Source organism: Labeo rohita, chromosome 14 (assembly GCF_022985175.1).
Source record: "Labeo rohita strain BAU-BD-2019 chromosome 14, IGBB_LRoh.1.0, whole genome shotgun sequence".
NCBI lineage: Eukaryota > Metazoa > Chordata > Actinopteri > Cypriniformes > Cyprinidae > Labeo > Labeo rohita.
This window is the reverse complement of record NC_066882.1, coordinates 27,539,091-27,599,760: the sequence shown is the minus strand read 5'-3', so window position 1 is coordinate 27,599,760 and position 60,670 is coordinate 27,539,091. Positions and strand designations below refer to the sequence as shown.

At 37.5% G+C, this 60,670-nt stretch overlaps 5 protein-coding genes and 6 non-coding genes across 15 annotated transcripts; 9 read left to right on the top strand and 2 right to left on the bottom strand.

Moving 5' to 3' along the window:
* Positions 1-2,805: 2,805 nt before the first annotated feature.
* ppp2r2cb (protein phosphatase 2, regulatory subunit B, gamma b) lies at positions 2,806-14,525 on the bottom strand. Its single transcript, XM_051127281.1, has 10 exons — positions 14,115-14,525; positions 13,578-13,676; positions 12,728-12,825; positions 11,180-11,321; positions 10,969-11,081; positions 10,717-10,894; positions 7,111-7,275; positions 6,574-6,743; positions 4,288-4,379; positions 2,806-4,180 (listed from the first exon to the last, which is right to left on the bottom strand). The coding sequence occupies exons 2-10, from the start codon at positions 13,633-13,635 to the stop codon at positions 3,853-3,855; spliced, it is 1,344 nt and encodes a 447-aa protein (XP_050983238.1). The 5' UTR covers positions 13,636-13,676; positions 14,115-14,525; the 3' UTR covers positions 2,806-3,852.
* Positions 14,526-19,012: 4,487 nt separating this feature from the next.
* LOC127175945 (uncharacterized) lies at positions 19,013-28,023 on the top strand. Of its 3 annotated transcripts, none has more exons than XM_051127291.1 (8): positions 19,013-19,116; positions 19,663-19,764; positions 21,347-21,430; positions 21,508-21,564; positions 21,674-21,754; positions 27,144-27,251; positions 27,346-27,630; positions 27,808-28,023. In XM_051127291.1, the coding sequence occupies exons 2-8, from the start codon at positions 19,663-19,665 to the stop codon at positions 27,832-27,834; spliced, it is 744 nt and encodes a 247-aa protein (XP_050983248.1). In that variant the 5' UTR covers positions 19,013-19,116; the 3' UTR covers positions 27,835-28,023. The 3 variants fall into 3 exon arrangements, with proteins under 3 accessions (XP_050983248.1, XP_050983249.1, XP_050983247.1); XM_051127292.1 differs by having other exon boundaries at positions 19,078-19,157; XM_051127290.1 differs by lacking the exon at positions 19,013-19,116 and adding an exon at positions 19,158-19,282.
* Positions 28,024-29,887: 1,864 nt separating this feature from the next.
* On the top strand, positions 29,888-29,960 carry trnak-uuu (transfer RNA lysine (anticodon UUU)). Its single transcript has one exon. It is a non-coding gene; the product is annotated as a tRNA-Lys (tRNA).
* Positions 29,961-30,396: 436 nt separating this feature from the next.
* trnas-aga (transfer RNA serine (anticodon AGA)) lies at positions 30,397-30,478 on the top strand. Its single transcript has one exon. It is a non-coding gene; the product is annotated as a tRNA-Ser (tRNA).
* A 641-nt stretch (positions 30,479-31,119) lies between these two features.
* On the top strand, positions 31,120-31,201 carry trnas-cga (transfer RNA serine (anticodon CGA)). The gene has a single exon. It is a non-coding gene; the product is annotated as a tRNA-Ser (tRNA).
* Positions 31,202-31,358: 157 nt separating this feature from the next.
* Positions 31,359-31,431, top strand: trnak-uuu (transfer RNA lysine (anticodon UUU)). Its single transcript has one exon. It is a non-coding gene; the product is annotated as a tRNA-Lys (tRNA).
* Positions 31,432-32,370: 939 nt separating this feature from the next.
* On the top strand, positions 32,371-32,452 carry trnas-cga (transfer RNA serine (anticodon CGA)). Its single transcript has one exon. It is a non-coding gene; the product is annotated as a tRNA-Ser (tRNA).
* A 181-nt stretch (positions 32,453-32,633) lies between these two features.
* trnak-uuu (transfer RNA lysine (anticodon UUU)) lies at positions 32,634-32,706 on the top strand. The gene has a single exon. It is a non-coding gene; the product is annotated as a tRNA-Lys (tRNA).
* Positions 32,707-34,415: 1,709 nt separating this feature from the next.
* LOC127175946 (uncharacterized) lies at positions 34,416-39,066 on the top strand. 2 transcript variants are annotated; one of them, XM_051127294.1, is made up of 8 exons: positions 34,416-34,477; positions 37,448-37,546; positions 37,630-37,713; positions 37,792-37,848; positions 37,938-38,018; positions 38,214-38,312; positions 38,402-38,653; positions 38,810-39,066. In XM_051127294.1, exons 2-8 carry the CDS (start codon positions 37,448-37,450, stop codon positions 38,834-38,836), a joined length of 699 nt encoding a protein of 232 aa, XP_050983251.1. In that variant the 5' UTR covers positions 34,416-34,477; the 3' UTR covers positions 38,837-39,066. The 2 variants fall into 2 exon arrangements, with proteins under 2 accessions (XP_050983251.1, XP_050983250.1); XM_051127293.1 differs by lacking the exon at positions 34,416-34,477 and having other exon boundaries at positions 34,490-37,546.
* Positions 39,067-43,347: 4,281 nt separating this feature from the next.
* Positions 43,348-46,459, bottom strand: si:ch211-175m2.5 (uncharacterized protein LOC568697 homolog). 2 transcript variants are annotated; one of them, XM_051127288.1, is made up of 5 exons: positions 46,315-46,459; positions 45,859-46,065; positions 45,656-45,755; positions 45,061-45,191; positions 43,348-44,943 (listed from the first exon to the last, which is right to left on the bottom strand). In XM_051127288.1, exons 1-5 carry the CDS (start codon positions 46,366-46,368, stop codon positions 44,650-44,652), a joined length of 786 nt encoding a protein of 261 aa, XP_050983245.1. In that variant the 5' UTR covers positions 46,369-46,459; the 3' UTR covers positions 43,348-44,649. The 2 variants fall into 2 exon arrangements, with proteins under 2 accessions (XP_050983245.1, XP_050983246.1); XM_051127289.1 differs by having other exon boundaries at positions 45,907-46,065.
* Positions 46,460-47,074: 615 nt separating this feature from the next.
* smim19 (small integral membrane protein 19) lies at positions 47,075-49,970 on the top strand. The gene is made up of 3 exons (XM_051127295.1): positions 47,075-47,334; positions 47,510-47,634; positions 49,287-49,970. The coding sequence occupies exons 1-3, from the start codon at positions 47,204-47,206 to the stop codon at positions 49,349-49,351; spliced, it is 321 nt and encodes a 106-aa protein (XP_050983252.1). The 5' UTR covers positions 47,075-47,203; the 3' UTR covers positions 49,352-49,970.
* The last annotated feature ends 10,700 nt before the right edge of the window (positions 49,971-60,670 follow it).

Genomic DNA, 60,670 nt, shown 5'->3' with positions numbered 1-60,670 from the left:
TGGCATGGTGTGAATGCAGCATTATGCCAAACTTTTTCAATCACTTCATCTGCATAAACTCTGCCCAAGTTTTAACTGGCGTTCAGATCATTGTTGCCAAATCCATGATTTTACAGCGGAACTGGGCTTTTTTAACACTGTTGCCGCGGGTTGTTTTTTATGTCCATGGGTTAATGCAACCCCTGTAACGTAATATTTAGTCCTTGAAATGCAAATTTTACCAGAGGAACCCCAGCAAAAAACGTGTATTTCACCCCACAGAACATGATTTTTACCAGGGGACCAAAGGGTTTTGAAAGGACTGGGCTAATTTTGAGTAACCTGGCAACCCTGATTCAGATCTGCCTCCATTCAATCAACAACCTCTGCATAGAACCAATTCCTGCCCTATTTGATAGATTGTACGATCATCCGTTCAGGGTTGCCAGGTCACGAGAAAACCTGGCCAACTGATACTCAAAACTAGTCCAATCACATTTTGAGGAGGGTCCCCTATTAAAAACTGCAGTTCTCTGGGTAAAATACACATTTTTGGTGGGGTTTCACCTGGTAAAATTCGCATCCCAAGGGGATAAATATCACGTTACTGGGGTCACTTCAACCCGTGGACATGAAAAACAATCCTGTGGCAACAGTGTTAAAGTAGCCCAGTTCCGCTGGAAAACTGCAGACTTGGCAACACTGCATCTGTTTCACTAAAATATGAAAGTAAATCGATGCATCGCGATTCATAGGTTGATTATGAGATTTTTTCAAATCCATTGTCTTTCTCTCTGGAATCGATTCTAAATTTAGCGCATGCGCTGGAAATCTAATCTAGTTATAACCACACATTCAATTGCTCACGAGAGACCCTGCTGAAAAAAACTGCTAAATGGCTATGGCTGGTTTTAGAGGGGTTTGGCCACTTCCTTAGCTGGTCAGGATGGGAGACCAGCCTACCAGCTTAGGCTGGTTTTAGCTGTTTTTTTTTTTTTTTTTTTTTCAGCAGGGGAGTCATGTATGAATGCCTTTATAACACGAAAATAATGTAAACAGTATGCAATGTAATGTAAATAGCCCACTGTGAACTCCCTTGTAATTCGCTTCAACCTATTCAAACTTTAGGAAAGATTATTTACATTTCAAGTGTGTGTAAGGAATTGGAAGCAAGCAGAGTGCAGCTGTTTCTAAAGCATGCAGTGCTATATGCTGAAAATAGCTCAAACTAGTTGCAACAGAGAATTGCGACACGTTCGGAGAATCTGAATCATTTCTCTATTAGTGATGCATCGATTTATTTTCACAGTATTAGAAGAAAGATCTGTCGCTACTTCCATTTCAAGGAGAAGTTCACTCTCAGAATGAAAATTTCCTGGTAATTTACCCCCACGTCATCCAAGATATTTCTTTCTTCAGTCGAAAAAAAAATTAAGGTTTTTGAGGAAAACATTCCAGGACTTTTCTCCATAGAGTGGACCTTTATGGAGGCCAATGGGTTGAAGGTCCAAACTGCAGTTTTGCAGATGGAAGTACCGACCCAGTGTTTACAAAGCAAACAAAGTCTAATGCCCATTACAAAAAAAGGTAAAACAACGATTTTGAAGTTGGAGGAGAAAATTAGTGCAACGTGATTACATGATGCACATGCACAGCTAGTGAGCTAGTGCAAGATGAGCATTTGTGGCTAAAAAGTATATAAATTTGGATTTTTTTGAAGAAAATGACATTTCACTAGATTAGACCCTTACTCCTCGGCTGGGATCGTGTTGAGCCCTTTGTAGCTGCACTGAAACTGCAATTTGGACCTTCAACCCATTGGCCTCCATTAAGGTCCACTCTATTGGAGAAAAGTCCTGGAATGTTTTCCTCAAAAAACGTAATTTCTTCGCGACTTAAGAAATAAAGACATTAACATCTTGGATGACACTGGGGTGAGTACATCATCTTCTTTAAGTTCACAGAAAGTGTTCTTCTCATTAAAGAAGTAGTTCACTTCCAGAACAACAATTCACATATAATGTACTCACTCCCTTGTCATCCAAGATGTTCATGTCTTTCTTTCTTAAGTTGTAAAGAAATTATGTTTTTTGAGGAAAATATTTCAGGAATTTTCTCTCCATATAGTGGACTTCTATGGTGCCCGCAAGTTTGAACTTCCAAAATGCAGTTTCAATGCAGCTTCAAAGGGCTCTAAACCAGGGGTGTCAAACTCAGTTCCTGGAGGGCCACAGCCCTGCAGAGTTTTGTTCCAACCTTGCTCCAACACACATACTATGCAGTTTTCAATTAAGCCTAAAGGACTTGATTAGTTGGATCAGGTGTGTTTAATTAGGGTTGCATCTAAACTCTGCAGGGCTGCGGCCCTCCAGGACCAGAGTTTGATACCCCTGCTCTAAACGATCCCAGCTGAGGAAGAAAGGTCTTATCCAGCAAAACGATCAATCATTTTCTAAAAAAAATAAAAATGTATATACTTTTTAACCTCAAATGCTCGTCAGTTCAGTACAGTTAGGCTGGGCTGAAAAACACCCATCTCATTTTTCCTCCTTCAAAACTTCAAAATCACCCTACATTGCTGCAGAAGTACTGACCCAGTGTTTACAAAGTTAACGTGCATAGAAGGTCAAACGCCCTTTCCGAAAAAAGGTAAAACAGCGATGTAGGACGATTTTGAAGTTGACCGGGACTGTACAGAGTACATATGCGCAAATGCAGAGCTAGATAAGCATTTGTTGAAAGTAAACAAGTTTATTTTTTTTTTTAGAAAATGACAGATCGTTTCGCTAGATTAGACCCTCGGCTGAGATCATTTAGAGACGTCTGAAGCTGCATTTAAACTGCATTTTGGACGTTCAAACTCACGGGCACCATAGAAGTCCACTATATGGAGAAAAATCCTGAAATGTTTTCCTCAAAAAACATAAATTCTTTACGACTGAAGAAAGAAAGACATAAACATCTTGGATGACAATGGGGTGAGTACATTATCTGTAAATCTTTGTTCTGGAAGTAAACTACTCCTTTGAGCAGTCTTTATACTAAAGATACCGTATGATTTCATTGTGTGGAAAAGAGCAGCACGAACATTTCACTAAATTTCTCCTTTTTTGTTCCACAGGACGAAAATCAACTAGATTTGGAACGACATGAGAGTGGGAAATTTATTTTTGCCCAAGCCATTTCTTTAACACGCTAGAAAAAAATCATCAAACCAGTGCACTAGCTAGCAAGCGCCTGTAAGTACGTGGTCAAAAGCATTGAACTGGGAATATTCTCTACACATTGAGCTGGGGGAGGTGATGACTCAGCATTGAAACTGATCCCTGCACATGCTGTTTTCCTTCCAGCAATGTCTCTCAGCAGACCTCAATAATTCCTGCATCCTGTCCTCTGCTTGTTCTGGATTTCGTTTTGGTGCATTTTGCCATTGAACATAAGAAGAGGCCTTAGAGAGTCCCTGAGCAGTTTGTCAAACCAAAGAAAACTGAAGAAAACTCGAGCCTGAGAAGAACGAACGGACACTGAATCTACACAAGCACAACAGAGCGTTAAAAAGCGTCGAAAAGGCTCTGATTCGTTTACAATCGTCATTGTTAAATAAGCCCTGTTCATGAGCAAACAGCTTTGTAAACATGCATGTGCGATCCAAAGGTGTCAGGGTAGCTGAAAATTATCTAACCCGAGTGTTCATACTGCATGCCATGCGATAGCACTGAATCGGAGCGATACATTCTCGTTCAGGACCACAGTTATAATTCAATTTTGGGGGTTATATATGTTCATAACAGTTCTTGAGATTGTCCTGATGCTGGCAACACCGAATGTGATCATAAGGGCAAGAAATGAACTGAATTTAGCATGTGGCGTCTGCTACTTGGGAGGCGCGCTTTGTATTTCCGGCGTGTTGTGATGTCCGCTGGGCGTCAGTCTGTCCTGGAAAATGTATAGGTTGTTGCTGGCCGCGATGGCGATGATGTTTTCTTTGGGATGCCAGGCGGTATGAAGAATTTTCTTCCTGAAGTCTAGACTGTCCACGCTGACGTCCGTCTCTTTCCGTTTCTTCCCCACGCACACGCGCCGCGGCTGCAGGACCGCCCGCCGCTTACACATCTCCCGACTGGCCTCCAGAGTCACGTCACGCCGACTCGCCCGGTCGAACATTCGGAAGTAGTTGTTGTAGGCGCCTGTCATGATCACGCTGCAGAGGAAGAGAAGGATTGAGAGGGAACAGATGCAGAGCAGCTGGATCCGCTTAGGTTATATTTCAAAGGTCAAAGGTGATGTTGAGAGGGTTGTTGGCCTCACCTGTCCGTTCCGTTCCAGGCACATTCAAACTTGTCAAATATACAGTCGCTTTCATACAAAGAGCACAATTTGGTTCGCAAGTAGTCGTGGACCTGAAAACACAAGCAAATATGAGATTAAAAGAGTAAGTGAATTTTGTACAATAACAGAGTTAGGGTTAGTCACGTTTAGTACATGTGAAATACACACAAAGTTCTTTATATATACCAATATAACAGGAATATTGCTTGTAGCTGTAAATCCTGTAATTTTCCTGCTTTCCAATAGAGAATGAAGGAATCCTAAAAGATTTTACCTTACTTTTTTCCACCTACATCAATATTTTGTTACATTTCATCAAAGAAATGTACTGTGGCTGCCCTTTTTTCAAGCGCAATAAGACCTTTGAGTAATTATAGTTATATTAGGATGATTTTACTCAAAATGGCAAATGTAAGCACTGGAATAAAATAAAATAAAATAAAATAAAATAAAATAATGTCATTTTTAGTCATGTTAGTATTTTTGTTATAATTATTTCTATTTAGCTTTAATTTATTTTGAGTTTTAATAATTTTAGTACTCATACTTATTTTATTTCAGTTAGTTTTTCATTTAATATTTAGATTTACTTTTATTTTAAATTAATTTATATTAAAAACAATTATTTTTGATAAACATTTTCAGTTTTATTTAACAATAGCAACATTGATACAGTTGAATAAATTTTAATAATTACTTTTAATTATATATCATTTTAAATATGATGTGTTCTTAATAGAGGGCATAAACTGTAAACATATAAATATATAAACTTTAATAAAAACATAATATAATATAATATAATATAATATATAAAATTTACCAAAATTTATAGTAAATCTACTTGATTTTATATTATATAATGTGCATAAGGCTGTACATACGTATTTTTAGTACAATTTATAAATATATTATAGTATTTAATAATATTTTAACTAGCTAAATAATGATGTATTCTTAATAGAAGGCATAAACTGTAAACATATAAATATCTAAATATAAATATATGACATTTAATTAAAAACATAATTTTTTACAAATTTACCATTTATAGTAAATCTACTTAATTTTACATAATATAATGTGCATATGGCTGTGTATACGTATTTACAGTATAATTTATATACTATTATAGTAGTTAATAATATTTTAATTAGTTGTTCTTTTTATATTTATACTTTTAAACATACTAATTTTAGCATTTTTTGTCATTTTTATTGTTATAATTGTCAATTTAGCTTAAATTCAGTTGAACATATTTTATTTCAGTTAGTTTTTCATTTAATATTTAGATTAACTTTTTTATTTTACATTTTTTTTCCATTAAAAACAATTATTTTTTATTTTAAACTTAAACAGTTTTAGTTTTATTTAACAAAAGCAACAATGGTATAGTTTAATAATTTGTAATAATTAGTTTTAATTGTAGATATTTTAAATAATGATGTATTCTTAATATAAGGCATAAACTGTAAACATATAAATATATACAATTTTATTAAAACATATAATATAAATATGTAAAATGTACCCAAATTTATGGTAAATATATTTCATTATAGATTATATAATGTGCATGGTTTTTTGTATAATGTATATACTATTATGGTATTTAATAATATTTTAACTAGCTGTTATTTTCATATTTTCATTTTATTTTGAGTTTTAGCCATTTTTGTAATTTTTACTATTTTTATTATTAGAATTATTTCTATTTAGCTTCAGTTTATTTTAATTTTAGTCATTTTAGTACTCAAACTTATTTTATTTCAGCTAGTTTTTCAATATTTAGATTTACTTTTATTTTGTATTGATGTGAACTAAAAACTTAGTTGGTTTTTTATAAACCATTTTAGTTTTATTTAACAACAGAAGCATTTTTAATAATTACTTTTAATTATATATATTCTTAAATAATAATGCATTCTCATAGAAGACAGAAACTTTAAACTTAATACAAAGCAAATATTTTTCCACATATTTTAATCATTTATTTTGGCTGTAGTGCAATACATATATAAAAGTCCATTTAATGTTGCAAACAACATTTTCTCCTCATAATACCACACCTATTTCTATTTTTACAGAAAGGAGTCTCAGAATTAAAAGCCACTTGTAATATTGTGGTACTACCATTGTGAATGTCCAAGAATTGCAATGGTACTTTCTCATTTTTGTGTTAGTGAAGCCAAACCAGAAAGTTTTTCTAAATGAAACACTGTGTGAGTTTTTGTGTAAGTGTGAGTGACTGAGTAGGTGAGAGACCTGGTATGTTTCCACTGGTTTATTTTCCATGTTGAGGTCCCAGACTTTAACGGTGAGGTAATCTCTAGTAAGCAGGTAGCGGCCGCTATGACTGAACTTCACATCCGACACTGAGGAAACGATCTCTGAGAAGAACGATCGGCGGGATGGATCCACTGCCTCTTCAAACACTAATGGAGTTGCACATATAAACACAGCATTACAATATAAAAACACATTTAATATACAATTCTAGGACATTAATAGCATAACAAGTATGTTACATGACAAACTAAGTTTTAAATCTGAAAGATTAAGTGATTTGCTTAAATAACATGTAATTTAAGTTTAACCTAAAAACCCAGATTTTGAAAAGACTTGTGGGTGTTTTAGTGAATATGTTCCTGGATCAACATCCTTGTAAGTCTTGGAACAGAACTCTGATTTCAGTGGTAGTTAATGGTTATGGCTGACAGGAATGTTGTTTCAAGACCAACAAAGTATGTTCATCCAGGAAAATGTCCTACTTGGGACATTGCATGCATATGCGTGGCTTACGTTTGGCATGTTGGTCACAGAGTGCGCGGGCCCTCATGTCACAGAGGCGTGTCGTTCCTGTGCTGCTGCTGAAGGCCAGCAGGTGGCAATGGTGAGGATGAAACTCGGCCACCGTGATCACCTCGCTGAGGTCTTCCATGTTTTCCGGCTTCAGATCTACAATATCTGAGAGAAATTCACTGAGGAAACCCAACACTCTGATGTTTTATAGTACCACTTATTCATTACATTTCTAAAGCCTGGTTCACAGCAAGAACCATAACTATAATCAAAAAGTTTTAATAATCATTAACTGTACAACAGGGAAGTCCACACCACAACTAGTATAACAACAACAGAGAAAATATATAGTTGGAATTTTTTTAGAATATGCTTGACGTTTATAGGCCTTTACTGTTAAGTATGGAAGTCTGTTTCCACCACTTAATAAAAATTCCAAGTTTTATATCTCACAATTCTGACTTTATTTCTTGCAACTGTGAGTTTATATTATGTATTTCTGACTTTACAGCTGACAATTTTGAGTTTATATCATGCAGTTCTGAGAAAAAAATTGCATGGATTTTTCAGTGGTGGAAATGGGTTTCCATCACTGAATAAAAAAAAAGATAAAATATATATATAATTGCAAAATATAAACTCACAGTTGTGAATTAAAGTCAGAATTGTGAGATATAAACTCGCAATCTGAGAAAAAAAGTAAAAATTGCAATTTTATATCTCGCAATTCTGATTTTATAGCTCTCAATTGTGAGTTTATGTAACAAATCTGAGAAAAAAAAAGTCAGAATTGCAAGATGTGAACTTGCAATTGTAAGAGAAAAGTTTTATATCTCACAATTCTGACTTCTTGCAACTGTGAGTTTATATCATGTATTTCTGACTTTACAGCTGACGATTTTGAGTTTATATCATGCAGTTCTGAGAAAAAAAATTGCAGGATTTTTTGTAAACTGGCAATTGCAAGAAAAAAAGTCAGTACTGTGAGGTAAAAAGCTGCAATTATGAGAAAAAAGTCTGAATTTTGAGTTTATATCTCACAATTCTGATTTTATAACTTGCAATGGTGAGTTTATATCTTCTTATATCTTATATCTAATTCTGAGAAAAAAGTCTGAATTGTGGGACTTTAACTTGTATTTGCAAAAAAAAAAAAAAAAAAAAATAATAATAATAAAATAAAAAACAGAATTGCAAAATAAAAAGTCGCAGTTACCTCGTTTTGTTTTTAAGGACCATTCAGACCAAGATTGACAACAAAAACAAAAACGTTAACATTACTATAACGATAACAATCACTATAATGATAAAGTTTTAATAATCATTAATTATTAGTATGATAACAGGGAAGTCTACACAACAACTATAAAGATAACAACAAAGAAACTATATCACTGCACTCTTTGTCAAAACAATTTTTTTTTGAGTAGTAGAATCTACTTGACTTTTACAGGCATTTGCTGTTAAGTATGGAAGCCGTTTCCATCACTGAATAAAAAAAAAAGATAAAATATGTATAATTGCAAGATATAAACTCACAAGTGCGAATTAAAGTCAGAACTGTGAGATATAAACTCGTAATTGCGAGAAAAAAAGTAAAAACCGCAATTTTATATCTCGCAATTCTGACTTTGTAATTTCCAACTGTGAGTTCATATCTCAGAATGCTCAAAAAAAAGTCAGAATTACAAGATGTGAACTTACAGTTGAAAAAAGTCCGAATTGTGAGTTTATATCTCATATATTTTATTTCTTACAGTTGTGAGTTTATATCATGCAACTCTGACTTTATAACTCATAGTGGTGAGTTTATATCTCAGTTCTGAGAAAAAAGTAAGAACTGCAAGAAAAAAAGTCATAATTGCGACTTTACATCTCACAATTGTGAGGTTATATTATAGATGAATGATAAAAACAGAGCCAATCAGAATCCACTCGACCTTAAAGAGCTCGAGCATTTAAATTGACAGATGAAAAATTGCAGAATGTGCAAAAAAATAAAAAGGGGTGTGTTTTCTCAAAAGCACTGTAAGCTAAGTTGATTGTAGAGACCAACTGATTTCAATGGTTCTACAGTCTACTTAGGCTTGTGATGCTTTTGTGAAACGCAGTCCAGAATGTTCATCCACTGATGTGGAATATAGCCATAGATATGTATTCATAGATGCCACATTCAACTTCTCCTGACACGTTGATGCACCCGCCATCTTGGAACAGTCGACTTGCTTTCGAGTGTTTACAACTTTGACCATTCCAATATGGCAGACAGCTTACACACAGCGGCACATTAGGAATCTATATATACACATGTTGTAGCTATCATAGTTATCATTCTCTGTACAAACAGGCCTTCATTATTAACAAAAACATATCAAGCACAATGCTTTCTTCCATATTCCTTCTGAAAAAAGATGCTAAATGTTAAAGGCCACTAAACTTACTTATTAATTGCAATTTTGCTTAAAGGGGTCATCGGATGCAAAACTCACCTTTACATGTTGTTTGAACATTAATGTGTGTTGGCAGTGTGTGCACACAACCACCCTATTATGATAAAAATCCATTCAGTGGTATTTTTAAAATGTTTATAATAAATATCCCCTTTTTCAAATCAAGCCATTCTCAGCTTCTTGTCGGTGTGACGTCACATGGACAAAGGCCGCTCCCATGATAATTGATTGACATGACCGTCTTACCTTAGACCCGCCCTGACTGAGCTGTAACAGTTCGACTCTGACCACCATTGTTTCGACTCGGTGCAGGGGAAGACAAGAATGTCTCAGATTGAGCGATTGAGGTGTTCTGTTGTTAAATGTAATAATAATCATAGCAGTCGTCATTTACTCTCGGCATCTGAGCCGCTGCAGACGCAGAGGATTAATGTAATAAAAATTACTTTTGTTTTAGAAGGAAATACGCCCGGCGATCTACATAAATGCATCTATGTTGACGCAAATCATTCGTGATGCAGCTTCACTTACAGCAGAAGTGAGTATAAGGGTTTTTATGTATTTTGCAAACTGCTTTTATTAATAGTGTGCTAGTTAGCAAGGTTAAACGCCGCTGAATGCAGTTAACGTAAACAGACCGGCTCATCACCCCACAGTAGAGAGGGGCGGGGTGAGCAGAGCTCATTAGCATTTAAAGGAACATGCAATAGAATGGCTTGCTCTGAACATGGCTGATTTTGACAAGGTAAAAGGGTGTTTTTTACACTACCACTGAGAAATTTTAACCAAAGTATGTTATAGACTTCTCATTAAGACCCTAAAGAATCATATCAGCTTGTGGAAAATGGGCATCCGATGACCCCTTAAAACCAGTGGTTCTCAATCCTGGTCCTGGGAGCCCCCTGCTCTGCACATTTTGCATGTCTCCCTTATTTAACACACCTGATTGAGATCATCAGCTCAGGAGAGAGATCCATGAACTGAATTAACAAGCTGATGATCTCAGTCAGGTGTGTTAAAAAGGGGAGACATGCAAAATGTGCAGAGCAGGGAGCCCCCAGGACCAGGATTGAGAACCACTGCTTTAAACAACTCAACTACAAACCCCCATTTCTCTCTGTGTAGTTCTGTCTTACAGTAAGACGCATGAGGATACTGAAGCTGCGGTCAGTGATGTTGAGATGCCACAGGTTAATTCTCAGGTCGTCGGCAGACAGGTACGTCTCACAGTCGCTGTTGACACTGATGGAGTTGATGTGATATGCATGTGCGTTAGCAAAAACACGCCGTGGGGACGCCTCTACCAGGAGATCCATCGGCCGCAGGACAGGGACCTGGACATTGCAGAAACCCACATCAGGCAAGAAGAAGAAACAGGGAAGAAAACAGAAGCCGAAATGCTACACACCTGTAGAGTGGTGATTGTAGAGAGATCCTTCAGTCTGCCCTCCTCATCTCTCAGGTTATAGCCTTCTGCTCGCTTGTCTCTCTCACTCACCTTCCACAGCTTTATGGTCTTGTCTAACAAGAAGCACAAAAAGTATGATATTCTTAAAGAATCAGCACTGTGTTTTTGCATTTTATGATAAAGCTTTGTTAGTAAAGATTTCAGCTCTTACCATTGGTGGTGAGGAGGAAGTGGGCGGGGTTATGTGGAGGCAGCCAGCGAATCTTATTGATTTTCTCCTCAATCTCCAAACTTTTCAGGTAATCGAACTCAGGCTCATGACTCTGAAATGTACTATAAACATTATATTCGCCCTAAAAGAAGGAGGTAAGGGGACAAGATAACAGAGAGTAGTCATATTATTTACATGAAGGAATAATCACGTTTCCTATGACTTTCCAAAAAGAGGGGAAAAATAGAGATTGACTTGAGAGAAAGATATCAAATTTGCTATGACTCTTTTAGCTGTCAGTATGAGAAATACTCACTCAGCAGTGTTAACTAGTTTTAGTTATGTCATTTATTTTGGTAACACTTTAGTTTAGGGACCAATTCTAACTACTAACTAGTTGCTTAAAAGCATGTATATTATAAGCATATCGGCTGTTTATAAGTACTTATAAAGCACATTCTGCATGACCATATTCTACATTCAATTCTACATATACAAACCTTACAACTACCTTACAATTTATAAGCAAATAGGAGTTAACTGAGGCAAAAGTCATAGTTAATATTTCATTAATAATGAGTATTGGATTTTAACATAAAGTGCAACCTGTGATTTTAAAGGAAATATAACATAGAAGTATAGTTTTATAAATGCACATTAATTTGTTTGTAGGTTTTTTAATATATATATATATATATAACTTTGCTAGATTCACAATGTTAATAACTGGGGAAAAGCATATTCACAGTCTGTGAAATCCATGATTTATAAAGGAAATATAACATAGAAGTATAGTTTTATAAATGTACATACATTTTTTGTAATTTTTAAGAACGAATATATATATATATATGTGTGTGTGTGTGTGTGTGTGTGTGTGTGTGTGTGTGTGTGTGCTAGATTCACATTGTTAATAACTGGAAAGAGTCTGTGAAATCCATTATTTATTTCTTCTTAATTTTGCTGCTTACTTCCTGTATTAACTTAACTGAGTAAATATTATAAAAATAGGTTAAACTACGTAAATATTATAATATTAAATATTATTTACAAATATTGGTATAATTATTATAATTTACATAAGAATAATAACTTAATTATAATAAAAGGCCTCATGTGATCGACATCAAAGCTTTTAGATCATCTGTATGCAAAAAGAAGGCAACATAAAGAACATGATATGCACATTTAACATTTATTGGACCTCATTGTTATAACATGAGGGGAATGAATTTTAGTGTGAATCACTCATAAAACCTCTCTTACATAAAATGCCAAATGTGACAATATAACACAAGAATGATTTTACAAGTCATTTAACCAGATTCTGCCTTGGGGAAAAGAGGATGTTTACAACCTTTTGTCCAATAAAATGCTACCTAGAATGAGAATGTCTCCTCCCACTGTATTATAAATATCACCTGCCTCCAACTCACAAAAGCAAGAAAATGGTGTTTCTGTGATGTGAACTCAAAGTTGCTGACTGAAAAGAAAAGAAAAGAAAGTGTTTGCATTTGTGAAAATGTGTTTGCCAGAGAATTATCTGACCTGTGGTTCTCTCTGAAAGATGACAACCCTCCCACCCTTATCACCCGTGGCCAAGAACTCTCCGGTCTGGTTGAACTCCACCGTAGAGATGACATCAGCTGGACCACAGACAAGAATCAAAAAGAGATAGATTTCAAATCTTGTTTTGGTAAAAACCTGCAGAGGCCTCTATTTGTTTTTTAAAGATAAGATGTGCGTCAGTCAAACACTACTTTGCCAAAGCAAATATATGCAATATTGTATTTGAACGTATCCAAAAACAGTATTAATGCCAAGGTGCATGTTCACTTTGTTTTTTAAAAAAACACAAATACAAAGGTCAAAGAGTGTTACACTAGTTACACTACAAGTCAAAAGTTTCATTATGATTAAATTTCACACTTTAAAATAATGGGAAAGTCATCAAAACTATAAGTTAGCACAAATATGGAAATTATGTGTTAATCAAAATGTTAAATCAGAATGACATATTTGTCTTTCTTTATCTAGATTTCAGCTTTGTACACCAGGATTATAGTTAAAACTAAAACCATAAAAAAACACATTGTTTGTTAAAATAAATGTTAATGAAAATAAAATAAAAACTATAATAGTATCTGAATTATATTAAAATAACACTGCCGCTCACTTGTTCTCTCACAAACTGTCACGAGGTGTATCATGGGATGGTTGTAAACAGAAATAGTTCCCACTTGTTGTCTGCTTCATATTAATATGTTTTTTATTGTAAACAAAAAGACCTTTCACCAAAAAGCCTTACAAGAAACTAATTCAGTCAAGTGTGTCCAAACTTTTGACTGGCAGTGTAGCTACTGTGAGTGTTTGTAGCGTACGATTGTGTGTGTGTTACCCTCGGTGTACTCTGGCTCCAAGGCTGCGAGATCTGAACAGAGAACCGGGCTCAGCATTCTGGGACAGAACCAAGGGCGGGGCTGCAGCTCTACCAATCCTGCAAAGAGGCGGAGTCTTATGATGAGCGTTAAAATGTGAGTGGAAGGGTTACAACATGCTACCGGTGTTTTGATCTCTGCCAGAGAGACTCTCTCATCTGCTGGAACGATTTCAAGAAGCTGATATTCAAACGTGCAGGTCATATGAGCGCCAGCAGAGATAAATTACAACCATCCAGATCTATTTAATGGTTTTGATGTGTTAGGCCTAGATTTGAGATTAATGGATTTAATCCTGTTCCACATCAATATAAACATCAGATTATCAGGGGGACAAAAAAAAAAATCCCAGATTTGCTACAGATGTACATAAACATCTCCATCTGTTCCATAAGCATTAAACAGCCTGTGAGATGTACTCACAAAGCACATTTATGAATGTAAACATTCAGACAGCTTGAACAAAAAGAAAAATTCACATGAAAAACACTCTTTACCTTCTGTCACATTGCTGTGCTACAGTCGTGTTCAGATGCTGATATATTCATTTAGTTCCATTGCTGAGTTGGTTTGTACAAAAGGTGTCTGTGATGGTGTGTGTTTGTTTGATGGATGAGCAACACACCATCCATTTTTCATCCATCAGCATGAAGGTCTGCTGCAAAGCGTCATGGGGTTTATGAGCGGTAAGTCCACACGAAGAGGCGGATGACACTCTATAGAATATAAACTCCTCAAAAAAACACTGAAGAAAAAAACAGAATGTCTTGCCTCAGTTGGGACCGTTATGGTCAATTCATTCCTGTTGGGTTTTCCTGAAATCAGAGGTAAACACATGACAGCTGGACTTGTGCGTAGGCATACTGATGTTTGTGCAAAAGAATGAGGGAGGGGTACAATTCTGTCTATTCTGCTGCATAGACTCCTCCTCCAAAGCATATCACAGAGAGGGAGACACAGAGATGCTGAGTGATGTGCTATCGTCCAATCATGTCACTGGTCACGGAGTTGTGGCCAATGGGAGAGCAGCTCAGTATCACATTGAGCAGCAACCCCCCACTCCAGCCTCACACTGATACAGCTACAAGACTGGTTGCCCGGTAACCGCATCTGTCTGTGAGAGCAGAGCACGAGTCTGGAAGGAAACATGAGGCATTGCAATGGTTACATAAAGATGTGAGAAACCTCAAAATATTCTACAAACAGAAATGCACTGAAATAACTGCTTTTAGGGTTCCTTTTGTTTGTCTCCAACAGATTTTACCAAAACTGACTTAAATGGAAACAAAAAAATTCTTAATAATAATAGTGTCACATTTAATGTCTCATGAAGATGAAAATATATGAAGGTTCAAACTAGCATATCTAACAAAGCTAACTCAGATAATCCGAAAAAATAAAACAAAACACAAGTTAAAAAGGACATTATGCATAACCAATATCAGACACTGAACTGAAGAAACTAAAGGAATAAATGCACAGTGGGAAAGAGGAACAGGTGAGACTCTCATCAGTTAAACAATGAATAAGAAACTGGAACAAAAAGAAACTGGAACTAAAGAAACAAAAGAAACTGGAACTAAACACACTGGAACTGAACACAGGCAAAACAAGACAAAAGAAAACTAAAATTAAAGATCCATGGACACAAACACAGAGAATCTATGACAGAAATTACAGTTTAGGAGGTTGGTGGAGCAGAGGCAGACTCAAGGAGAAGTAAAAAGAGAAGGGGATAAGACTGGAGCAAGGTACCACGGTGGAACAGTCAGGGTTGGAAACCACCATTGCGGAGCAGCTAGAGTAGCAAACCACCACAGCAGAGCAGGCAGAGGGAAGAACCTGATGGCAGGAGGAACAATGGAGCAGGAAATGGCAGGATGAAGCAGGTGGAAGCCCAGAGAGCAGGTAGTACAAAAGCCACGGTGAAACTAATAGTAGAAAGAACCTGGGTGGAGTTAGGTGCCTGCTTGCCAACGATGGATCTGAGAGATCTGAAGACCTAGGCAAAGCTGAGGCAAGGACGGGATGGGACGACACTGCAGGATCCAGTGGTCTATATGAAGCCGAAATGAAAATAACCTAAGGTGGAGCAAGGGTACCAGCCACTAGGATGATTATCCCAGGTGGAGCCAGGAGGGCAAGGAGCCAAGGTGGAGCCAAATTGTCAACGGGCTGAGGTGGAGTTACGGGAGTGGTGGCCCCAAGCGAAGCCAGGGGATCCACACTCCAAGGCAGACATGGAGACTGGAAGCCCAAGGGCATATCTGGGTTGCATGGCAGAGCCAATAGAAGAGCTGAAAGACTGAAAAAAGGGGGTGGGGAGGTGGGGCCGAAGAAATGGTTGGCTTCCATAGCACAACCAATACTGGGCAAAGAACTGAAGAAACTGAGGGAATAAATACACAGTGGTAAAAAGGGACAGGTGAGACTCTAATCAAATAAACAATGAATAACTATGGCAACTAAGAAAACAGAAACTAAATACACTGAAACTGAACTGAGGACACATGAATATCAAAATAAAGGTCCATGGACACAAACAAGACAATCTGTGACAGAAATTACAGTTCAGGAGGTTGGTGGAGTATAGGCAGACTGGGGGAAGGATGGACAGCCAGGTCCAGAAGGAGGAAAAGGAGAAGGGGCAGGACTGGAGCAGGGTACCAAGGTGGAACAGTCTGGGTTGGAAACCACCATGCCGGAGCAGCTGGAGTAGCAAACGACCCCAGCAGAGCAGACAGAGGGAAGAACCTGATGACGGGAGGAACAATGGAGGAGGAGATAATAGGAAAAACAGGTGGAAGCCCAGAGCACAGATAGTACGAAGGCCCACGGAGGAATTGATGGTGGTAGGAACCAGGTTGGAGTTTTTGGCCCACCCGCCAGCGATGACGCAGAGAGATCTGGAGACCCAGGCATGGTGGCCCACAGCGAAGCTAATGGTATTCATGCTCCAAGGCAAAGCTGAAGACTGTAAGCCCATAGGCTGATCCAATTGAGAAACTGAAAGACTGAAAGGTGCCAGAGGAGGTGGGGCTGAAGAAGTGGCTGGCTTCCTTGGGACAACAATACTGGGCAAAGAACTGAAGAAACTCAGGGAATCAATACACAGTGGTAAACAGGGACAGGTGAGACTTCAATCCAGGGATAGGCAATGTTGGTCCTGGAGTGATGATGTCCTTCAGAGTTTAGCTCCAACCCTGAAAAAAAAACCTCACCTGCCTGTAGCCCTAGTAATTCTGAAGACCTTGATTAGCTTGTTCAGGTGTGTTTGATTAGGGTTGGAGCTAAACTCTGCCAGTCATCGGCACTCCAGGACCGACGTTGCCTATCCCTGCTCTAATCAATTAAACAATGAATAACTATGACAACCAAGGAAACATGAATTAAACACACAGGGACTGAACACAGGATGAATATCATAATAAAGGTCCATGGATACAAACACAGAGAATTTGTGACAGAAATTACCGTTCAGGAGCTTGGTGGAGCAGAGGCAGGCCTGGGGAAGGGTGGATGGCCAGGTTCAGGAAAAGGAAAAGAAGAAGGGTACAGGACTGGTGCAGGGTATGACTGGTTGGAAATGATGATGGGAGGAACCAGGATGCAGTTACTGGCCTGTTCACCAGCGATGGTGCCAAGACATCTAGAGACCCAGGCAAAGCTGAGATGATGACAGGACTAGATGACAGTGCAGGATCCAGTGGCCAAAGAGCACCTGAGATGGAGCTAGGGTACTAGACAGGTGTGTGGATGGCTATCCCAGGTGGAGCCAAGAGGGCAGGGAGCCAAAGTGAAGCAGAGGTGGAGTTATGGGAATGGTGGCCACAAGCAAAGCCCGGGGATGCACACTCCAAGGCAGGACTGGAGATTGGAAGCCCAGGGGCAGGTCTGGGTTGCATGGCAGAGCCAATAGAGGAGCTGAAAGACTGAAAGGAGTAGGGCTACAAGATAAATCGCACGCGATTGCCATGCACATGTAGTCAGTAAAGCCGGTTCTGTGATTAGTAGTAAATCTCCATCACGTGCATTGAGTGGCAATTAATACACAGAGCCGTAAAATCACTGACAAGCTATGCAAAATCACATTCATAATTGAATGCGATTCATATAATAAATAATATATATTTTAAAAATGACTAAACATTTCAACTTTTTAAAATTATTTTATTTTTCGATATTAAAGTAAGCATGAAACTGAAGTTGTGACAGTCTTTTTGCAGTAAGAGTTCTGAATAAAAATCTGCGGATGGCAGCTGAAAGTCAGTTGCTAATCAGCTGCCAAATGTGGAGGAATCTGCTGATCAGGGCATCCAAAATCAGATCACTGGCAGCAGTGGCCACAAAAGTCCTCCTTTCGACCAAAAAAAAAAAGGCCTCTGTTAGAATATGCTGCATATCGGATCATTAAAATTTTGGCTTTGTGCAGGTAATGCATACAGTCGATTCTGTTAAAATACTGCTTTTACAGACAAATTCTGCAAGGCAGTGGTTCTCAAAGTGGTACGAGTACCAGTAGTGGTACGCAGAAGAATCACTAAATGAATTATAAATTAATGTTACAACACAATACATTTTAACTTTATCTTTAATCTTTATTTGAGTACAGTTTTTTTAAGTACAGTAGTTTTATTTATTTTTAAGGTACAACACATTTTAATTTAATCATTATTTCAGTTTATGTACCTGTTTGTAAGCACAGTGCAGTGTTAATGTTAATGTTCAGTGATACGTCAGTGGCTAACAAAAATAATAAAATAATCATTTTTGAACTGTGCAGACCTGTAGCTGTGTAGTTAGGTCTACTATGCTACTGTATTTTAATGCTGGTCATTATGGTGGTACTTGAATAGCCAAGTATTTTCTGAGGTGGCATAAAACGTTTGAGAACCACAGCTGTAAGGTATACACACACACACATGTTTGTTTTTATTAATTGTGGGGACTTTCCACAGACTTATAGATTTTATACTGACCAAACGATATTGTCTATCCCCTAACCCAACCCTAACCCTAAACCTAGCCCTCACAGAAAACATGTTTGCATCGTTACACTTTCAGATAAACACCATTTACTATTTTTAATCATTTTTTAACATGGTGGGAACCGCAGGCCGGTCCCCACAATGTCCAAAATTTCAGGTTTTACTATCCTTGTGGGGACATTTGGTCCCCACAATGTAGCAAAAACAAGTACACACACACACACACACACACACACTTGGCTGATAGTGATTACCCTACAAATGATGTGAGAAAAAAAGACATACAGGAAAACTAAATTTAATTGAATTTATTTTAATTTAATTCATTTTAATATGCACTCTAAACTAATTGTATTTTTGTGCTGTGCCGTAGTTTTAAGCTTCAGACATGTTCGCTGCATGAGTTTTACTTACTGCCAGTGAGGGAGGGAGGAGACTCTTCTCACAGATTCGCCTTTGGATGAAAGTGAAAATAAGATAGGATCCGCGACAAATGCAACACCAGCATTAGGTAAACATCCTGTTCCTCAATGTGTTGATTAATTTGCTCAGGTATTTTTTTCCTTACATACACATATATGCATGATGGCTCTAGAATGACATCAGAACACTACATTCTCAAAGTTTAGTTGTAAAGGTCGTGTGTTGGGTTGATGGAGGGCAGAAGGACACGTGAGGTACAACTGTTTAGCCTATGTATCATTTTTACAGGGTCAAATTAAATGTAATATTTATTTATTCAGTACTGCTGTGTGTCGTTAAACAGATGGGACGGTAGAGACTTCAGGTTTGACTGGAACTGTTTTCGATTTAACACAGCAAACATATAAGCAAAGCTAGCTGCAAATGTCCAGTTTAGGGCCTGAACAGATTTCCACTAAATATATGCACAGATCACGATAGGTTTGCCGATTGGTTTTAGGCGCGAAATAATACATTGTTATACCTACTGGTAAATAAACTGTTTATAAACTATATGTGCTAAGTCCGGCATTAAGCTTTGACTGATAAGAAAAAGAGGGCGTGTAAAGACAAGATACTCTCTGTATGTTTAAAGATGCCAAAACCCGCAGATGTGATGATAACCACGCCGTTATATCAACAACACCAGCAGTATGAAATCGCCAAGTTCCTGAAGACCAAGCCATTGTTTTTGGGGGTAAAACAAACTTGTCACGTTCTGTTTGTGTGTGTTCCTGTTACTCTTTGTGTGTTCTTATTTTACTGTTTCCTTCCTGTTTCTCTTGATGGTTAACTTATAATTTGGTTTAGTTCCTCATTTATCTTTATTTAAAATGCAGTCAGTTTTCTCTGTTGTCTGTCAAGTATTGTGTGTGTTTGTAAAGCTGTCATTTTTGTTATTTTGGTATACAATGGTGGCCAAAATTATTAGAACACTAGTTATTTTCACCTGCCAAAAATGGGTTTAAGTCATTTAATTATATTTTTAGCTGTAGTGTGTCGGTAGGAAATAGTGTCAGTTTACATTTCCAAACAGTGTTGGGGAAAGTTACTTTTAAAAGTAATGCATTACAATATTGAGTTACTCCCTAAAAAAGTAACTAATTACGTTACGTAGTTACTTTTTATAGAAATTAATGCGTTACTTTACTTTTGCGTTACTTTTTAAATCTGGGCAGGGCTTGCTTGTTTGTTTTTAATAAAAAAAGTTATATTTTTGTCAAATGTAAAAGCCTTTTCACACCAAAAGCCTCAGGCTTTAAGAAAAGTAAATTCATGTCTGTACAGTAGACTGCAGAAGAAAAAAATGTCAACTCTTCAGCAATATAAAAAGGAAAACAAATTATTAAACAGAGTAATTTTTGCTTACTAGTATGGTTGAATTGGATCATCGAAGGTCGGCAGCAAAGACATCGGTTAATAAAATGGGATTAAATGCATAAAGGATATTTGTATTATTTAACATATTTAATTATTGCGGGTTTGCGTCATATTCTGAGTTGAATTTCAATGTTTTTATTCATTTTGAGGAATACTGAATCTGTTTTTTGTGACTGAGATGAATTAATGCATGTTCACATTTATTCTAGATCCTGATTTCTCCTAACATGGGTACAGGAGAGCTTTTAATCAATAAATGAGGGAAAAGTATCTGGCGTTACTTACTTGAAAAAAGTAACTCAGATATTTTCTTGTCAGTTAAAAAGTAATGCGTTACTTTACTTGGAAAAAGTAATAATATTACGTAACTAAAATATATAATATATTACGTAAACAGACCTACCTGCAAAGCTACCTGAAAAACTATTATTAAGCATCCTCATTTTACAGCATTTTTACACAAGCTCCTAAAACTTTTAACAGTACTGTAGCATTGCAGATAGGTTTCTTGAAGCGTCTTGGAGACGTTGCCACAGTTCTTCTGGATTTAGACTGTCTCAGTTTGTTCTGTTTCTTCATGTCATTCCAGATAGACTGGATGAATATGAGATCAGATCTCTGTTTGGAGCACTGGCTGTCGTCAGACTCCTTGTGCAAACAAAAATCTCACTGGATTATTACAAATAAATGTTTGGCAATGTAAACTGATATTTTCCACTACAACAAAAGATAGAAGTAACTAACTTAAAACCGTTTTTTAGCTGGTGAAAATACTTGTGTTTTAATTATTTTGTCCACCACTGTATAAACTAAGCTGCATTTAGATCCACATCTCTTCTTCTGGCCTCACCTGTGTGTATGAAGATATAGTGCCTGTTAATTATGTTTTTGTATCACAGATTTTGGAAATATTGCTAGCCTTACTGGCACTCGGTTTGACGATCTGGATAAAGTGTTATTTTCTTCTCTGGTCACCAATCATTGTAAGTCAATCATTTCAATATCAATACAACATTATACAGTGAACAATACTGATTTCTTTTGTGTTTCTATTATGCAGTACATTATAATAGGAGCTGTAACAGTCTCGGCTGCACACACACTTAAACCATGTCTGGTTAGTGTCAACTTCATTACTTCTTCTCAAGACAGTATGTTTAAAACAAAAAACATCAGGGAAATTTTATAATTTATTTATTTGCTTGTTTTGCTTGTTTGTATTGCAGGTCAAAGCCTCACAAATGATCGGATATGTAAATTTTGCAATATCTGCTTTCTCCCTGTTCTTTCACTTCATCTTGATTTTTGTAAGTGATTACATTGTCTACAGCAGGGGTCACCAGACCCAGTCTTGGAGGGCCGGTGTCCCTGCAGAGTTTAGCTCCAACCCTAATCAAACACACCACCTAATCAAGGTCTTACTAGGCATACTTGAAACTCCCAGGCAGGTGTGATGAGGAATGTTGGAGGTAAACTCTGCAGGACACCGGCCCTCAAGGAACAAGTTTGGTGACCCCTGGTCTACAGTATGTGTGTTTATGTCTAGTACAGTGGTTCTCAATTCCAGTCTTCACGCCCCCCACTCTGCACATTTTGTATCTTTTTCTAATTGCTTCAGACGTTTGTTCTATTCGACTGTAAGCACCCTACGAAGTGGACTTCCTAGTGTATGTGGGAGTGTATATGTTCCACTCAAAGGGCATTAAAGTGTGCGAGAAGGGAACTTATACATCACGCTTCTCTAGTAAGTTTCGTCTGTGTGTGAAGATGCTGCAGGTAGTTGTGTAGTGCAAATTTGTGAATGAATGCCCCAAAGTGAAGTAAATTTTTACAGACTTCCCGTGCTCAGGGAGTAGAGAGCAGTGGACACTGTGTAGGGACTAGGGATGCAACAATACAGTTAGTCCACGGTTCAATATGTACCTTGGTTTTTAACCACGGTTTTCGGTTGGGTTCGGTTCTGATATCTTGCCACTTCTCTTTCTTTTTTTTTGCAATAAATTAACAAAATACTTCCATAAACCTCTGTACACTGGAAAAAGCATGGCTTAGTATATGCCTGCTTAATTCTTCTTTTGAGAGGGGTAATTTTGCAAAATAGAATGGGTTTCAAAAAACCCCACAAATGCATCAAAGAAGTAGCACTAATGACCTTCCGTACCACTTTCTCTAATGTGGATAAAAGCATCTCTGTTGCTGTAACTGATTAAAAACAAGATATAACGTTAAACGTTTTGAATGACGAAATGTAAGGACAATAAACACTCGTCTACAATAATATATGGTTTATCTGTGTTCTTCAATCCATCTCATGTATTTTCATAAGCCATTGCTAATCGATTTAACGGTTACATAGAATATGAGTATAGAATTTATTGTCTGCCTCATTCTGTGATAAGAATCCACATCAGATCACATAAGGAAGCTATTTCAAACACTCGACTGATGTTGTGAATTATAAACAAGTTATAATGTTTCTTTTTTATAGCTTTTGTTTTTACAACTCTTGTTGGACAAAAGGCTTATCATTGCATGTCATTATAATGGAAGATGCTCTGCGTGTGTTGCTTTTTCAGATATAAGCGGGGAAGTGTTTTCTCATTTCAGCATGTGAAATCGTGGGCAAACATACAGCAAATTCAGAGAGAAATAAAATAAGGAAGTTATTTAAATGCAAAACTGAAAAAAAAAAAAAAACGCAATTCACAAGAGCGTATTGAACCGTGGATGTCGTACTGTACGGTTTGATATTATGTTGAGTATTGTGACATCCCTAGTAGGGTCCATGTCAAACGGAACGCAAGGTCTCTTCTAACAAGCTAGTGATTTGAATCAGGTGTGAGACATGATGGAAAATATGCAGAGCAGGGGGGGTCTCGAGGACTGGAATTGAGAACCACTTGTCTAGTAGGGCTGGGTTATTGATGAATTTCAACTCAATTTTGATTCACAAGCTTGCAATTTAATTCCAGTTCAATTTGATTAAATATCGATTCATTTTGAAATACACTCACCAGCTGCTTTAATAGGTACACCTGTTGAACTACTCGTTAACACAACTATCTCATCAGCCAATCAAATTGCAGAAATATTGATTTGAATTTACACTCACCAGCCGCTTTAAGGGGCTGGGCGGGGTTGCCAAGATCAACATTTTTTTTTTTATAGCTAAACACGAACATGTTGAATTCGGCATGTTTGGATGCCTATGTAGGTTTGCAAAGTCATTGTTGATATTTGGCTTGTTCGGGATGTGTTGCCGCTGTGCAAACTGGTTGGATGTGGCATTGAAGTACCACGAGAGTAATTCAAAAGCTTAAAGAAATGTCTGCTCTCTAATCATTCTCACTGCGCTTTTGGCAATGCTTCAGACACACCAGGCTTGTTTGAGATGCATTAGCACCACGCAGGCCGACCAGCACATGACACCAAAGCACCGTGAGAGTGATTGGAGAGACTCTTTAAGCTTTTGAGTTGCTCTCGCAACCAGTCTGCGCAGCCCCGACACATCCTGAACAAATCAACAGTGGAGGACGTTGCACTGCTATTGATGTTCATGGCTTTGCAAACCTACAAGGGTGTCCAAACACGTCAAATCCAACGCGTTCAATTTTAGCTGCTATTTCAAAAATGGTGAAAATTTTCTGTTCGTCTTGTTTGTCATGGTAACCCTGCCCACAGTCCCTGATGCTAGTGTTGTCAAAAGTACTGACTTCAGTACCAGTTGACACTGAAATTTTAAAAATGTGGTGATACCAGCATTTCCTATGAGCATTTTGAGCACTGTTTAGTGGATTCTTATATCTCTGATTGGCTGTTGTGTTCACGTATTCAACAGATAGTTCTGTGATCATCACTTCACGTTTTTATGTTTTGTGACTAAAACTTAATTTTTTCCCTCTCGCGACAAGTCATGGCAATGGATTTTGGTGGGGTTTTGGCTATATTTAATCAAAGGAGGCGTATGTGTGTATCTTTACAGAACCAGCGAGAGCCACTTCTGAAACATGCGCGGTGCAGCGGGTATAACCAAAAGCATTGACTAGAATGGACGTGATCAACTCCAGTGGCCGTATCGGAGCCGTAAGGTGCCACAGACATGTGCTGTGTAAATTGTCTAAGCATTAATGTCAAGGAAAGCCCCTTGAGAGCAGCCATGAATTAAGTGTTTCTTGGAGGTTATAGTACATCGATGAATGATCATATAACTTTTTACATGCACCACGTGACTTGTAAATGCAAAAAAAAAAAACAAAAAAAAAAGCATTTCCATTGCAGTTTTGCGAAACATTCCTTTTTCGAATTGTCTGAAAAATCACCTCATGTAAGCGTTTTTGCGAAATTGATGCATTTCCATTAGGTGTATTTTCAATTCACATTTGGAATTTGCTCAATTTGAACGGTAATGGAAATGCAGCTACAGTCTGGCTGCTCAGTTTGCTCAGAGAAGCTCAATCTTAAGCTCAATCTCAGCAAAAAATTGATGTTGAAATTTAATTATTTAGTTTGTCTCACATCCCATTAGATTACATGATTTTGAAAGGCAAAAAAAAAATCGATTTGAAACTAGGCTCCAGCACTCAAACTGCCTTAGTGGAAAAGAGGTAACAGTCACCAGATCTTAATCCAATAGAGCACCTATGGTGGAATGGGAGATTCGCATTATGGATGCAGCCCAAAAATCTGCAAAAACTATGATGTTGTCATGTCAATATGGACTAAAATTTCTGAGAAAGTTGAAGGCCGTTCTAAAGGCAAAACAGGGTTCAACTCGGCACTAGCAAGGTGTACCTATAATTAAGTAGTTAGTGAGTGTCTATTATACAATACATGGCAAATTTTCTAAATGGAAAAAAAACTTTCATCTAATACTGGTTGGTAGTACTGTAATATAAAAGGTTAAAATTAACTGATTCCTATATAAACACTTAAAGGAGAAGTCCACTTCCAGAACAAAAATTTACAGATAATGTCCCCCCCCCCCCCCCTTGTCATCCAAGATGTTCGTGTCTTTCTTTCTTCAGTCGTAAAGAAATTATGTTTTTTGAGAAAAAACATTTCAGGATTTTTCTCCATATAATGGACTGATATGGTGTTTAAACTTCCAAAATACAGTTTAAATGCGGCTTCAATCGATCCCAAATGCGGTTGTGAACAATCCCAGCCGAGGAAGAAGGGTCTTATCTAGCGAAACGATCTCGTTATTTTCGTTAAAAAAATTCAATTGAAATACTTTTTAATCTCAAATGCTTGTCTTGTCTTGCTCTGCCTGAACTCTGTGTATTCTGACTTAAGACAGTTAGGGCATGTTGAAAAACTCCAATCGTATTTTCTTCCTCAACTTTAAAAATAATTTCAAAGTCATCCTACATCACTGCAGAAGTACCGACCCAGTCTTTGCAAAGTGAACATGTAAAGAAGATCAAACACCCATAACAAAAAAGGTAAAACAGCGATGTAGGACGATTTTGAAGTTGAGGAAGAACATGAAATGGGAGTTTTTCGACATACCCTAACTGTCATAAACCGGAAAAAAAACAGAGTTCAGATAGAGTAAGACAAGACGTGCGTTTGACATTTAAAAAGTATATAAATTGTAACATTTTTATGAAAATAACCGATTGTTGCGCTCAAAAAGCGAATCGTTGGCTGGGATCGTTTACAGCTGTATTTGAGATTGTTTGAAGCCACATTTAAACTTCATTTTGGAAGACTGAACTTGGAGCACCATAGAAGTCCACTATATGGAGAAAAATCCTAAAATGTTTTCCTCAAAAAAACATAATTTTTTTACGACTGAAGAAAGAAAGACATGAACATCTTGGATGACAATGGGGTGAGTACGTTATCTGTAAATTTTTCTTCTGGAAGTGGACTTTTCCTTTAAGATCACAGTTAATAAAATCAGTACAAAAAAAAAAAAATGCTTGCATCCTGTGTTTTGTGAATGCATTTGAATGCATGGATATTCAGATCTTTCCTTTTAATAAATAATCAACCCTTTAAATTTATTACATTTATTATTATTTTTCTAATAATAAATTAGAACACTAACACTGTGTCTACACCAGACGCGAGCGACCTGACAAAATACAGTGGAACCCATTTTAATCAGTGATCCTGTCTACACTGGATGCGGCGTGGCGCAACACAAAAAATCCCCGACTTTAAACTGCTGACGTGTTCTATGTATGATGTGCTCAAACAAAGTTCAAATGATTTGCAATGGTCGCTTTGTCACATCCAGTGTAGACACGGTGTAACTTTATAGTTACAATATTATGTTTAAATGTTTATGTAAAAAACCTGACAGATTTATTATAACATACAGGTAATATTGAAGAACACTAGAATATATTGCATATATTTAACAAAATGCTCCTCTTTAGAGTAGCCTTTTTTTCAGCTAACTAGTTTATGGCCATTGGCCTTTCTAAGGTAAACATTACAGGATTTATTGTTTACAAGTTATTTATGTTGTTCCACAGTTGAAACATGTTTATTTGAGACATTTAACCCAGCCCTAGTGTCTAGATTAAAAATGATTTGTTAAATATAAGTGTTTATATATTGTGACACTTATAGCCTACACTTGAATGTAATTTCTAATCTGTCCTTTATACTGTATACATCTAGCAACTGGTTTTGATTCATGTTTATATTTTAGTTAATAACCACTGTTTCTCTATCAATTAGATTATTATGGATGTGTCCATCTATGTCCTTCTCGCCTGTGATATTCTGATCTTCATCTTCTCTCTTGTTATTGCCATAAGCTACTGTTCCTGTTGCTGCAACCCAGAGGTAAACCTCATCAAGAGTTTGAAACATTCTTCTCAAACAAAAAAGAATCAGGTGAAACGGCTGTATAACAAACATCATTTTGGTTCTCTCTCAGTCAACCCCTGTCATGGTCAGTTGTGTGACCACACATTTGCCTGTCATGCATATGGGCCAGCTGTACCCTTCTGCAGTGGCCCAGCCTGTTAGTTCGGTCATGTACATGTTCCCACATGGCTCAGTCCCATCTGCTCCTCTGCCAAATTATGGTCCCGTCCCCACTGCATCTGCACCAATGTACACTCCAGTACAAACAACACCTCCACCCAACTACGACAAACTCTCAGATGCACTTCCACCAAACTACAGTCCAGTCCCAAGTTCACCTCCACCAGCATATGAGGTAAGTCTGAGTATTTTTTTAATAACTGTAGGCTTACTAAATTAGAAATTATATTTGAAAACTGTTCATACACATCAAAATCCTACAGGTAATCTCCACTTTCAATCATATTCGCTTGCTAACCTTCTGTAATTGCTGTACTGCCCAGCTTTGATACACTGTGTTCTGTTATTGCAGTATGAAGATTTGCAGACCAGAAGGTGAACTAGATCTCAAACACAAATGGGAATATTTGATGTTTGCAGATGGAAAACCAAAAATATATTTGTAAATCAATGATGAGAAACATTTATAAGAGTCTTGTTTTCATTATTTGGGTTCCTTATCCCCCAAAAGTTTGTTTCATTTGATATGACTTTACAAAGTGACAAAATAAATTCTTAGTTTGCTTAATTTATGTGCGTTTGTGTTTTATTTTTTATTATTCAACAGTAGACACCACTTCCAGTTGTTTGATTAACCCCAGCATTTACAGACTGAGACTTTTTTTCATTTAAGTGTGTACTTTTATAGAAAAAGTAATGTTCAAATTTGTATCACTCAAACAAGTTATAAATTGACTATTCTTTAATCTCTAGAATTACGATATCTTAAACACACTGACAATTTAAATCTGTTTGATCTGTCAAAAAAGTGCTATTTCCAGCCCATCATAATAGAAAAAATTTTTTTAGTACAACGTAACCTGTTCAAAAATATTTCAGAAGACCTGAAAACCATGCATATTTAAAATTTGTCTCAGCACTGAAGCAAATAGGAAGATAGGTTTAGATGTCTAAAATGATTCTCAACTACTCTGTGGGTCTGATCAGCAGCTCTATTATTCAGTTAAAGGAGAAGTCCACTTTCAGAACAAAAATTTACAAATAATGTATTCACCCCTTGTCATCCAAGATGTTCATGTCTTTCTTTCTTCAGCCATAAAGAAATTATGTTTTTTGAGGGAAACATTTCAGGATTTTTCTCCATATAATGGACCGATATGGATTTTGCACTTCCAAAATGCAGTTTAAATGCGGCTTCAAACGATCGCAAATGTGGTTGTAAACGATTCCAGCCGAGGAAGAAGGGTCTTATCTAGCGAAACGATCGGTTATTTTCATAAAAATAATACTATTTACATAATTTTTAATGTCAAACGCTCATCTTGTCTTACTCTGCCTGAACTGTTTTTTTATGGTTCATGACAGTTAGGGTATGTCGAAAAACTCCCATCTCATGTTCTCCCTCAACTTCAAAATCGTCCTATATCACTGTTTTACCTTTTTGGTTAAGGGTGTTTGATCTTCTTTGCATGTTCACTTTGCATAGACTGGGTCAGTACTTCTGCAGTGGTCCATTAGGCAGGATTCGAACTCAGGACACCTGAGGTGCAACTGCACTATATGTCGGTGCATTGTCCACAGGGGTCCGCAGCAACCCTGGATTGAATCCGGGTCACGGCAGCCCGTTGAGCGACGGGGACGTCCGGCTCCTTTTTGCCACCTCGTCCTTAAGCTGAATTTTGGCATCCTGTGCTGCCTGCCTCCAGCCAAGAGAGCAGGTGGGCCACAGCCAGGCATAGTCGTGGCCGAGAGGTTAAGGCGATGGACTGGAAATCCATTGGGGTCTCCCCGCACAGATTCGAATCTTGCTGACTACACTGTTTGCCGATGCCCCTGTGCACTGGGGAGACGCGACGCGCGTCTTTCGCCCGGATTTGCGCACCCTCTCTTCAACCGAATCCAAAAACACGCTGCTTGCCCTTTTTGTAATTGGACGGCTGCCACCATAGGCATGAGCCAGTGGCGTGCCGTGATTATATAGTGGTTAGTACTCTGCATTGTGGCCGCAGCAACCCCGGATCGAATCCGGGTCACGGCAGCACCTCGTCCTTAAGCTGGGTATTGCGTCTAAAGCGCTTTGGCTTGGATTCTCGGCTGCGTGACTGAGTTGGCTGGGATGCAAGTGGGTCAGGCGGCAGTGCTGCACGACGACAGGGCAGAGGACGCTAGGTCGCCATAGTTGTGGCTGAGTATGGGCTAGAAATCCATTGGGGTCTCTTCGTGCAGGTTCGAACCCTGCTGGCTACGGGTGGGCTTTCACTTCTTCAGCTTTAGCTTTCTGCGACGACAGTTGCGGCTTCCAAGGCCTTTGGCCTTCACTCTTACTGCCTTGTTTGCTTTCAGCCTTAATCCCATGGCAAATGAGCTTCTTCCAGGCGGCTTGTGGGGAAAGAGCTGTTATATAAAACGTAAGAGGTGGAGGTTGTGCAAGAGCCTGGATAGCTCAGTCAGTAGAGCATCAGACTTTTAATCTGATGGTCCAGGGTTCAAGTCCCTGTTTGGGCGAAGGACCATCATCTTGTTGGCGGCCTCAGCTTACTGTCGTGCTCTGCTGTGTGGTGGCATATGCTTAAAGATGTGACAGAGTTCACATGCAGTCTTTGCTGTGTTTCCCCTTCAAGAATGTTTCGTTGCCTGTGGTGGGGTGTTTTCCCCTTTTGAGAGTTCTACGTTTGGCGAGTTCAGTAAAGCCACAGCCAGTTTGTGGGGTTTTTATTCTCACCCAACTTTGAGGTCGCCTGTGCTCATTTAAACGTATGAACAGCTACAGCCGTGCGACTTTGTGCGAGACTTGGCGGCTGGCTTTCTCCTTGTTGGGCCCGCTGTTTTGTCTGCAGCAGGGCCGGCTTGCAATCTCGGCTGCGTGACTGAGCTGACTGGGATGCAAGTGGGTCAGGCAGCAGTGCTGCACAACGACAGGGCAGAGGACAACCAGGTTGCCGTAGTCGTGGCCGAGTGGTTAAGGCGATGGACTAGAAATCCATTGGGGTCTCCCCGTGCAGGTTCGAGTCATGCCGACTACGCTGTTTGCCGGTGCCCCTGGCGCTGGGGAGACGCGACGTGCCCTTTTCTTGCGCGTCGGTCGCACGGATTTGCGCAGCCCCTCTCCAAACTGAAAAACACGCTGCTTGCCCTTTTTGTAATCGGACGGCTGCCACTACAGGCATGAGCCAGTGGTGCGCCGTGATCGTATAGTGGGTAGTATTCTGCGTTGTGGCTGCAGCAACCCCAGTTCGAATCCGGGTCACGGCAGCCCTTTGCCGTTGAGCGACAGGGACGTTTGGCTCCTTTCTGCCGCCTCGTCCTTAAACTGGATTTTGCGTCTGAAGCTCTTCTGGCATCCTATGTGACATGCCCTTTTCTTGCGCGTCCGTTGCACAGATGTGCGCAGCCCCTCTCCAACCGAAAAACATGCCGCTTGCCCTTTTTGTAATCAGACGGCTGCCACCTCAAGTGTGAGCCAGTGGCACGCCGCGATCGTGTAGCGGTTAGTACTTTGCACTGTGGCCGCAGCAACCCCAGTTCAAATCCGGGTCATAGCAGCCCCTTGCCGTTGGGCGACGGGGACATCGGGCTCCTTTTCACCACCTCATCCTTAAGCTGGATTTTGCGTCTGAAGCTCTTTGGCATCCTGTGCTGCCCGCCTCCAGCCAAGTGAGCAGGCGTAGTCGTGGCCGAGAGGCTAAGGCGATGGACTCGAAATCCATTGGGGTTTCCCCGCGCAGATTTGAGCCCTGCCGACTACGGGCGGGCTTTCACTTCTTCAACTTTAGCTTGGCCTGGACTTTGCTCTCACTGCCATGTTTGCTTGCAGCCTTAATCCCATGGCAAATGAGCTTCTTCCAGGCTGCTTGTGAGGAAAGAGCTGTTATATTAAATGTAAGAGGCAGAGGCTATGCAAGAGCCTGGATAGCTCAGTCGGTACAGCATCAGACTTTTAATCTGAGGGTCCAGGGTTCAAGTCCCTGTTCGGGCAAAGGACTGTTATCTTGTTGGCGGCTTCAGCTTAGTGTCGTGCTCTGCTGTGTGGTGGTGTACGCTTAAAGATATGACAGAGTTCACATGCAGTCTTTGCTGTGTTTCCCGTTCAAGAATGTTTTGTTGCCTGTGGTGGGGTGTTTTCCCCTTTTGAGAGTTTTACGTTTAGCGAGTTCAGTAAAGCCATAGCCAGCTTGTGGGGTATTCTCACCCAACTTTGAGGTCGCCTGTGCTCATTTAAATGCACGAACAGCTACAGCTGCGCGTCTTCGTGCGAGACTACGCTGTTTGAGACCCCTGTGCTGTTTGCAGTCGCACAGGTTTTCTTGCGCGTCAGTCGCACAGGTTTGCGCAGCCCCTCTCCAACCAAAAACACGCCGCTTGCCCTTTTTGTAATCAGACAGCTGCCACCACAGGCATGAGCATTAGTACTCTGCGTTGTGGCTGCAGCAACCCTGGTTTGAATCCGGCTCACGGCAGCCCTTTGCCGTTGAGCGACAGGGAACGTTTGGCTCCTTTCTGCCACCTCGTCCTTAAACTGGATTTTGCGTCTGAAGCTCTTTGGCATCCTGTGCTGCCTGCCTCCAGCCAAGAGAGCAGGCTGGCCACAACCAGGCGTAGTCGTGGCCAAGAGGTGGACTTGAAATCCACTGGGGTCTCCCTGCGCAGCTTCGAATCTTGCCGACTATGCTGTTTGCCGAAGCCCTGTGCGCTGGGGAGACGTGACTGTGTCTGTCGCACGGATTTGCGCAGCCCCTCTCCAACTGAAAAACACGCCACATACCCCTTTTGTAATCAGAGGGCTGCCACCACCAGGCGTAGTCGTGGCCGAGAGGATAAGGCGATGAACTCCTTAAGCTGGATTTTGCGTCTGAAGCTCTTTGGCAGCCTGTGCTGCCCGCCTCCACTCAAGAGAGCAGGCATGCAACAACCAGGTGTAGTCGTGGCCGAGAGGTTAAGGCGATGGACTCGAAATCCATTGGGGTCTCCCCGCGCAGGTTCGAACCCTGTCGACTACGGGTGGGCTTTCACTCTTTCAGCTTTAGCTTTCTGCGACGATAATTGCGGCTTCCAAGGCCTTTGGCCTTCGCTCTGCCATGTTTGCTTGCAGCTTTAATCCCGTGGCAAATGAGCTTCTTCCAGGTGGCTTGTGGGGAAAGAGCTGTTATATAAAACGTAAGTGGCGGAGGTTGTGCAAGAGCCTGGATAGCTCAGTCGGTAGAGCATCAGACTTTTAATCTGAGGGTCCAGGGTTCAAGTCCCTGTTCGGGCAAAGGGCTGTCATATTGTTGGCGGGCTCAGCTTACTGTCGTGCCGGTCCAGCTCCGCTGCGTGGCAGTGTACGCTTATTTAAATTGCAATTTTTTTATGAAAATAACCAATCGTTTCTCTAGATAAGACCCTTCTTCCTTAGCTGGGATTGTTTACAACCACATTTGGGATCATTGAAGCTGCAATTAAACTGCATTTTGGAAGTTCAATATCGGGGCACCATATCAGTCCATTATATGGAGAAAAATGCTGAAATGTTTAACTCAAAAAAACATAATTTCTTTATGGCTGAGGAAAAGAAGACCTGAATATCTTGGATGACAAGGGAGTGAGTACATTGTCTGTACATTTTTGTTCTGGATGTGGACTTCTTTAAGATCACAGCTAATAAGATGAGTAAAAAAATGCTTGCATACCGTGTTTTGTGAATCCATTTGAATGCATGGATATTCAGACCTTTCCTTTTAATAAATAGTCAACCAAAGCCTGACAAATTTCAATAAACAAGGACTTCTTTATGGTATAGAAGCTTGTTTTAACCACAGAATAAAGAATAAAAAACATAAGTGTGAGATTAAAACAATTATATATACTTTCCTCTCTCGCAATTTTAGTTTATATTTTAGTTTAGAGTTTATATTTTGCAATTACAACTTCATAACTCACAGTTCTGTTTTTTTTTTTTTCTTTCTCAGAATGTGATATATAAAATGCAATTATGAGTTAGAAAGTCCATATAGATATAAACTCATAATTGCAAAGGGGAAAAAAGTAAATTGTGGGATAAGGAGTTGCATTTACCTTTTTAATTTTTTCTTCCATGGCAGCTTCCATTTCACAGTGAGGACTAAAACATCAATGAATGTAATCAAAATAATTTAAAAGCAAATGTGCATACATAACTAAAAAATATCAGAGAAGCCACTTAGGATGAGATTTTATAAAACTGTTAGGTTTCATGTGACTCAGATGGGCCATGTTGTTGGACCAAAAAGCACTTTCGTTGTTCATGAAGGCATTATAATGAGAAAAGAAAGCCTGAACAGATGGCAGGTTCTTTTAATATGGTACTGGATACTGGCTAATTTTACACAAATTATATATTTTATAGATGATCATACTAACAAACTTGAAGTCATTTTCCAAGATCAATTACAGAGTGAAAAATGTGTTTGTATTCATTTACTGCCACCTTTAGTTTTTATGACTAATTACCACATTTTCGAATAATGGGAAAGTCATCATATGAAATAGCAAACAGAAATATGAAAATGATGTAACTAAAATGTTAAATCAAAACGAGTTTATATTTAAGATTATTTATCTAAACTACAACACTTACGTATCTGATATTAAGAATTTCATAACCTGTACATAAGAAGAAGAAAACTGTTTGAATTTTATTTTTTGGCTTTTCAGTTCTGGCTTTGGAACCAGAGAACATCAGGTGTTGAGTTTAATTCACTTTCCAATCTGCACAGATAGCAATATATACTGCTTTTACAGAGAGGTTTTGCAACATTCTGTAATGTTTCTAAATGACTGTAGATGAAATAGTGTGGTGTCAGCTACTGATAGTATACAAAGAGGCTGCAATTGATGATGTGCAGAAAAAAAAAAATGCAGAAAACGTTATATCCGTTAATTCTGACGTTGCTACTAGAGTTTTAGACGTGCTGAGGTTCTCTGACCCTAGAGGGGAGGAGTCTCTTTTCACACTGGAATAAAGTGAAAATGAAAACAGCACGATCCAAGAGCAACACCAACATCAGGTAAAGCAGTCTCTCAATACAAAAATGAATAAATAATTAATGTTACCTTTACATGTAGCGTCGTGTGTTCTAGAATTAGGCTATATTTGAACGCTACACTCTCCTAAATGTCCTAAAAGGTGTTGGGTTTGGCAGAGGATGGCTAAAGATGAGGTGAAACCTCTATTTTACATATATATCTTTTTATAGCGTGAAATGATAGCGAGTTATTGAATCATTAACTAGTGATTGATTTAATAATACTAATTCACGCCACTACTCTGTGTTTCTTAATTTTGCGATACATTTGTTGATTCAGCTTTGATCGGAACTGTTTTCGATATAGTGAAGCACAAATATAGACAAAGGAATCATCAAATTTAGGTATTGAACAGATACATTTAGTATACATAGCCGTCATGCAAATACTTGGTAAATCCATAGTTACCATAGTTGGTTTTGCTGCACTAACCATATCTTAACCATGGTATTTATAGTAAAACTGTTAGTCAATACGCCAAATAAATAAATAAATAAAGTTACTAAACTTCTATTATAGTAAAACCATGGTTAATTTTCGTAAAGGGTTGTACAGGCAAGCAGATGAACCCAGAATATAAACGCAACGCGTTTTAAAGTTTCACATTAAGTTTGGCGTTCATATTCTGGGCTCATACTTGTCTGTATAAATTTGCAATATTAATACTGAATTTTATCTTTTAACATCGCTCTTTTAATACATTAAGCTCTTTAATTGTTTTCCAGTAATTTAAGTATTGCGGCAGGTTATTATGACTACAAATGGCCAAAACTGTCATTGACAAGCTTGTGTTGCAGTTTTATGGACATTTCCCACCAGGTCTTCCAGTCAGTCACGTGACTAAAAAATATGAGAGAGACGAAAATGGCTGTTTGGTTCGACAGTCAAAATGTACAGTCATACAAATTAAAATTACGATCGTTGCGCTACATCGCTAATTGTTGGTGGGAAAAGTAGCTAGCACTGGAAAATTTTCGGTTTAATTTCCTCGTTATCCATTTATTTTGCATTTAGATCGCAGAATCATGGTTAAAGTGGATTGTTACAGGTGTGAACAGTGTTGGGAAGGTTACTTTGGAAATGTAATAGGTTACAGATTACAAGTTACTTGATTTAAAATGTAATAAGTAGTGTAACTTTTCAGTTACTTTATAAAAGTAATAACTTATTACTTTGAATTACTTTTTGATTACTTTTCTAAATTACTAATATTGTCAACTGCTAATCATTTTGAAACATTTAAACCAGGCAGAGTGAACATTACAGTAGCACTCAACACTGATTACTGTCAGACTTTCAAAATCCTTCATCACTTGAATTAAAATGATAATAAGTAAGGGATAACATCCATCTTTATTTTGCGTTAACAACTGGCTACATTATCAACAACATTATCCAACTTATTACACAGCTGCTTGATGGATTATTTAGATGTTTTGTGTCAAAATTATTAGACATGAAACACTGATCTGAGTTGAAATATCTGAACGCAAAGCTTCCATGAAGAAATCAGTTGCTAGCAAATGGCAAGTTCAAACTAGACATTTTAGGGATACAGTGCAGTCATACCTATTTTCTTACACAACATTTCACCACATAAATATCTAAGGAAGTAGTACTAGTTTGTTAGTTATCTTATAATCCATTACAATGTACAAAAAAACAAAAAAAAGCTGCATTTGTATGAAACAATAGAGCGAGTCCACGATACCAGGATGACAGAATTAAGAAATTGTCCACATAATATTGAATTAAGCTTTAATATTTTATTAGCTAAGCAAACACAAAGCTGACTTAAGTTATTAGCTCCTACCAGTTGCTATTGGGGAATAACATACCTTGGAATGTCATGACTGACCAATCAGATTTTGAAATCAAATGTTTGCATAGTTACGACAGAAAACACTAGCATCTAACAATGCTTTGGAAAAAACTTAAAAAATAAAAAAATCTTAAAAAATAAAGTTTATGCATAAACCCAAATAGGAAATAAAACAGTTATCGAATAAGCATGTGTCCTATTCTGTGTCCTAAACTCCTGAAACATTGGTGTCTCATTTTAGAGCAGTCAATGCAATTTATGAAAGAAGTCAATTAAATCTGTAAGTGGGGGTGGGTCTGTGAAAAAATTCAGATGTAATCCCCTTTGTAATCACTGGCATTTTTCAAAAGTAACTGAAACTTAATTACACATTTTTTTTCTCAGTAACTGTAATAATTACAATTACATTTATTTTGTAATTAAATTACGTAATTCCGTTACTTGTAACTAGTTACTCCCCAACACTGGGTGTGAATATATATATACACACACACACACACATTATATGATATCAATTGGTAAAAATACACTTTATAAACTATGTATACACACTTATTTTGGCATTTTCCCCCAGACCATATTAGTATATTCTGGTAATGTTGATCGGATGGACCACGGCCAGCCTGGACTGTCCTTGCCCCTGGTTTAAACATGGGCACATTTGGCAAATTTAAATCTTATGTAATAATAATCAACCTCTGGCAGAAGAAACTGAAGAAACACCCAGTTACATTCAACTCAACGTAATCAACTCTTTGTTTAGCGAACAGCTGTATAAAAACAATTATCACAAATTTAGTTAACAGTCAACCTGTTTAGTTAATGTCAACCTGCGGCTTCATGACATCACAGCTGTGCTGATATTCAGACCAGGATTCTTTGGTCATGTGACACTGGGTAAGAGTACAGGCTGTGACTGTGATTGACAGGATCATGTTGCAGCCCTGAACATTCTTTAACTCCATAGTAACACTTCCTCGTTGTTGTTAAGCGACTCTTCAGGTAAATCTTGATTCGCAGCTTTAAGAATGAAGAGTGATCAGTGGAACCTGGTTTCTCGACATTCAGTAAGCTTTGGCTGACAAGCAAGAGAAGACGTGCAAAGACGATACTCTTTTTATTTTCAAAGATGCCAAAACCCGCTAATGTGATGATAACCGTGCCAGTATACCAGCAACGGCAGTATGAAGTCTCCAAGTTCCTGAAGACCAAGCCGCTCGCTTTGGGGGTAAAACACACTGTTCTACATCAATAGAAGTATTTAGTTTGTATGAATTAACAGGCACTATATGTTACGTTTTTGTCTTACAGATTTTGGAAATATTGCTAGGCCTATTGGGACTCTGTTTGACGATCTGGAATGGTCGTTTTTTTATCCTCTGGTCACCAATCAGTGTAAGTCAGTCATTTTAATACCAGTACAACATTATACAGTGAAGAAATACTGAAATCTGTTCCATTTCTGTTCTACAGTTCATTTTAACTGGAGTTACAACAGTCTCAGCAGCAAGCACATGTAAACTGTGTTTGGTTAGTGTCAGTTCGTAATTTACGTAATAATTTTGCATAAGGGGAATTTTTAATGGGTTTTATTTTAAATCAGATCTTCTGTACTACAGGTCAAATCATCACAAATGCTCGGCTATTTAAATGCAGGAGCAGCTGCTCTGTCTCTCCACTTTCATTTTTATTACACTGGGGTAAGTGCTTTAAACACATGTACAAAATACATATGTATAGATTAAAATGGTTTCTTGTTATATATTGTTTATATTGTGATGCTGACAGTCTACAACAATGTGGCATAGCCCATCCTCTATACTGTTTAGATCTGGCAACCGGTTTTCTGATTCATATTTTAGTTCATAATCACCATGTGTCTATTATTTATTCAGGGTGTGACTTGCTTTCTCCTTCTGGCCTGTGATATTCTCATCTTCATCTTCTCTGTTACTGTTGCTTTAACCTCCTGTTTCTGCTGCTGCAGACCAAAGGTAAACCTCGTGAAGAATTTAAAACATTCTCATCTCAAAGAAATGAATCAGATAGATGTGTAACAAATGTCATGTTGGTTCTCTCTCAGACAAGACGTGTCGAGATCAGTTATATGAACGGAGATTTGCCTGTCAACCATATTGTGCTAACAGGCCAGTCGGACTCCTCTGTTAGTTCAGTCATGTACTTGCTGCCAGCAGCACATGGCTCAGTCCCATCTGCGCCTCTGCCAAATTACAGTCCAGTACCAAATGTACCTCCACCAGCCTACGACCAGGTCTCATATGCACCTCCATCAAACTACGGTCCAGTCCCAAATGAACCTCCACCAGCATATGAGGTAATCAGGAGCATTTTTGAGTAACTGTAGGAATCTATTATAATTTATAATGGTTCATAGACACTCTATAAATAATCTCCACCTTCATATTTGCTTGCTAACCTGTTGCAACTGCTGTATTAACCAGCTCTAATACACTGTGTTCTGTTATTGCAGTATGAAGATTTACAGACCAGAAGATAAACTAGATCACAGACACAAACAGGGACATTTTATATTTACACAATCTATGTTACTGGATTATGGTAAATGTGGAAAATATATATTTATAACTGTGTAGATAATGTATAAATAATTATAATGTTACAATACAAATAAATTATTTTTTAAAACCGAATCTGTGAATGCATGTTGTAAAGGAATTTTGTCGTAGAAAAACCAGAAATAAAACCAGTGATAAAAGTCATGAAAAATAATTAAATTAGTTTTGTCCACTTTAAAGTGCAAGAAACATGCATGGCTTTTTTAAGATTTATTTTTGGGCTTTTTTATGCCTTTATTTGGACAGGACAGTGTAGATTAGACAGGAAACCATTGGGTGAAGGAGAGAGGGGAGTGGGATTGGCAAAGGACCACAAGCCAGGATTCGAACTCGGCTCGCTGTGAACACAACTGCACTGTATGTCGGCGCACTGACATGCATGGCAATTTTAATGTATTGTTACTCTGTGTGTCCTTTTATCTTACACCTTTAACCCTGTGATTATTCAGATAGGGTAAGGATAATCTGGCCTAAACCATAAAGTACTCACCAGCCGGCAGGTTAATGTTCTTCAGGAATGACGTAGAAGACTCCCTTGTGGTTGTTCTTGCTTGAGGCTTTATCTGTAGTTATACGTAAAGTCTCATGGGAGGCAATCATAACAGTAAAATCATTTATTTTATTGGTTACAATACAAAGCAGTTAATGCAAAAATAAACAAAATCGGCTAAGCTACAAGCTCTGTAATCAAACTCTAAACTCCCTCTTGATAGGACATCAGGTGTCCCTCACGCTTAATGCAGGCAGCATCTCTAATATTAAATGGGTCATAACATGTTTTTTTTTTATTATTATTTTAAAGGGGTCATCGGATGCAAACCTTACTTACATCTTGTTTGAACATAAATGTGTGTTGGCAGTGTGTGTACACAACGACCCTGTTATGATAAAAATCCAATCAGTGATGTTTTTGTAATGTTTATAAGAAATATCTCCTTTTTCAAATCAAGCCATTCTTAGCTTCTAGTCTGTGTGACGTCACGCCAACAGAGGCCGCTCCCACGATAGTTGATTGACACGACCGTCTTACCTTAGACCCGCCCTTAATGAGCTGAGTGAGCTGTAAACAGTTTGATTCCGACCGCCATTGTGTCAACTCAGGTGCAGGGGAAGACAAGTATGTTTCCGATTGAGCGACTGAGGTGTTTTTGGATGTAATAATGAACACAGCAGTTGTCATTTACTCCCGACATCTGAGCTGCCGAAGACGCAGAGGATTAACGTAACTTTAATTCGTTTTTGAAGGAAATGCACCTGGCGATCTACATAAATGTGTCATCTACATAAATGTTTGCACGAGTCATTCGTGATCCAGCTTCACCTACAGCAGAAGTGAGTATACAGTAAGTGTCTTTTATGCATCTTTGCAAATAGCCTTTCTTAAATGGATGGTTCACCCAAAAATTAAAATTTGATGTTTATCTGCTTACCCCCCCGGGCATCCAAGATATAGGTGACTTTGTTTCTTCAGTAGAGCACAAACGAACATTTTTAATTCAAACCATTGCAGTCTGTCACTCATATAATGGCAGTCAATGGGATCCACAGCTTTGAGAGTCAAAAAAACATACACAGACAAAACCAAATTAAACCCTGCAGCTTATGACGATACATTGATGTGTTATGACACGAAACAATTGGTCATTGCTCAAAAAAGTCAACACTCCCAGATGAATTGTGCAAGTTTTTAATCGGTTGCAACAATCAGGATAAGCACAACTAATTGCGGTGGATCAGATGTAAAAAAATTATATACTGTTTAGTTTCCTCCACAGACCGATTGTTTCATGTCTTAACACCTCAATGTATCGTCATGAGCCGCAGGGTTTAATTTTGTCTGTGTATGTTTTTTTTGACTCTCAAAGCTGTGGATCCCATTGACTGCCATTATATGAGTGACAGACTGCAACGGTTTGAATTAAAAATGTTCGTTTGTGCTCTACTGAAGAAACAAAGTCACCTACATCTTGGATGCCCTGGGGGTAAGCAGATAAACATTTTTTCACAAACAAATTTTCATTTTTGGGTGCACTATCCCTTTAATAATGTGCTAGTTAGCAAGTTTTGTGGCTATATGCAGCAAAAGTAAACATTACGACTTATCAGGGAAGAGAAGGGTAGGGTGAGCGGAGCTCATTAGCATTTAAAGGCAAATACACTAAAACAGCTTGCTTTGAAAAGTTTTTTTAACACTACCACTGAGAAATTTTAACCAAAGTATGTTATAAACTTCTCATTAAGACCCCAAAGAATAACTTAAATACTTATGTTAACCCTCTACGGTACGCAATATGATATCAATGAGGAAAAAATTATTTGTGATGTTTTTCCTGCTTAAAATCGGACATTATAACAATATCAATAAAGATTTTTATTATTTTTTTATTTATTTATTTTTTTTAAAGTTTGTTGCCTCAAGGCAACATTGTACCACAACAGACAAAATTAAACATTTGATATTTTCATGCAGAAAAAAACAATAAATTTATTTAAAACATCAAGTTCTTTAATCAAACATTTGAACAAACAGATTTATCACACTTTTGATGTTTTGCACATCTCATATTTAACAAAATATAAGATTTCATACCCACATGTTGCTTTCAGGCAACACTGTACCATCGTGGATCACAAGTATAACCGAACTATCATATCTGTTATCATACCAAAACATTGTAATTAGTGTTGTTTCAAAGTAAAAAAATTAAAATTATCATAACCTTGTGCTAATATATAACTTATCCTTACAAGCACGCACATACACAAACAAGCACATGCATGTAAACTCTTCTTCCTCACTTATGACTCCTCACTGCTTGTGAAAGCTGAGGAAGCACTTCCTCTCAACAGAATATGTGCAAATATTGTATATGAATTACAATTCTTATAAATGCATTGCAATATCATGCAAAAACATTTAGATAATTCTAACTTTTTTCTTACAAATATCATATACATGTATGTTATGCTACATGCCTGGTATGGCCTTAATGTGATTCCATTACGGTACAGTTGCCTTGAGGCAACATGCAGTTTTTTGTAATTTCCTATAATATATATGATGATATATTATGAAACGTTTTTGAAAATACTTCTTTACTAACCAGTGAAAGTGATTCAGATTTTTGTTGGCAATTACATGAATGAAAATGGATGAAAAATGCACCTTTCTCTGGACAAAATATGGAGTCGTGTGACATGTGCACGTCCTGAAAAAGGAAACAAAATAGACCCCTATGGGTCATGTGACCACTTTTTTGCAATTTAATTTGTTAGACTTTGACTTCTTTACTAAGAAAGGATTGATTCATTAAATGGGTGGCTCATTTTATTTAAAAAAACAAAAATAGGCTGTGTTGCCTGGAGGCAACACGGTACCATAGAGGGTTAAGTTAGTTTTTTGGTAACAAAAAAGAAAAAATATTATTTACAGCCCTCATCCTGACCCTGAAACAACCTGTTTTTAGGGGTGGGTCCTTTAAGGCTTAGCAATCGGCCACTGTTATGATTATCTAACGTCATTGCATAGGAAACAGTAGCAATGCCCCCTCGCTGTTGCATGTGAGTGTTTTGACAACATGATTTTAAAAAACATAATTTCCAGACAAAGAATTATGAAATCATTTACTTACCGTTTGTGATGCAGCCTCAATCAGATCTAGTATTGCTTCATCTATCAAAAAGTGTCTCTTTGTGAACTCTCTATGATAATGTGCTTTATTTACAAAACAAAACACTTGGCATTCCTCTGACACGATCTGGGATGCCATAAAAAATAAACTATCTACTTGTTCCTTATGCTGGGATCCTTCTGATGTCAGTACAAAGATGTAAACGTGCACCTGTATACTGTGTCCAGTGTAGACAAGATAGCACCAGTGACTAAATTGTTTTTGACGCAACACAACACTAGCATCCAGCGCCTGTTGTTGGGGCCTATGGTGAGAAGACTATTCGTCGATGTCTTGCTCTGAATGCAGTGTTTATGCAAATGTTTGTGCCACTGCGACGTTATCTTGCACCTCAGATCCAAATGAGCCGTTTTGGAGCTTGAGTTAAATAAATGCTTTGTTTATCATGAGGAGAATGTTTTAAGCTATGAAACTTGCATCCTCTTATATGCCAAAAGATCAAGGCAAATTTGATTTCTCATGTCATGACCCCTTTAACTGCTTTGTATTGCAACTAATAAGAGATTTTATTGTTATGATTGCCTCCCGTGAGACTTTACTTATAACTACAAACTGAGCCTCAAATAAACACCACAAGGGAGTCTTCAACGTCTTTCCTGAAGAACTGCAACCTGCGGGCGGGCGAGTACTTCATGATCTAGGCTGGATTTGACTATCCTTACCCTGCCCTGAATAATCATAGGGTTGAAGGTGTGAGATAAAAGGACACACCAAGTATCAATATGTACATACTAACAATGCAAAATGTAATTGCTTTTTATTTCCCAAGTCAACATACCCTCAGTAAACATCATGGAAATTTCACTTGATAGTTTCGCCACAGTACTTACAGACTGACATTTAATATCCAATTTAACAGTGTTTAGTGTGCACTTTCAAATAACTTAATGTTTATGTTTGTATCACTCAAATGAATGGTTAGCACAATCAAGTTAAAAATTGATTGTTTATTATTCATTAACCTCTAAAATTATAATCTCTTAAGAACAGACTAACATTTTTCACATTTTATACTTAAGTTTGGCTTTGACCTGTCCTAGCAGATGCAAAAGTAATGCTTCCAGCTTTACTTCAGAAGACCTATTGAAATCCGTGGATTTGAAAACAGTGGAATATTGAGAGAAAACAAAGCACTGCATATCAACATCAACACTTCATCTCAGCACTGAAGCAAAGAGAAATATTGGTTTAGATGGTGAAAAGATGTTCACATAACTAAATTATAAATTAGATGAGTATCTGATTGCATAGAACAGCCATTCTTCAACCATCTTTATTTTTTCCAAAAATGTATTCAAACTTTTAACACAAGCAGGGTTATTTTGGTATTACTAAGATACTATTAGCATTTTTGTTATTATTTTGTATTAGACTATAAAAATTAAATTATAAATATATTTTTTGTTTTCAATTTAATTTTAGTTTAAGTTAGTAATTTTTTTGTCAATTTAATTATTTTTTGTTCTTTATAAAATATATATATATATATATATATATATATTTAAAGTGAGTTGTAGTTTTTCTCAAGTTAACCTAAATGAAAATATTTTTCAAATATTAAACTAAATGAAGGTAAGAAATATTGCCTTATATATATATATATATACATATTTTTTCTTTTTCTTTCTTTCTTTCAAAATTTGTTATATTTTACCAGGTAATGTTTATTTCAAATAATGAAAATGGAAAAATGTTTTGTCATGGTTTTAGTTTTAGATCATCATAATAACCCTTCTTGCTGCTGTATGTTTACAGTGACTTGTGAATTCATTTGTGCAACTGGATTTTCCGTTATCTCTCTTCTCTACCCTTTTAATAAATAATCAAAACTAACAAGTTCAAGTAACGAAAGGCCACAAGGAGGAATTTCTCCATGTGAAGACTAACACAAAAACAATCTAACTAATAAAATTTAAAAGCTGAATGTGCAAAAGTAAGTGAAAGTGACAGAGAAATAACGTAACTGTTTTTTTTTCATCTGATTTTAACAATCAGCTTAATGATCAGTTGACAATTTTAAAGGATTTGGCATTGGATTTGGTCTATTCATACTTGACCTGTCCATCAGAGGCTTTTGCTTTGTCTCTCGGCACTCTCCCCATGTTGTAAAACTCTGCGTTCGGTCTCATGTCAGTCAGATGGGCCATGCGGTTGGATAAGGCAAAGAAGGCAGCAATGGCAGCTATGTCCCAAATATCCTCCCGGTCAAAACCATGAGCCTCCAGGGTGCTGAAATGTTCTTCGGTTACTGTTTCACTCCTGCAGACGGTCAGAGCAAAGTCCAGCATGGCTTTCTCACGGGCGCTCAGCTCTGCAACCTTGTAATTAACTGCAACCTGTGCCACAAGTAAAATCAATTAGAAGCCTACTCATATTATTTATAGTATTCTTGTAAAATTGAGACTGAGGGGGTGTTAAACAGTTTTACATTGTTTTATTTAATTGTTAGGTACCTGATCAGCCAGCATGGTTTTTTTGGAATAGATGCGGTGCAACGCACTGTGGGATACCACACAATACAAGCAGTGATTGTGAGCACTGGTCGCAACAACGATCAATTCTCGATCCGCTTTTGACAGACCACCTGTTACAAAAGTACAAAAGTCTTACAGCAATTAAAATATCAATGTTTAACATCAAATTTAAATTCTGATTTAAAAAATCATAAATAATTTGCATGACTGAAATAAGGTGTCTTGTCTCCTTTTCTGTTTTTCCTTTTAAATCAGTCTTTACAAATTCATTTTAAACAGTCTTTCGTTTTTTTAAATGTCAACAATACAAATATTCAATGTGATTTCCAATTATATTTATAAACTAATTACCAAAATATTGCTTAAATTTGTTTTAGATAGATGAACTACACAATATGATAATTTTCTGGAATTATTTCTGTAACTCTAACGCTAATTATGCAAGTAAAAATCTGATCCATATCTTGCTTCACTTAAAAACTAATTAAACCAATAAAAAAAAAAAAGTGTATTCTGTATAGATGTGGATTAATTAAATAAAAACAAACCATGAAGCACGAAAAAAAGAACATACCACTTTCCTTGTTCATCAGGGCATTATAATAAGAGAAGAAAGCCCGAAATTCAGCAGGACGATGGGCAAGAACTTTGAAGACATTCGGCAAAAACCCTCCCTGTAGATAAACATGCACATCGTCTAATAGTAGTGACATATAAGACAAAGTTCTCTGTATTTTTTGGTTTAAAATGATATGTGGTGAGTAAATGAAGACAAACTTTTAATTTGGGGCGGACTAACTCTTTAATGTGAATGTGATGCCAAACCTTCTGTTCAACCTCCTCCATCAGCTCCACAATATCAAATGGCAGGTTCTTCTTTTTTGGCACTGGATACCTGCTGATGGTCTCTGAACTGCTGCTGCTGTGCCTTGTGTGAGTAGTTGCTGTTTTCAGACAAACTCTGCTTGCTGGGGCAAGTGAGTACTGCAAATACAGGGCATGTTAAATATTACTTTACGTGCATTATATAATTTCAACAACTTTAAGTCATTTACCAAGTTAAATAATTCACAGCGATAAATGTGTTTACAAATACAACGCAATGATTTTAAGCATTTACAGCAAGATCTACAGGTGCTGATGTTTTCTCGCAAGACATTTGATTTACTCCTACTTAAAAGCAATATATGAACACGTCACAGTTCAGAATGCTAACTAATTTTAAAATCTTACCAGTAACCCAAAATTTGAGCGTTGAATAATCTTTAAAACGCCTCGTAACGACATTGCTCAACTTTATCTTGTACTGTCACTGTATTCCGTGTGTTTGTGTTGGGGACAGACAGACCGCAAAGTGGCTGTTTCAGAATCATGTGCTATAAAGGGCAGCCAATCAGCGAGTCGTATTCTGACACGCCTCTTGAACATTCGACCAATGAAATCGTCCTACGGAGTTATATTTTACTTCCTGTTTACAGTGCTGACGGAAAGGAAGCAAAGCATAATAAGAGAAAGCAAGGAAGCTCAGTGTCAAAGTAAAAGTGTGTTTATGCGTACGAAACAGCGAAAAAGAGAGAGAGAAAAAACGTAGCATTTTAAAAACGCAAAAAGATATTTATTTCTTTTATATATTCAATTGTTTCTTTTAAATATTCAAAAAAAAAAAAAAAAAAAACGTATAAAATATTACATTGACAATAAAATATTGTAATTAATATAATTATATTCTTAATTTATATTATATTAATATTGAAATAAACGAACACACACATATCTATCTATCTAATTATATTAATACGTTAATATGGGATACTATAAAATTGCCAGAGCTGATCACAATAATAATAATAATAATAATAATAATAATAATAATAATAATAATAATAAGCTACTTATTATATTATTATATTATAATAATATTATGACTAGTGATAAAAGGCGATTTCCTCAAACGGTTGCACACAGAACCCTTTATTTTGAAATTCTCTACATCTTCATACGCGTTCTTCCGGAACTGAATGTAAATATTTTTGGAGTTGCGGTTATCTGATAAAATCTAATCCGTTTTATATCAGAGTTTCTACAGTATATTTTCGCATTTTAATAAACGCATCATCTCACTATGGGTGGGTACGGTGTGATGGCAGATGACGAATCTTTGGATTATTCAGTACATGAAGCCTGGAATGAGGCCACTAATGTTTACCTGCTGGTTATTTTGGTCAGTTTCGCCCTGCTTATGTACGCCAGAAAGTAAGCGTCCATTTCATATTCATTAATCACACGGACAAATTAAACCCGTTAATATGAGCACAACTTGTAAAAGCTATTGGTGACAGTAGACTGTATTGTGCTGCACAAAATGTCTGTGATTATAAGCGTCCTGTAAAGGCAGCTATGCAATGTGTTTTGCTTTGTTTTTATTCAGAAATAAGAGGAAGATTATGCGTATATTTACACTGCCACCAACAGTCGGCAGCTCATCAGAGCCCAACTTCTACGACAGTCTGCAGAAAGTCCGGCTGAGACAACAACTGGAAATGTATTCACTGTGTGCGTTGAGCTCATTTTCATTGTTTACATATTTTTTAAAAAAAAAGTATATTCTTGTCCTGTGGACAACTTATCATGGCAACTATGATTTCTGTCAAAATACCACGCAATTTGTACACCTACAGTTGGTAAACAACAAACAAACAAACAAAACACTGTAAATTAAATGACCAAATAATAATAAAAACAAAACCACAGAAAGATTCTAAAAGCTTCATCTTTAAGAACACAATATATTAAATATAATATAATCTAATATAGTATAATATAATATAATATAATACAATATATATAATTTTATTTATTTTTAAATACATAAAATATAAAATAGGTACTAAACTAAAATCATAATATTGTTGCCTTTAGGAGGTTTGGCATCAGAAAAATGGTCAACAGCATTTGTATATAAAATTTTTTATTTGTGTACTAATGTTTGAAATAAATAACATTAATGTTATTAAAGTCTATTATGCTTACAAAGTCTGCACTTATTTGATCAGAAATACAGAAAAAAAAGTAAAATATTATTACAATTTAAAATGACTTAAAACAAATTCAAAATCAAATTATCTTTTAACATTTATTCCTGAATTTTCAGCATCATTACTCTAGTCTTCAGTCTATCATTCTGATATCTGCTGCTCAAGAAACATTTCTCACTATTATCAGTGTTGAAAACAGTTGTGCTGCTCAATAATTTTGTGGAAACCATGATATTCAGAAGTTTGGAAGTACAAAAAAAAGAAAAAAAAAAAAAAATATATATATATAAGTCTATTATGCTTACAAAGTCATATATATATATATATATTTAAAAATAAATGCTGTTCTTTTGAACTTTCTGTTCATCAAAGAATCCTGAAAAGATTATGGTTTCCACAAAATATTGTGCAGCAGAAACTTTATTTTTTATTGATGTAACAACAGCCAAGAACCATTAATAGTAATTCAGCATCAAATTAGCATATTAGAATGATTTTTGAAGGATGATGTGACATTGAAGACTTGAGTAATGATGCTGAAAATTCAGCTTTAATCACAGGAATATATTATATTTGAATACATATTTAAATAGAAAAAAGTTACTTTTTATGCAGAATTTGTGAGCATAAGAAACGTTTTTTTAAAAAACATTAAAATTTTAATTATTCCAAACTCAGTATATTTGTACACTTGTTGATAGGCTAATTTACATGTGTTTTACATTTCAATACATTTGTGTGATGTTTTAAATACTCTAAAATCTGTCCATGCCTTAACACAGGGGTGTCAAACTCCGGTCTTGGAGGGCTGCAGCCCTGCAAAGTTTAGATGCAACCCTAATTAAACACATCTGATCCAACTAAGTCCTTCAGGCTTAATTGAAAACTGCATAGTATGTGTGTTGGAGCAAGGTTGAAACAAAACTCTGCAGGGCTGCGGCCCTCCAGGAACTGAGTTTGACACCCCTGCCTTAACAGGTAAAGGGTTTGTCAAATCATTTAGAAAGTATTTTACATAGTGTTGATCTGTGCAAAACATTTATTGAACTAAAAAATCTAGATGTCAGCATGCCTGTAAAGATCTTAAAGAGAATATCATGACACCATGATTATCTTGGTAGTTTTGTAATCAGGATCTTTTAAATCCTTGTTTTGCTGTTTTTGTTCCAGCTCGTAAATATGATCAGCAGCACCAGCAGTCGCAGTCAGATAGTGTGCAGCTGTCGATGGAGTGATCCCACCAGAGGAGGCGCTCTTCACCCACTAATGCGGCACATGAGAATAAAGGCAGAACAGGCCAAATCTGATTTATAAGCCCAGAGAGACTTAAGATCCAGAGAAGTGGATTGCTGAGGAAGAAACATACTGGGGGGGAAATTGAATGTTATTGTTATTTTTATTTGAAGAGCCTTGCTTTTTACTCTCATCCTTCATACCTCTCGAACATTCAGAAGAAGGTATTTTAAGAACCTGTGATTTGATTTTCCTCTGAGGGCTTTGGTGGACTATGAAACAGACCGCCCTCTGGTGTTGGAAGTGAAATTAGTTGTATAATATCTCTACGTTTCATTTGTTTGACAAACACATTAGTTGCACAAATCATCTGTGTCATTAGGTTGATCGCTGTTTGGGATCTGCATCCAAACATTTTACCTCACCTCAAAAACCAACTTGGTTACAAAATGCTATTTAGGGTTTTTAAAGTAAAGATGTTGAAATTACTGTTTGCTGGTTGTGTTGTGCTTACTAGGTACTACCTTTTCTTCAATGTCTTCTTATTGCCCTCTAGTGCTAGATTACTTGCATGTCAGTTGTAAAATGTGAATCTGCTTAAAATAAAGGTTTTAAACGTAAGACTGAGTCTTAATTTTGAAATTGACTGCATTCAGTAGCTGGTAAGGCAAGCATCACTATTACTATTTCTCATTATCAGGGTTTGTGAATAGTGTTGGGCAGTAACGCAGTACTTTGTAACGTGTTACTGTAATTTCATATTTTTTTGTAACGGAGTAATTTAATGCGTTATAATTTCCAAATGAGTAATTAGAGTATAGTTACAAGCATGCGTTACTGCTGCGTTACCTCATTGCTGACAGAATGTGTTTTATCACCTAGAAAAAAGGGTGTTGGCTAGCACATGCGACGTCCTCTACCTGAGACCTACTTGGTAATTAAGCGCCTGTGAGGCAGACACTACCAATGAAAACAAAGTCAGCATGGAGAGAGGAAAGTACGTGTTGTGTAGCTGGAAATACAATCATTGTTTTGAGTTTATTTCTGTCAAAGGCAAGAACATTATTGTGCGTTGTCAATTAGAGGAAAAGAAAACCTTTTCAAACCTCAAAAACTCCATATCCGATTTAAAACACATGAAAGAGCAGCACGGCACATTAAAACTTCTTAAGAACGTACCAGGTGCGGAGAGCAAGTCTCTGCCCGCCCGAACTCGCCCATCAAGTCTTGTCTCGCACCGTTCTCTGTAGCGTCGAGTCCAGCGGGAGTGCAGGTCTCTAATCCACTGGCACTGGACTCAACGCAAGCAGCGCAGGACAAGACTTCATGGGCGAGTGCGGGCGGGCAGAGACTCTCGTGTGTGCGGAATGTGATAGAATAAAATGATTTGCCGGTACTCCCGCAAAATAGAAATATCTAAACATAAAATATCTCAAAGAAATGAATTGCTATTCATGTATTGCACAAAAGCAACAAGAACAACTAATATAAAACAAAAACGATTAACACGCATAATCATAGGCAGGGTTTGTATTTATAAAACGTGTTTGCAGCGTTAAACAGTGTTGATTTCTGGAATGCAATGGACAATCCACTCACCGCTTGAAATACCGTGCATTCTGCAACCACACACGCAGCAGCCTATTGCTTTTAGTAAAAATGTGAAAAAAACAGTGGTTTGTGAATGTTGATGCTTTAATAACATGTATTTTATTGGGAGCGTTTATGCTGGGATGTTAGCCAACACTATTTCACATAAATTTCGTGGATGTACAGAAAAAAAAAGCAATGTAACTAATTACTTTTGAAATAAAGTAATCAGAACAGCAATTTCATTACTTTTAAAAGGAGTAATCAGTAATTTAAATACATTTTTAGAGGAACTTGCCTGACACTGTTTGTGAATGCCTAATGCTAAATATTAAACACGTGTTTATAGCTTTTTGAGAAAAAATGTGCTATTTCTTTTGTAAACAATTTTAAGTTAATGCACACCGACTGTATATGGATCTTCGCTCAAATCTAAAAATTGAATACTTCCCTGGTATAAATATCCATAGCAAACTGTGGTAGTAAGAAAGTGCTTCCTGTCATTTTTCTAATAGCTGTCAATCACAAATAATTATAGTGTATTATATATAGCTGCATGTGAAAGTTTGGAAATTTTTATCGAAATAAGAGAGATCTTACAAAATGCATGTTAATTTTTATTTAGTACTGTCCTGAGTAAGATATTTTACATTAAAGATGTTTACATACAGTCCACAAGAAGATAAGAGCCAGGGGATAAAAACTTTTTGAATTTGAAGATCAATGTAAATTGTACTTAATTTGTCTTCCGGGAAACATGCAAGTATCTTCTGTTGCTTCCAAAGGGCAGAACTAAATGGAGAGAGAGAGAAAAAAGATACTTCAACAAAATAAAACATTTTTGGACATCTTCATCCTTCTGGAGCATCAGTGAATGTTTTAACCTTTTTAAATAGTTGTGTTTGAGTCCCCAAATTGTCCTCAGTGTGAAAAGATGGATCTCAAAATCGTACAGTCACTGCTGGAAAGGGTTCAAATATGCAAAAGGTGCTGGAAAACTGAAGAATCTGCAGGACCTGGAGGAATTTTTTGAAGAACAGTGCTTTAACTGTTCAGAACAAACAAGGGACTCATGAACAACTATCACAAAACAAAATAACAGTCGTAGATCATCCAGGTAACCACACACAGTATGGGATTTCCCAACCTTTTGAAGGGGGGTATTTGAATCATTTCAGCTGTTTTTTGGTCTTGTGGACTATATGTAAACATCTTTTATGTAAAATATCTTCCTCAGGACAGTACTAAATAAAAAATAACATGCATTTTGTATGATCTCTCTTATTTTGTTAAATTATTCACATTTTTACAGATTCTGCAAGGGGTTCCCAAACTTTCACATGCAACTGTACATTATTAATTGTAGTAAACACAATGTTATAGTAGTTTGAAGGTGGATTGTATCAATATTGCTTTGTCCTGTCGTTTCACACTTCAAGATTTTATTTTGTGCTTGAATATTTCACAATTTCCATACACCACACTGCACTGGAAGTAGTGATGACATGCAATAAAATGGGCCACAAAGATACATTTAAGGAGGGATTTGAATAGATCAAAATATCATGGAGCATGGAGGTGGGGAGTATCATATAATTTGGGATATTAAGTAACCACCTAACAACCATCCAGAACACATTAGCAAACATATAAATGTCAAGGCAAACACCCGTGCATCAAGTTGGCAGCTCTTGTATGGCAAGCACCACTCACTTTCTTCAAGTGTTAAAATGTTGTTTTTTTCTCGTTTCAAAAACATTGGGTGAACAGAGTGCAATAAATGAGTCCAAGTGATACAGAAGTGAGAAATGAAAAACATGGAGTGAGAAATAAAAAGTTAAAAGGTGTGAGAGAGAATCACAATCTTGGCCAGTCGCGCTTTTGTTTTTGCTGCTTTGTTCTGATCGTTTATTTTTTCTTTCATGCCACTCTTCCATCATTCTCTAGCTTCTGATCCGCCGTGGTATCATTTCCCCAGATGAATCACAGAAAGCTAAAGAAATGATGCCTCGCCTCGCCTTAGTCATCTGCCTCCCCCTCCCTCTGCTTCCTCTTGTGCTTTCCCTCAGGTCTCTATGGAAATAAGATGAACAAACTCTTTTCTTTATCATTTTTCAACCTCCAATAATTCTAATTTTATTCTACAGTATGTCTGCCTTTGCCTTTTATCCTAAACCCACAGAGTCTCATCGCCAAGCTATGCTGTTGGAACACAAAAAGAGAATTTCTGAAGAATCTTCATGCAGCTTTTTACATCTCTGTCATGCATCATAATGCAGTCCATATGACTCATGTGCTATTCCAAGTCTTCCAAGTCATACAATAGCTTGTATGAGAAAAAGAATGACAAAAACTCTAAAATCAAAAATGGAATAAGGTGACAAGTTTGACACCATTGATGTTTGGTCAAGAACCAGTGGTGTTTATTGGTGTCACTGACGTCAAAAAGCACCATTTTTTAATCTAATAGTAGTGCATAAGTCATAAGGAGTGTTTTATGAAGTCTTTTTTTCTTTTTGACTCTTGACAGACATATAAATATATAAAAGAGCTGTGGGAAGATTCTTCAAATTCCTCTTTTTGTGTTCTATATGGGTTTGGACCGACATGAGGGTGAGTAAATAATGGCAGAATTTTCATTTTTGAGTGAACTGTTGCTTTAACACTTAAATAACACATTATCCCTCCTTCTCCTCCACTCTCTCTCTCTCTCTCTCTCTCTTTTTCAGGTCTCACCCCGTCTATTGTTTGACAAACACACCGACAACTGAATTCCAGGTATTAACGCATGACATGCATCAACACAAATCTTAAACGTTTGCTTTGCATCCATTTGCGAGCTCAAACCAGAAAAAATAATCAATAAACCAGAGGAAAAATAAACCAGAAGGGTTGAGGGGCAACGTTCACGGCCACTGGATTTCAACACGTTCATCAGCGTATGGTTGATGTTTACAGTCTGGGTGTCGTCCTCTGCCCTGTCTGAATCCACTGTGCTGTTCTGAGACCTGTGGCTGCTTGAAGCCCAGACAGATGTAAACATGGCCTGACCGCACGCACTGGCCCCAGGCCAGCAGCTGGCAAAAACAGCCTGGAATGTCAGTGCCACGGCCCCGGCTCTCTCTCTCTGAGTTTTTACACCCAGTTACACTGGCCCACTGCCACAAGGCCCACAAAACGGTCAATGTTAAAAAGAATCACTTTATTTAAAGCCATGACACAAGAAGGTTGTGATCTGCTTATACAACATACTTATGAATAGTACAAACATTTATAAAGGCTGTGAGTCAGCAACATTTGAGTTGAAATAACTGTTTATGAAACTGCAGCACTCAGAATGTGAATGCATTATGCAACTTTCTCTTTAGAGCAACATCCAGACCTGTTACTAGGTACAGACGTAGAGATTATTATTATTTAATGCGGCTGTCCCCTCTGCTTTTTATAAAGTTCAAAAAGAGTTAGACAGCTTCTAGTCTTGGAGGTCATATATGACGGCATATCTAAATTTATATTGCACAGTTTGATCAGATACCTTATCAGTACTGAATTTTAAAGCATGATTGTGACATTGTTTTTATACAACAGTTCAATAAAATGCCAATGAAAATAGTTCCAAACTAACAAACAAACACAGAGCATAACTGCATCTCCAAGTAACACAGAGTAGTGGTGTTTATGAGCAACTCAATGGTTTTGAACAAAGCCGTTTACTGAATGATTCGATAATTCATTTATAAAAACTATCCGCTGCTGAGGTCATGAACGAATCAGCGTTTTTGAATGAACTGGCTGAGCGAATAATTCAATTACTCACTCATAAAGACTATTAGCTGTTTAATTTAACAATGAAGTGGCATTATTATCAAACAAACTGGTTGGGTGAATGATTCAGTGACTCACTCATAAAGACTATTAGCTGTTTCATTTAGGCATTAAATAGCATTATTAAACAAACTGGTTGTGTGAATGATTCAATGACTCACTAATACAAATAATTGCTGTTTCATACAGGGATGGAGCGGCATTATCAAACAAACTGGTTGAGCGAATGATTCAATGATTCACTTATAAAGACTATTACCTGTTTCATTTTCAGCATGAAATGGCATTATCAAACAAACTGGTTGAGAGAATGATTCAATGACTCAATCATAATGACTATTAACTGTTTCATTTAGAAATTTAGTGGCATTATCAAACAAACTGGTTGAGCAAATGATTCAATGATTCACTTATAAAGACTATTACCTGTTTCATTTTCAGCATGAAATGGCATTATCAAACAAACTGGTTGAGAGAATGATTCAATGACTTAATCATAATGACTATTAACTGTTTCATTTAGAAATAAAGTGGTATTATCAAACAAACTGGTTAATTATTCTAAAAAAAATGAAAAAATCTAGTCATTTCAATATGATTCTAAACAATAAGAAGTTTTGCGTGAGGGTGAAATATTTTCCCACACAGATTTCACAATGGGTTTGAGTTCGTCACACAAGTTTGCAGTGTTAAGGAATAGAAAGAGAAAGAAATCGAAAGAGAAAGAGATTTTATATGAAAATGTATGATTTTTGAAAAAAGCATAAAGTTACAGTCCTAAAACTAACCCTCAGTAAGGCGTAAACAGATCGTACAAACACACATGACTTACGCAATGGCTAAATGGCTATTTCACTATTAAAGGGATAGTTCACCCATAAGTGAAAATGCTATTATGAGATTGACTTGTCTATTTGTCTGTTAGAATTTGCTAGTCTCGTGAGAACCAAGTTTTGTTTACAGCATAGGAAAACCAGTCTCCTCTTGGCTTATATCGAAATCCTCCAACATTTTTCTTTACAAATCCTTGTTTTGTATGTCTTATGTCATCTGTTGGAATGTCACTCACACCTAAGACAGTTAGCATAAGCCAGAGATTACGGTTTATAAAGTTTCAGATATGGATATTTCTCTTACACAGACATATCCATTCACTTCAAATGGCCTTTACTGAACCCCTGGAGCCATATGGAGTACTTTTTATGAGGGATGGATGCACTTTATTGGACTTCAATCCTATTGTCTGTCATTATAAAGTTTTTTTAAAATATAACTCTGATTGTATTTGTCTGAAAGAAGATAGTCATATACACGTAGGATGGCTTGAATGTGAGTAAATCATGGGGTAATTTTCATTTTTGGGTGAACTTTCCCTTTAATATTTATCAGTAGTCTACACTGCTTTTATGGCATGAAAAATCAATTTTACTTCCGTAATATGTTACATATTTCTGTCTGAAACAGGAGATACAATGTAGAGCAGAACATGATTTCATCTTTAATGATTGGACTGTGAAAAGTGATCTCTATATGACAGGTGTTTGAAGGGAAGGTGTAGAAAAATAAAAGGGCTTGGTGACATCAGTCAGTATTGTCAAAAGTTATTTGATTTTTATTTTTAAATTCATTTTTTTTCTTTGGAGTAACATGCAGAAATGGATTGTACACAATAACAACAGAAAGTAAACAGAGTCAATTATTTAGATTCTATTGACTTTAAAAGTGCTTTACGCATGTCTGATGTCCTTTCAGAAATTAGACTCATTAGGATATGTCTGTGTTTGAATTATACGCTGGGACAAATATGGGTCACAATGAAATACCCAACGCTGCGCTGAAACCTGTGCTTCTCTCTCCCTCCCCGTTTCGTTTCTCCACATCGCTTTCTTCTTTCAAAGGCATCCGCGTCGCACAGAAGCGCAAGTCTGTGTGTGTTTCCATGCTGCGTGTCTCTGGATCCAAGTGCAGATGAGACATGACAAGCTCCTTCATCCTCCCCTCCGCTCTAGCGTTGTGGGGCCAAGCGCTTTGCCTTTCTCATCTTCATTCCACCATTCTTTTCTCTTTTTTTCACACTTTTTCTTCATGTCACAGGTGGAAACAAGACACGACTGGGAATGAAAGAGAACAGGCGCTAATTAGGGAAGGGGGACTGGGACAAAGAGACTGGAATAATAAGACGTTTAAAACAGGGAACTCTAATCTGGGAGGATTGGAAACGAGGCTGACTGGTGGTCGCTTTCTTTTCCTTCTCGCACAGCAGAAGGATCAAAAGAGGAACACAGTCCTTTTCAACTGTCTTGTTTCCATGTTTTTCTTTTGTCAAACACAGAGACCCTTTAAACCAACAGAGTTGAACAAAACGGAAGCCGCAGTCTCGTGCGTGTCCTTGTGGTATCCATAAGGATTTCAGCGTCAGGTCTGTCAGATAATGAGAGTGCACATGGGCCGTTTTGCAGCTGGTTCCACTCCAGGGCCTTGCTTCGGTACAGTCAGTCTGTTTCTTCTGAAAAGAGGTGATTGAGAAAGCGTCTTCGGCTCTCACCATCTCCCTGAGGTCAACTGCTCTTCACACCAAAGTTCCACAAAGCCGCCTAAAGCTCAGAGGTATTAGTCATGTGTGTGGTTTCAGGTCTGTCTTAAGAAGAGCCCCTCGGGGGCTTCTGCGCCGGGGCAGACGGCTCCGGTCACTGGCAGAGAACAGTCCAGGTATGACCCAGGTTTCTGTCTGACCACCAGCCTCTGTGGAGCCAAGACCTGAACAACAAACACAAGAGACCCAGCCTGAACCTCCTCTCTGGCCCCCACTCAGACTGTATCCACGGGACCCGTCATCACATGTATGGACCGCCGTATGGATGCGAGCCATGGCTCCGCCGCAGGCTCCATTTCACCTCACGCTTTCTGCAATAAACAACAAGAGGAGAATTGAAAAGCCACAGTCACCTATGGCAAGCCAAGAAGACATCTCAGTCAATATTTGGCTCAGTTGTGAAATGGACACAAGAAGGACAAACTCAGGATGGGCTGATCTGATGAAAAAGCCAGACATTTGTATTACCCAAGAGATGATAATTTGAAATCTATTACCACCTAAATCGATAATTCAGTAAATAACATCAGTAAATAACTTTAAATAACTTCATTGTGTTCACTGTTAATAAAATCAAATGGTGTATATATACACAGCTAAGGTCAAAAGTTTACAAACACCATGCAGAATCTGCAAAATGTTAATTATTTTACCAAAATAAGGGGGTTCATACAAAATGCATTTTCAGTACTGACCTGAATAAGGCATTTCACATAAAAGACATTTACATACAGTCTACCAGTGAAAATAATAGCTGAATTTATAAAAATGACCCCATTCAAAACTTTACATACGCTTGTCTTCTTAGGTTTTTCAGTTTTTTTGTGTATTTGAACCCTTTCCAACAATAACTGTATGATTATGAGATCCATCTTTTCACACTGAGGACGACTCATATGCAACTATTACGGAAGGTTTGAATGCTCAATGATGCTCCAAAAGGAAACACAATGCATTAAGAGCTGGGGGTGAAACTTTTGAACAGAATGAAGATGTGTACATTTTTATTATTTTGCCTAAATATCTTTTTTTTTTTTCATTTAGCACTGCCCTTCAGAAGCTGCAGAAGATACTTACATGTTTCCCACAAGAATAAATAAGCTATATTTACCCTGCTCTTCAAATTCAAAAGGTTTTTATAACCTGGCTCTTAATGCATTGTTTTTTTCCTTCTGAAGCACCAGTGAGTGCTTGAACCTTCTGTAATAGTTGCATATGAGTCCCTCAGCTGTCCTCAGTGTAAAAAGATCGATCTCAAAATCATACAGTCATTGTTCATCGATAAACAGCGGCAGTTTAACTGTTCAGGACAAATAAGAACAAGCTGTGGATCTTTCAGGTAACAACACAGTATAAAGAATCAAGCATATGTAAACTTTTGAACAGGGTCATTTTTATAAATTGAACTTTTAAAATATTATATTATATTATTATATTATTTCTCTTGCTGGCTATATGAAAATGACTTTTTTTGTGAAATATATATATATCTGTATACGGCAAATATTCTATACATTCACACATGGCAGTTTTTGCCCTATACTTTACCCTAAAACCCAAATTCAACATATTCTTTTAATCTGTGCTTCTTATGACTATTTTCCCTCTGTTTTTCTTTTCTTCCCATCTACCCATAGTTTTCATGGTTTGAACTCTCTCTCCTGTACTTTCAGAAGTGTGGTGAGCACCGTATTGACACAGACAGACTGCCTCTTGTCTATTTGTTGTTAGTGGTTTCTGTGCTTACACTTCTAACCTCAAGTATTTCTTTGGACAGTGCTATAAACCTCTTTCAGCTGCAGTCGTATCAGGAGGAGCGAGAGACTTTTCTCTTTCTGTGGGCACTGGTGCAGTCGACGAGAGACGGGTGGTCGTGTGGTCAAATGGCGGTCAGTCCCCAAAATCAAGCTTCTGGGAGTTCCAGAGGTGCATTGGACCAGGGAAACTACAGCTGGTTGACATTCTCAAGCTTGTTTTTGGAAATTTCCCATCAGTGGCAAGTAGATCTTGGTAGACTGGTTTTGTGGTTCTGCTGTTGGTTAAAAAGGGTAAAGTCCATCTCGCATATATATGCTGCACTAAGTGGCCTACTATACACAAGTGTAGGTCAGGCCAAGGTCATGGCAGTACATCTAAAGTGTGTCACCTTTCAAAGTAGGTTCTTCATCTGCATTCTTGCACCTAAATACCATTTTATTATTAACATAGATGTCTAGACTTCTTAAGATCCAAGCCAAAAGTAAGGGATTTGGGATTCAAACCAGCATCAACTGGCATGGGAGGTTGACATGCTATCAGGGATGCTAAAGACTGACGCCTCTAGTGCAGGGGTGTCCAAACCTGTTCCTGGACCGAGAGCCACTGTCCCACAGAGTTTAGCTTGAACCCCAATTAAACACACCTGAACCAGCTAATCAAGATCTCATTAAGCATGCTAGAAACTTCCAGGCAGGTGTGTTGAGGCAAGTGTTGAGCAAAACTCTGCAGGACAACGGTCCTCCAGGACCAAGTTTGGAGACCCCTAGTCTAGTTTAGTCCGCTTGAGGTCAGGGAAGTAAGGTTTACAAGCGAGCCTCTGGTACACTCACTTCTGTAAACTTCACCCCATCCGGGTCATGGCACCAATGTAACCGGTCCTACTCTTACCACCGGGGTGTGTTTTCCAAAAAGAATTGCTGGCCAATGATGGTCGCAAGTTCTGACATTACTAACATAGATCAACGAGTCTGCATTTCCTAAACCCTAGTTTCAGTATTACAGAAGCATCACAAACTCATGTGTTCGAAACCAGAGCTCTCAATATGGTTAGAAGCGTAGTTTTTTGTTGGTACGGACAGTGGTTAGTCTTGATAGTATGGACACATGGTTTCAACATATATAGTCCTAAAATTTTGCCATTTAATAGATAAATAAATATATATTATATATATATATATATATTCACACATCGGCAGTTTGACCAATGCTTTACCCTAAAACCCTCTGCAGGACACGGCATTCCAGGACAGAGTTTGGAGACCCCTGGTCTAGTTTAGCCTACTTGAGGTCAGGGAAGTAAGGTTTACACTGAGTCTTTGGTACTCTCACTTCTTTAAACTTCACCCCACCCCGGGTCATGGCACCAATGTAACCGGTCCTACTCATACCACTCATTGGCATAAGCATTGCTAGCCAACTATGGTCACAAGTTCTGTCATTACTAACATAGATTAATGAGTCTGCATTTCCTGAAACCATAGTTTCAGTATTACAGGAGCATCACGAACTCATGTGGTTGAAACCACAGCTCTCAATGTGGTAAGAAGCATAGTTT

Excerpts from the sequence above, each read along its gene's own strand:
- LOC127175946 (XM_051127294.1), top strand. The coding sequence starts at position 37,448 with ATGCCAAAACCCGCTAATGTGATGATAACCGTGCCAGTATACCAGCAA. Across the intron at positions 37,849-37,937 it reads GCACATGTAAACTGTGTTTG|GTCAAATCATCACAAATGCT; the intron begins GTTAGTGTCAGT and ends TCTGTACTACAG. Across the intron at positions 38,313-38,401 it reads TCTGCTGCTGCAGACCAAAG|ACAAGACGTGTCGAGATCAG; the intron begins GTAAACCTCGTG and ends GTTCTCTCTCAG.
- smim19 (XM_051127295.1), top strand. The coding sequence starts at position 47,204 with ATGGGTGGGTACGGTGTGATGGCAGATGACGAATCTTTGGATTATTCA. Across the intron at positions 47,335-47,509 it reads CTGCTTATGTACGCCAGAAA|AAATAAGAGGAAGATTATGC; the intron begins GTAAGCGTCCAT and ends GTTTTTATTCAG. Across the intron at positions 47,635-49,286 it reads ACTGGAAATGTATTCACTGT|CTCGTAAATATGATCAGCAG; the intron begins GTGCGTTGAGCT and ends TTTTTGTTCCAG.
- LOC127175945 (XM_051127290.1), top strand. The coding sequence starts at position 19,259 with ATGGAGGGCAGAAGGACACGTGAG. Across the intron at positions 19,765-21,346 it reads CCAAGCCATTGTTTTTGGGG|ATTTTGGAAATATTGCTAGC; the intron begins GTAAAACAAACT and ends TTTGTATCACAG. Across the intron at positions 21,431-21,507 it reads TTCTCTGGTCACCAATCATT|TACATTATAATAGGAGCTGT; the intron begins GTAAGTCAATCA and ends TCTATTATGCAG.
- ppp2r2cb (XM_051127281.1), bottom strand. The coding sequence starts at position 13,635 with ATGCTGAGCCCGGTTCTCTGTTCAGATCTCGCAGCCTTGGAGCCAGAG. Across the intron at positions 7,276-10,716 it reads CATCACTGACCGCAGCTTCA|ATATTGTAGATCTGAAGCCG; the intron begins GTATCCTCATGC and ends AATTTCTCTCAG. Across the intron at positions 4,380-6,573 it reads AACCAGTGGAAACATACCAG|GTCCACGACTACTTGCGAAC; the intron begins GTCTCTCACCTA and ends TTGTGTTTTCAG.
- si:ch211-175m2.5 (XM_051127288.1), bottom strand. The coding sequence starts at position 46,368 with ATGTCGTTACGAGGCGTTTTAAAGATTATTCAACGCTCAAATTTTGGG. Across the intron at positions 45,756-45,858 it reads TAGTCCGCCCCAAATTAAAA|GGAGGGTTTTTGCCGAATGT; the intron begins GTTTGTCTTCAT and ends GTTTATCTACAG. Across the intron at positions 44,944-45,060 it reads AAACCATGCTGGCTGATCAG|GTTGCAGTTAATTACAAGGT; the intron begins GTACCTAACAAT and ends CTTGTGGCACAG.